This window comes from Glycine soja, chromosome 12 (assembly GCF_004193775.1).
Source record: "Glycine soja cultivar W05 chromosome 12, ASM419377v2, whole genome shotgun sequence".
Classification (NCBI taxonomy): Eukaryota; Viridiplantae; Streptophyta; class Magnoliopsida; order Fabales; family Fabaceae; genus Glycine; species Glycine soja.
Genome location: NC_041013.1, coordinates 41,370,801 through 41,434,738, shown reverse-complemented (window position 1 = coordinate 41,434,738; position 63,938 = coordinate 41,370,801). Strand labels below are relative to the sequence as shown.

At 31.1% G+C, this 63,938-nt stretch overlaps 7 protein-coding genes across 9 annotated transcripts; 5 read left to right on the top strand and 2 right to left on the bottom strand.

The window, feature by feature from the left end:
* Positions 1-18,595: 18,595 nt before the first annotated feature.
* On the top strand, positions 18,596-24,794 carry LOC114380170 (phosphoenolpyruvate carboxylase 2-like). Its single transcript, XM_028339121.1, has 10 exons — positions 18,596-19,061; positions 19,556-19,950; positions 20,158-20,242; positions 20,814-21,036; positions 21,231-21,334; positions 21,423-21,510; positions 21,612-21,766; positions 22,278-23,276; positions 23,649-24,035; positions 24,362-24,794. The coding sequence occupies exons 1-10, from the start codon at positions 18,894-18,896 to the stop codon at positions 24,656-24,658; spliced, it is 2,901 nt and encodes a 966-aa protein (XP_028194922.1). The 5' UTR covers positions 18,596-18,893; the 3' UTR covers positions 24,659-24,794.
* A 1,364-nt stretch (positions 24,795-26,158) lies between these two features.
* Positions 26,159-27,170, top strand: LOC114377975 (heavy metal-associated isoprenylated plant protein 28-like). Its single transcript, XM_028336465.1, has 3 exons — positions 26,159-26,261; positions 26,431-26,506; positions 26,689-27,170. Exons 1-3 carry the CDS (start codon positions 26,256-26,258, stop codon positions 27,033-27,035), a joined length of 429 nt encoding a protein of 142 aa, XP_028192266.1. The 5' UTR covers positions 26,159-26,255; the 3' UTR covers positions 27,036-27,170.
* Positions 27,171-30,641: 3,471 nt separating this feature from the next.
* LOC114379937 (14-3-3-like protein D) lies at positions 30,642-33,973 on the top strand. The gene is made up of 7 exons (XM_028338778.1): positions 30,642-30,858; positions 31,347-31,653; positions 31,761-31,848; positions 32,584-32,693; positions 32,781-32,929; positions 33,468-33,523; positions 33,617-33,973. The coding sequence occupies exons 1-7, from the start codon at positions 30,786-30,788 to the stop codon at positions 33,617-33,619; spliced, it is 786 nt and encodes a 261-aa protein (XP_028194579.1). The 5' UTR covers positions 30,642-30,785; the 3' UTR covers positions 33,620-33,973.
* A 2,169-nt stretch (positions 33,974-36,142) lies between these two features.
* LOC114380582 (bifunctional riboflavin kinase/FMN phosphatase-like) lies at positions 36,143-41,347 on the top strand. 3 transcript variants are annotated; one of them, XM_028339707.1, is made up of 11 exons: positions 36,143-36,325; positions 36,423-36,712; positions 36,818-37,007; positions 37,548-37,678; positions 38,294-38,363; positions 38,702-38,767; positions 39,495-39,646; positions 39,738-39,815; positions 40,225-40,358; positions 40,704-40,796; positions 41,029-41,347. In XM_028339707.1, the coding sequence occupies exons 2-11, from the start codon at positions 36,622-36,624 to the stop codon at positions 41,119-41,121; spliced, it is 1,098 nt and encodes a 365-aa protein (XP_028195508.1). In that variant the 5' UTR covers positions 36,143-36,325; positions 36,423-36,621; the 3' UTR covers positions 41,122-41,347. The 3 variants fall into 3 exon arrangements, with proteins under 3 accessions (XP_028195508.1, XP_028195507.1, XP_028195509.1); XM_028339708.1 differs by having other exon boundaries at positions 36,145-36,264; XM_028339706.1 differs by having other exon boundaries at positions 36,143-36,712.
* A 1,066-nt stretch (positions 41,348-42,413) lies between these two features.
* Positions 42,414-42,824, top strand: LOC114379037. Its single transcript, XM_028337594.1, has one exon. It carries the CDS (start codon positions 42,414-42,416, stop codon positions 42,822-42,824), a length of 411 nt encoding a protein of 136 aa, XP_028193395.1.
* A 2,153-nt stretch (positions 42,825-44,977) lies between these two features.
* Positions 44,978-48,586, bottom strand: LOC114379170 (inactive TPR repeat-containing thioredoxin TTL3-like). The gene is made up of 7 exons (XM_028337771.1): positions 47,765-48,586; positions 47,306-47,501; positions 46,552-46,736; positions 46,138-46,471; positions 45,834-46,035; positions 45,649-45,755; positions 44,978-45,565 (listed from the first exon to the last, which is right to left on the bottom strand). Exons 1-7 carry the CDS (start codon positions 48,343-48,345, stop codon positions 45,410-45,412), a joined length of 1,761 nt encoding a protein of 586 aa, XP_028193572.1. The 5' UTR covers positions 48,346-48,586; the 3' UTR covers positions 44,978-45,409.
* An 11,101-nt stretch (positions 48,587-59,687) lies between these two features.
* Positions 59,688-63,625, bottom strand: LOC114378092 (ketol-acid reductoisomerase, chloroplastic-like). Its single transcript, XM_028336627.1, has 10 exons — positions 63,272-63,625; positions 63,069-63,161; positions 62,840-62,905; positions 62,578-62,718; positions 61,613-61,840; positions 61,391-61,508; positions 61,176-61,315; positions 60,869-61,036; positions 60,636-60,791; positions 59,688-60,440 (listed from the first exon to the last, which is right to left on the bottom strand). Exons 1-10 carry the CDS (start codon positions 63,554-63,556, stop codon positions 60,075-60,077), a joined length of 1,761 nt encoding a protein of 586 aa, XP_028192428.1. The 5' UTR covers positions 63,557-63,625; the 3' UTR covers positions 59,688-60,074.
* Positions 63,626-63,938: the final 313 nt, after the last annotated feature.

Genomic DNA, 63,938 nt, shown 5'->3' with positions numbered 1-63,938 from the left:
TGGTCTTCTTCTCCCAAACTTCCATAGTTGTTCCTCAAAGTGCTTCCTTTCCTTGTTTTTCTTCTTCTAGCTTTGTTTCCTTGTGTTCTCGCCCACGGTCACCACAACCACGGTGACCATAGCTTTGTTCTCGTCAACAGTCACAGGAGCATTTTCGTCTACTCTATCACACACCCAAGTATGAATTTTTTCATCAACTCTCTTGTTTTTCTACATTTTCTTCATTTTTTTTGGACTCGTATGGATTTTTTGGACGTGTATGGCACCGTCGGAGGTGGAGGCTACTGTCTTTGTCGTTAATGGTTGTTTTGGGGTTTCGACGACGACTGTAATGGTGTTGTTGCCGTCGCGTTTGATTTTGTGGTTTGGATTCGGGGATATTAATTATTTTGTTAATTCCTAGGACATTTATCTCGGTGTGTAATAAGCATACTCAAATTACATCTAAAAAGGGTTGGAGATTCTATAACACAATCCTAATGGTTAAGAACGTTTTTCTTATCCCTATTAATTTCTATGACATGTGATGATAATCTTTTCCAACTTTCAGAAGACCTTTTACTTCAATATCGTTGTTGCTTCTTTCAAAATTGTGTTTCTATGGACTATGGTCTTGTTTTATGATACTGCTAAAATATTTTAAATTAAGGGTTTTTTTATCTTTATTAATTCTATTTGATAATAATTTTTAATCCACAATATTAATTATATTGTATTTGTATTGAGACATAATTCAGGACTAGGAATTGGATTAGGAAGTAACAATATATTTGTGTTGTATATAAAACCTATGGACTAGTCCTTTGGGGCGTAGGATTGAAGGAGAAATATATTCAAAATGGCTTAATTACATTGAGTAAACATTGTGTGGACTTGTGGATTACAAAAACCCCAAATCCAAACCATAAAATCCAAACATGTAATTTACACACCGAGATACATGTCCAAGGAATTTACAAAATATTTTTTGCGTTTTCATTTCAAGCTTCAATCCAAACCACATGTCATACAAAATATATTGTTTCTTGGGGATCTTGCCATGTTCACATATGTTATAATTCGCATTAGGGATGTTGAAGGATCATGGATAGTGGAAGAAGGCAGGAGGACCACAGCTGCAATAGCAAATCCAAAACTTAACCGCTATATTTTTCCTTCTATTAGAGCCAAATTTGTTTGTTGATTAAATTTCCTATTCATGGTTTGAAACTTTGTATTGGTTGTTGGATACTTTGGATAAGACTTCTCTTATAGTATCAATTTACGTTCATGTCAACAATTTTTTATCGTATCTACGAGTACATGTAATTTTACTATCTGTTATAACATACATTTCTTTGAACTTATGATAATGTGTTAATTATATTTTACTGGTTGTCTTTGCAATTCTGTTATACATATTGTTTGTATTTTGTTTTTTTATTATTATCATTATGAAGGAGGTTTGAGGCTTGGTGTGAATTGATCTACTGTTGTTAATTTTACTATCATATTTGAAGGATGTTGGCTAGGAAGCTGATTTTAAAATCTAATAACTTGTTAGCCTAGTGGCCCTAGAGGAAAAAGAAAAATAGTTGAATGATTACATATAAAACTTTAATGGGTAGACAAATGGAAGAAGCACTACAAAAATATTTCTTGACAATAATAACAATACTTTGAATAAAATGTGAATTCTATGTGAAAACAATATAATTCATTAATAAAAATGTTAATTGGTTTGTGTTATGCACGTGGAATTTGGATTCAAAGTTTATTGCCTTGCCTTGTAAGGGGGATTACCTGCATGTAGACATGTGCTCAAGTTCATCACTATCAACTTGTAGGATGAGATTAAATTTGTGTAGAGGCTAAACACATATCACCACTATTGTTAGTCCCTTTTTTTTAGATATATCAAAGTTTCAACACCCACATGTTTAAATTAATTTTGGAGAGTTAATTACTTGTTGCTCTTGTTAATTTTTATGTTACATATTTATAAGATGAGATTAATTGCTTTTAATTTGTTCCATAAGTTGAACAACTTTCAACTAATTTGGAAATTATTTCAACTCCTAATGCTAAAAGTGCTCCAGCAGTGTTTCAACTCTAACTGTTGTGAGTGATTTTTACATATAATTAATTAGTTAAGATTAAATTATGTATGCATAACTAATCACTATTTATTATTGTTGTAGGAAACAATCTTCATATCTCCACTAATGTCAGTTGCATTTAGACCTCCTCTAGTTAGGCCTCTAACACCAATTCGAATTATAATCTCAGATAAAGCATCTCATAACAAGAACCAACAGAATTACATGAGCTTCATATCCATACTAGGGCTGCCCAGCCACTAAGATTTGAAGAAGTGAAGTATAAAATACATTTATTTTTGTTTATGGTAAATTATGACTAATTATTATAATTTGGATAAATTTGTAATGATTGGTACACTGTTACAATGTTTATTTTGGTACAATATTTATTTTGGATAATTTATATTGTCACAAACAAATTATGATTCATAATCACAATTATTGATGTTATTATGATTGTTTTAAATTATGTTTGCTAAAATATTTTTTTAAGTGATTATTATGATATTATGATTGTAAAGATAAAAAAATAACAAAAATCTACCATAAAATTAATATTTTACCCTAAAATGAAATGAAATTACTGACATTTTTATCCAAAATTGGTAACTTTTTGGTCTAATAGAATGTACTAACATTTAAGTTCAAAAAATCATTATTGACAATTTCTTCAAAGAAAAAAGTTACTAACATATACGTCCAAAAATGGTATTTTAGTGACATTTTCATCTAATCTAGTCAACATGATCACATTGACAATCAATTTTATGACAACGTAGGCAATTTTTTTATCAGTAACAAACGAAACTTAATGATCAGATATATTTATTGTATTTTTAACACTTTTAAAGATTAAATTTTATATTTACATATTTTAGAGACACATAGGTCCGCCAAGATAGGAAAAGGAAAATAAAGGGGTCATGACAGTGTTTCACGGAAGTTTTTCGGCAACCAGGATCACGCTTGCAGGGCGGCACCAAGGAGTACTTCAACAACTTCGGATTTCAGGGGTGGAACATTGGGTTTCTTAATTGTTGATTCTGAAGTAATTGGTATGCATATACACATCTCAAACAGAAGAAAAAAATGTTATCCCTTTTAAGACATTAAAAAAATATTATTATGCTATAATTTAATTGACCGTCTAGAAAAGCTTTTTTACCGTAGTCGAAAAAACAATGTTGCAGCTCAGCGGTTTGTTTTTTACATAAGCAGAAAGTAATTTAATTGACGTTGAAACAATATGGCACTAATTGATGTATGCATTTGGTTATATTTCAAGATATTTATCAATTAACAAGGAGTATAATTAAAAAAAAAACTTTGATACTTTGACTTTGGAATTCAAACCTAAATTTTTTTTATTGAATGCGTGTTTGGATTGTCGATTCCAACTTACATTTGCATCCAATCTCGTTTCCAAGGAAACATTTCCTTCCTTGCTTTTATGTTGAGGTTGTCTCATACTTCATGCAACTGCAACTTCACCAACGATCCAAACATGCTCTGAATCAATTTACGTGCTCGCTTTGATCTTCACTATTCTAGTAAGTTCCTTGCAATACTATGATGAATTTAGATATTATCACTGTCACATTTTATCAACAAACAAGCCCAGGATGGGCATTGCAAATTTGCAATTAGTTCAAACGAGATACACAAAGAAATGAACGCTCACAAAAAAAAACACAAACAAAACAGCACATTAGCTATGTTTGATTTTTCTATTTCATTTAAACCTGTTAGATATAGATGTGCTTAAACATGCAGTACATCTTATGCAGTAAGGGTCAAGACATGGTACAACCAAAGCCTGAAAACAGGGACACTGTCTGTAAGTAAGTTGAGAAAAAAACAGTTTGGATTTAATTTGACATAGAATTTCCCAGCAACAGAGTTCTGGAGGCAAAGCCCAAATTAAAATTGATTCAAACCTTGCTTTCATATTCTATACTATGTTTCCCTATATTTGTTTCTCAGATAAAGTATGGTCCTTTTCTGTTTTTATTTTTGGCAAGATTGCAGAGTTATGGAGTGCCAAATTTACAATAAACTACCTACCTCTTCAGTACTACCATTTTATTTCTCACTTTTTTAAGAAAAAAAATTGTCTCCATTTATTTATCATCTTAAAATATTATGAAGAAACAATTAATTATTTTTTTAATAATGCTCTTATTTATTGATATTTCAACTCAAAATACATGTAATTAGAATGCATGTTAGCTAATTATTTTTTTTTGGCTACGAATATTAAAAACAAGTATTATAAAATTTACAATAACTTATACATCTTAATTAACTAAATAAGCTCAATATTCTTAATAATGTATGATAAATTTGTTTTTTTAATAAATAACTTAATTAAAATTCAATCTAAAATGATTCTTTATTGATGCACTGACAGTCATAATTTTATACTGCATAATTTTTTTTAATGTGAGGGCCTAACCCCCAACACAAGAAAATACATTAATATCCACGAGGGTAACCAACAGAAACAACATCGCCCATAAGAAAATATAATAACGAAAAGACTCTAACACTGTAACTTAATTATAAATTTTCATATATTACAAGTTTATTTATTTTTATAATAATTATTTTAAAAAAAATATCAACAATTATTTCTTAGTTAATAATATAAAAAAAAACTTACAAAGACAATACATTCTTATTAAATTCCCCTTTTTTCACACATAAGAATATTATATATGATTGTGGTTTAGTGTAGTTTTTGCTTAATTACATAATATATACACATATATGTTACATTAGTGATATATAATTTTCTTGTTACAAATTCGTAAGTGAAAAACCATCTCTTTATCATGAACATGATTTGTAATTTTCACTTTATCTATCTTTTTTTTTTACACTGTATATTCTACAATCTACAGTATCTCTTTGGTTTTAATACTTTGTCAGCTTCTTCTACCAACCGACTCCTGAACAAAGAAATTCTAGGAAACATAAGAGATAGTGTAACACATAAAAATACGATAAGTTTAAAAACTATATAAGATACCGTATGGTTATAATATATAAAGTTAACATAATATAAAAAAAATAAATCATGGAAAGGAATTAAAGTTTTAAAAATGGCCATAAATCAATAAACAGAATAAAATACAAAAATAATACCTAATAGTACGGTAATCGATATTAACATAAATAAAAATTCAAATATAAAAATACAAAGATTATACAAATGTAATTAAAAGCATTTAAAGTTTCCTTAATCCATACATTATTAAACATGAAATGTGTTGTGTGTGTGAAGGTCCGTAATTATAAGTCGTCTTCAATTTTCTTCATTACCTTCTTCCATTGGCACTATAATAGGTTCTGTTGGAGAATAATTTATTTTGGCTCCAAGCTCATAAGATGGTCTAATATACTCGTCCCCACAAATCCCTTCTCCCTTTTTGATGACGTTGAAGGCAGTAATAGTATCCCCCACATTCCACATAAGGACACAGACCCTTTGATATTTTTTATGTATCATAATTGGACCAAATTTTGGGCTTGTGATGCCATGTCACTGTTTATCTCTCTGATACGTAATAACGATTATGAGAACATTAATGCATATATATTGATATGGCCCTCCCTCTCCTTTTTCTTCTTTGCCCGCCACATTCCACTCAATCTTTATAGCTTTTGCACTAGGGACAACTAATGTGTGTATCATAGTTAATTTCTTTGGGAAAAAAAAATACCATGATGATGAGACTTCTTGTCTCTAAACATAACGTTAGGGTCCCAACTATGAAGTTGAATTATTGAATGGATTCATAAAGAATTAAAAGTCATCCAGTGCCATGCCGCATCCCAAAAGCGATTGTACTAATAAAGGTATTGCCGTATTAATTACTCTTCCCTAAATGATTCCCCTTCTATCCCATAATAATAATAATTATGTAAGAAAAAAAAATTGTCTCAAAAATATCTGTAATCTTCGTTTTTTTAATGTAATATTAATTATATTTTCTTACTTATAATTATATCATTTATAATATTAATAATATAAAAAATAAATTAATGATAATAAGATTAATTTTGTATAATTGATATTCTTTTTTATTTACTTATTAGATTTTATTGGTATGTGTGAAATAACTAACACGAGAATTATAATCGAATGAATATGTAATATATTTTCTGTCAGAATTTTTTTTTCACAACAATGTATTAAATTCAATTTATACATCAAGAGGTCTAGTTTAAGATAATTATTTAACAAAACACAATATTTAGTACACCCCAATTATATCATGGGTTTGACAATCCATATTATAACTTATATTACATATTGTTCAATCCATAATGCAATTAGGATACACCAAAGTAAATATAGTGATACATTAAGTAATTATTGTAGTTTAATTGGTTGAACAATATTTGTAAGTTGGTGTAAACCTGCTTGTAGTCAAGTTCGATTCTTTTGAATTAAAAAAAATCAATGTGTACGTATAAAAAATATAATCATAATATTAGTTTCTAATCTAAAAAGGATTTATGTGTTATATATATATATATATATATATATATATATATATATATATATATATATATATATATATATATATTCTCGTAGGTTTAGACCATAAGAGTATTTTTAATTAAATTTTTGGTTAAACAAATATAATTTTCTATTTAAATTTCTCTTTTTTTCTAAATAGGTCTTTAAAAAACATTTTCTAATATTTGCAGTAAAAATATTAACTAATATTTATTAAATGGTCCTTCTGTAGATTTTATATATTTTAGGCTTTAATGTAATTTTGGTCTCTCATTTTATTTAATCAATAATTTCGATTCCTCTATTTGAAAATAAAAATATTTGGTCCACTTATTTTAAAAATTCCATAATTTTAGTCCTCCTATTTTGAAACAGAGACATTGGTCGTTTGGTCCCCATATTTTAAAAAAATTATAATTTTGATCCTTATATTTATAAAAATCACAATTTTGGTCCAGCCTTTAATTTTTTATGTTTTATTTTTTTCTATGTAATTAATTAAATCATTTTTATGTTACCTTAAATAAATATGTTAAGTTTAGGGTTCAATTGAACCAAGATAAAAGAAATAAAATATAGATAAAGTTGAAAATTAAACTAAAATAGAAAATTTTCTAAAATAGGAGAACTAAATTTCTATTTAAATATAAGGACTATAATTATAATTTTTTAAAATAGAAAGACCAAATGTCTCTATTTTAAAATAAAGGGATTAAAATTATAGATTAAGCTAAATAAGGGGACCAAAATTACATTTAAGTCTATATTTTATTTTGGTCTCTCAAAATATTATGATTTTTTTTCTTTTGATGTCTCAATCACAAGTTTCATATTTAATCCTCCCAAATATCATAAATTTTCCATTTCGTCTCCCATGTAAAGAAACCTTTTGATATTTAAAGAAACCAAATGAAAGAACATAAAAACATAAATGAAAGGGATCATTTAATAGAAAAATGTATTTTATGAAGGCGAACTTTAAAAAAGTAAAAATGAGGAACTAAACAAAAAAATTATGAATTTTTAGGCAATCAAAAACATAATATGAGTTTTAATTTTAATTTTTCTAAAAGAAAATATGTGCCCTATTCAATAACAAAATTCTTATGAACTTTTAATGTATTAACTTTTAATTTTTCTCTTTCGTCTTCATTCTGATTTTGATGTCTCTTGGCAGAAGATAAAAACCCAAATTTATTGGATTAAATTAATAACAAATTTTAGTTTAATTATTGGAGCAACCATGGTCTTAATTTCTATTATTAGTCTAGCTACTAGCTATTTGGTTTAATTAATTTGTAAATAGGCTAGGCTGTTTACACGTAAACTTTTTTTTTCTTTCCTTGTCCGGTATGTGATTACTAATCTAATTTACGGCTTCGCACTCATCATGTCTTGAAAAACTTGTTCAATCTCTTAATTTAAGTTTACTTGTCACTTTAGTTGCAACTTATTGATTCTTTATACGTAATTTGCGGATTTAATTTCTCAAAAGACAAAGTAGGAAATATTAATCGTTCATAAGAAAATTAATAATTAATATTTTAATATATACATGATTTGTTATATGTGTATTTGTAATTTGGGTAATTGATATCTAATTAACAATTATTATTATACAAAAACTGTTGTCGTTGGATTTACCGGTCAAATGCTATATATGAAGTTGTTATTGGACCACTCAAAAAGATGTTTAGTCTTACAAATGTTTAGTCTTATAAATTTGATGTTCAGGCCTTGATGTGAACGGTGCATTGAAAATCACACATTCACTATATGGATGATAATTATACCCAAATCTTATGATTATCCATAAAAATATTCACAAATAGGTAAGATTTTACCTGCTCATTGAGGATGGGCTTAGTCTTTTAATAGCTTGGGGCCTGGCAAATGTACAGCAATAAGAAAGATGGATTCTTAACATAATATTATATTCATATTAATTATACATAATATTAAAATATGTATATTTTGCGGATAAGTCAAGTTAACCCAATTATATCTTAAATATTATCAAGTCTTAATCCAATTGAATTCGAGTTGATAAATTGATCAGCTTAACAAGATTTTAGATTGAGTAGGAATATAGATAAATTCGTCTATTTTGATTATTGTTGTTAAGTGTGTCTTAATTTCTTAAATTAAAACCATCACAAATTAGAAATTAGCGGTATAAAATTACCAAAAAAATATATGATGATTTTAGTAATAAAGGTAAGACACACTTAATAATAAGGACAAAAATAAAATTAAAAATGAATGTATATGTACTAAAACATATAGTTTCTACGTATATGAACAAACTACAAAAATAATTCAATCCAAAAGACTCCTTTATCTTGTATGCTAAGAAATTTTTTTGCATAGCCATAGACATGCTACAAGGACTCTTTCTAGATATTTTATTTTCTTGTTTCCTTTTTTTCTGTCACCCAATCATTTTGTTTTTGAGGAGGTAAAAATAATGGTAAATATACAGGCAAGTTGGGATGTGTAGGATTCGACCCATCTCACTAATTTTGGCGTGGTTTGAGGTTAATTTTAATATATTCAAATTTTAGAAAATTGTTTTATGGACGAGTTTAAGTTATACTTTGAATTTATCATATATTTTTTAAAATAAATATAATCTTTTTAAACAATTATGTATTAATAAAAAAATATTTAATGGATAATAACTTATATAGTAAGATGTTATAATTATATTGATATTATTTATTTTGAATTACATATTATAAAATATACTTGAATCTAAATCTTGTACTTCTTTTTTTTTTTTACAACTTAATTATATATAATACTAGTAAACATACATTATATTAATAATTAGGTATTATTGAAGTTTGATTTTTGATGAAAATAATTATTTATCAGGTTTTACTTATCTTCTTGCTAAATTCTAAATTAATCGTAATTTTTTTCTATAAAAGATTAAGACAAAAAAATATTATATTAATAAATCGAGTCGACCAATTTTATCTCATATTTTATCATGTCTTGATAGGTTTAAATTTAAATTCAAATAAATAATAGCTTCATCAAATCTTCGACTTAGATAGAAATAAAGATAAATCCATTTTAATTCATTCCACGCTCATCCTTAAACAGTTAGAGGCAGGGTTCTCAAGCTGGTGTTCTATTTTATATTTTTTTTGTTGAATTGTTAGGGCTAGTGTTCTAGTTTAACTATTGTTAAGAAAAAGAATAGTTGATCCATGGATTAACCCGAAATGCACAAATCAAATCCATTCACTTCTGAATGGGTGTAAGTGTAATTTTAAGGCTCAAGCTTACATAAAAGGCAGCCTTTAAGGGCTAGCCCGCGGGCCCGAACCCTAAGTGGATGCACAAAACAACTTTTAGATTACTTTTTTGTTGTTTGGTTAAGTTAAGGAGATGGAACAAGGAGCACAGGTGTGTCATATGAGAAATTCAATCATTCTTCATTCTTACAATGTAATGTCCCCAGTTTCAGATGCTCTTTTTTTCTTGGTGGGCTGCCTCTATCTATCAGCAAAAGCCCATCAAAGATCCTAATCGAAATTCAATTATGATATGTGCAAATTGGGTTGGGCCTATTGAAGTCTGTACCTTCTAAAACATATTCTTCAGAAGAAATTATGCAATAAATTTTTTGTAAATAAAAAAGGGGAAATAACCCTAACTGTGCAATAAAATGAACTAATGAAGTTCCCAAATTCCTCTTTGCTACATTAACGTATATGTTAACTGTGAAATATCCCACCCGAGGAATACTACACATGAACGAATCTAGTAATATATTAATTTAATCAGCAACACATTCCATAATAAACTGGTTCTCAGTTGTTAAGGGTTTTACTCAGTTGATTCAACAAGAGCGTGAGTTGGTATAAAGTTTCTAAAAATGTTTTCAATTTCTACCCATAAAAAAAATATTGATTCTCAGTTTAGATTTTGGAGTCATAGTAAAAATAAGGTTCCGGTTTTATAAGTAGCTAGGCACTTCATCCACGTAAATACTATTGATTTAATATTTTCCCCAAAGCAGCTAACATGTTCTTAGCGAGGTTTTTTTTTGTGTGAAGTCTTAGTGAGGTTATTGAGACAACAGTAGTGCTAATTAAAAAGTATTTTACGTATTATGCAATTTTTTAAATATAATAAAAAAATTTAAATATTTAAAATTAAAAGAACACCACACTTAATTAATATAAAATATTAAATATATTGAAGTTTAAAAAAACGAAATTAATTTAAATTTAAAATAAAAATTAAAAATTATGTGTCATTTATTTATAAAGAGAGTGGGCCTTTTTTAAAACAACATGCATTAGTTTCATTTGTAAAAATAAATTTAAAAGATATCAATTTTAGAATGAAAAACAATCGAGACTTGAAAAGAATAAGAAAACTTAACGTAAATATATAATTAGAATTAATTAATTTAAGACTATAAATAACTAGTGTTATAAGAAAAGTTAAAATAAAAATGGAATTAGTTAATTTAAAGTTAAATTATCATTAGAGTATTTTTAATAATAAAACCACGTATTAAAAAATAAGACATTACAAAAAATTATCTTACTCTAAAAAATTTATTTATTTTTTTAGATAAAAAAAAAATTATTTGGTTCTTGTCACTGAAATTTTTTATTGTTACACAATGGTAAAAAAAAAAATTCAAGATTATCGTATTTTTCTTATTTTAAAAAATGTTAGGATGTGATAGTGATAAGATAGGCTTAGCTGGTAAGTGACAAATTCTTTGTCGTTTTTTTCCTTTCTTTTTTCTTCGTAGAGAAGATGCCACGATTGTTTCCAAAATGAAAGGGGGGGGGGGGGGGGGGGGGGGGTAAAAATTATATAGTTTTAATTTTATTCTTGTTTTTACAGGAAATATAATTTTTTAAAAATTTTAGTCTTACAAAAAAATTTCTTTGGTTTTAGTTTCTGATTATGTAGTTTGAATTCCCAAAATTAAATTGGAATGTTAAATACTCACGTCAGTCCAAATAAGTCCCCTCAATAATTAGATGATGATTTAGTTTAGTTAGTTGAGTAAAATTATGTGAGTTGTTATAAATCTTTAATATTATATTAATGTATTTAAAAAAATGATAATTTAACAATTGAACTAAAATTATACATTTAAAAATTATCAACTAATTAAAAATATAAAAATCAAAATCATTTAATGTTTAATATTAAGGGATAAAAAGCACAATTAAGTTTATAACTAATGTGTATTGATTTTAATAATTAATTATTTCATAATTCTTTTGTTAATGTAATAAAAATATGTACTAATTTTCATTTGAGAATGTTATTAAAAAATGTTATTTACTTTTTATAAATAAAAAAACTCCAATTTTCCTTTTGAAGAAAATTTCTTATGTGAATCTCATCCTCTAAAATTGTTTATTTTTATTTTTACATAAATAGTAAAATTTTAGTACTTTTATCTTATTTTGTTGGTTTTATTTATTTGTTTTCTCCTTCATTTTGACGTAGAAAGTTTTGTGTGGAATTATGGTGAAAAGGAGATGTGAATGAAAAAGAAAAGGAAGACAGAGAGGAGAATGTGATTGGTCCACCGCCACCATAGGTATCAATGTGTCATAATCAAATCAAGACCACTAGTTTTGAATTTTGATGTTACGCTTCAATGTGACCAAAGACCTATTTCAGATTTTTCTACCTACACTTCACTTCCTTTATTCCCTCCTTCTGTGGAAGACATAAGTGGAAACTATATATTGGGATAAAATGATATATTAACACTTTACTACCATTTAAGAAATAAAAATATATAAATTTCATGGTGAGTTTTATATATAAAATTTCTCTCTTACAGTAGGAGAAAACATGCATTGAATAAATAAAGTAGGCTATCCAAATTTGAGAATCGAGACAAATTTAAATTTTATAAAATCTAACATATTAGTAAAACATGTCCTTTTTATAGAGTAAAACATGTTTTTTTAATGTTGTAATTCATTAATTTCATTTAACATATTCAACGACTCAATCTACCACAGTACTCGTCTTTATAGTTTAGTAAGAAAATGATTTAATTTGGTAGAATTAATTTTAAATTACTGAATATAATTAAAATGTGTGTCTAAATTTATTTAAAATGTAAAAATAGTAATATTTTGACTTAAAATAAACTGAACTTATTATTATACAAGTTCAATTGTTTTTTTTAAGTAATCATATTCAAAAATCGGTCGAATACTAAAAGTAGATATATCTCCTAATATAATATCTAACCTTATATTAATTCACTATACAGTGAAATATTAGTATTCTTTTTTACTAGATCCAATAGTCCAATATTATTCTGTAAAAAAGAATAGTCTACTACTACATATAGTAGTTGTGACTGATTCAAGTATTTAATTAGTTGTTAAGGGATCTAGTTTAGCTTAGTTATTTAAGAGGATGAGAGAGTTATCATAAATTTTAATACTGTCTTTAATTTTTATGAATAAAAAAAATAATTAGTTATCGAAAAAGAAAAGTGCTTAAATTAAACATGCATATTACAATCTCATCAGTAGAGAATTCCTTGGTGGCACCATAAATAGATTTGATTCCCGAAATTCGAAGGAGTGGCATCTGACTCATACTCATACAGGCATATCGTGAGGGCATTTTCTAAATCCATTTAGGAGTCTATAAGTAGTCATATATACTATATTCACAGTGTAAATTATTTTGTACTTAAAAGCATATTTTTCAAGAATTGGTTAAAAGCATTCAAAACTTTATGTATACATCAAAATGCGTATCATATAGGTTAGTGGACAGAGCTTATAAGTTATAAGAACTTTCCTTAATTCCTTACATCCCCTCTTACACGGAAAAGTGTTTCATTACATAGACCTGTGGCTTACGTTTGTTTAACTGAGAGATTTAATTATTCTTTGCAACATTTTTCTTATCAAGAACAACTTAAATTATGTTGAATGTCAATCACTATCTAGGAAAGACAGAATAAAAAGTTCGAAGGCTCCTCAAGTCAAATTTCCTGTTCATGAGAACCAGAAATTTGCAACCGAATTACAGCCTATAAATACGTACACAGCACAAGAAAACCTAGAAAAAAAAAAAAGAAACAAGAATAATACAACTTATAAATTAAGAAAAACGATTGTCATTATAAGAGTAATCCGAAAATCTTTTCTTAATGATGAAATTTTTTTACTATCTTCCTCTTCTCTATAAATGTTTGGCAAGTAGAAATCAGCTGATACAAACATGACTCCTTTTTAGCAGCCATAATCCTTTTCTATATTTGTCAATAACAATAAATCAACCCAATTAATTTTTATTTTTGAAATTTTATTATACTCTTGACTCACAATACAATAAATCCGATTATTTTTGTACATAATTGAACTTCATCTTAATTTTTCTCCCAAAATGACTTTAAGTCAAATATTTTTTTTATGTATATAAAATCATATGTTGTTAGCTTTTCCACACAAAAAAGTATATTTTTTGCTTTTAATTACTTGGAAACGAAATAATAAATAAGTACATTAGTCTACCAAAAAACAAAGAAGGAAATATTAATTAATTAAAGTGCATAAATAAGATTATTCAGGCATCAAGCAATATCGCATATGAAGAAAATTGCAAAATTAAGCTTCTCATTTTATGAACCTAAATGAGTCAATGTTTCTTGTTTGTATTGATCACTTGACAACACCAAATGCTACGGCCATGTACCCTGTTCATATAATTTGCCTCTTCGAAAATTTAAAAGCTGGCTAATAATACATATAGTAAAAGGGAACAAACTCGTCAACACAACTTGACCTTTGAACTATTCTAAGGGCATTAATTCAGTGACACATATTTTTGGTCCCAGGAAAACGTTAATTTTCTTTGACAGAAAAATAAGAACACATACATATTTTTGTCTCCTTCTCAAGCTTCCCCTCTTCCCCTGGAGATGTACATACCATTCTAGAACAGAGAAGGAAAATTTTGATGTAGGTTCTAAGTGGCTGGATAGTTTTGATTGGGTATATGCATGTGGAAGATGAAGACCCAATTGCGTGAAAAGTGGGAAATTGTATATAATGTTTAAGTCCTGGGTAATGAGAGAAAATAAAATTGTTTTGGATTTGACAAAGTTACAAGTTCGTTGACATTTGACAACTATTTTGTGTTTTGTAGTCAACGTGGCCAAATCTAGTCAAGTTTATCGAGTTTAATGTGGCATAGAAATGTTCATTTTTTTTCTTCTCAAAATTAAAAAGAAAAAAAAGGAAGAATGGTGTAGAGGAAATATCTAAATCCTTTCGTTAAAATTGATTCTTGCATGTAGCCGACATAAAATGAAAAAATTGATTGGTGTAGCAAAGAGACACGTTTTTATGTGGCAGTGTTGGTGGCATGTGGGTTTTACTTGTAGACCACCCTTGGTTACTTTATATTTATATGTCATATTGATATTTGGTAATCTTGGAAGGTGATTGGGTTTTTTTGGGACATGTCCAGGAACTTCTGAATATAGGTTTGGATACCCTTTGTATCCTACACATATTAATAAAATTATCTTTGCTGTTAAAAAAATGAAAAAAAAAATTGATACAGATGGGAGAAAAATTTTTTTCACAAGTATTTTCTTGTGAAACAATTCTAGTTGAGATATTATTGAATACTGAATATGGATACTAGCTAGCTTCTCCTAATAGATTTATTATGTTGTAAGAAATCAACCCTAATCAGTATTAATAAGAGTTAATCTAGCGTGCAGGATTTATATATTCCTCCTATATGCATAAAAAAAACTCCCATCATGCAAATAAACTCCTCCCAAGTTACCAACTTGTATTAATTTTTTTAACTAATATAATTCTTTGCATAAGTACACATTCATTTATTTGCAACTAAATTAGAGCAGAACCAATACAAAAACGCTATTTGATCAAAGCATGCAGGCATTAGTTTTTAGAGGGATGCTATTTAGTACGACAAATTACTGTACGAAATGAAACATCAACAGCTGAACTTTTGTTCAAAATAAATACTTAATTGAAAAATAATAAAATAAAAACTGAAAATTGACTGAATGCACTTTTCGTGAGTTTTTAACGAAAACTGGGATAGATATATGGTTTGATTGTTTTTCATTTTTACTAGAAATAAAAAATGATAATAAAAATATATTTGGTTAGATTTTTGAAAATATTTTCTCAAACGAATCAAAAACTAAAAATAATAAAATATTATTTTCAATTAAAACTAAAAAATTCATTTTAGATAAAATAAAAATACGATGATAATAAATATAATTTTAAATAAATTTAAAAATATATTTTCTTTTGAAAATACATTTTCAGTATTTTTATTTTTTAAAAGCAAAAAATAAAAACTCAAATCAAATATATTTTCATATTCTAATCTTTTGAAAATTAAAACTGTTTTTAAAAAATGAAAATACAAACTAAACATACTTTAAATTTTTTTGCTTACCCCGCTTTCACGAATTTTGGTTTGTTAATTCTGCGTGTCCTATATTTTTTTTTCTCTTAATAATTTTCACTAAAATTGGAGAAATTAAACTCTCATTTTCAGGCCTTTAGCCATCCCAAATTAATTTGGTTGCACGGAATTTCCGGTGATGCGTATATACATATTAATGCTCTATACATATGGTACATTTAAATTTATCATTATTGATGTTTAACTTGTTCTATACATAACAACATCTTAATTTGAATTGTTTTCGTAGAACAAGTAGCATTGATGGTGGTTTGACGGCAAAAGAAACAGAAACAATAAGTAATTATATAAGTATGCTTAACTTCTTTTCAAAATAATATAAGTGTCTATTTATTTGACTACTTTCACAAAATATTTCAGTTAATCTTTACTTTTTTTTATTAGTTAATAAATTTATTTCATCGTTCGCTAAACAAATTTTTTTTAATAAATTCTTAATGTTTTTAAAAATATAATTATTATATAAATAGGTGTATTTTGAGACAAATTATGCACACGTGTCTATCTTTCCCAACATAAATTATATTATTGGGCTGTTTTGGGTAAAATTAAAAAGAAATAAAAGTAACTTATGTTGCTTTATGTTATTGAAGTGTAAAGTAAAGTGTACCAATAAAAACTGACATTACATATCCAAAAATTTTAGATTCAATTTCCTTTAGCAAATCAACTAAACAGTGGTAGATGATTCAGACAATCTAACTCAGTTCATTAAATAAAATATGTAAATATTCTAAATTTATTAATTACATGGTATCTCATAAAAAAAAGTACATTTTAGTCCTGTTATTAGTTTTGAGATCTAATTCATTTTAAAAAAAAATTCACCAATTTTTTTTATGAAATATCTCAACTTCGGAAAACTATTAAACAATTTAATACTTTTATTTTTTGTTCAAAATTACTATAAAAGAATTATCTTTCTACATTTTTGTTTATCAAAATGTTCAATTCAGTGACACTGATAGATGATCATAAGGCGCAATCAAGGGAAAGGAAATCCACAATTTGGGAAAAGTAGAGAAGAGCACCAAATATTATGAATCTTTGCCCAAAAATAAGAAGGTACTTTTATTCCTTCAAAAAAAAAAAATCCGATTTCTGAGTACCAATTTGGCAACATTGTTCCAATTTGGCTTCTGCTTGAGGTTTCAGGTCTCTAATTTTGTTTTTCTTCTTTTTATGGTTAATATTTTGTTTTTCCTTTGAGCTAGTGTTCGTTTTATTTATTTTGGTACAATTCCTCCTTTAACTATAGATGTGGACGTGAGGTAATCTGAGTTGCACAGAGATACTGACAATTTGACATCGACTGAATATGTATATACAAATATTTGAAATAAAAAAGTAGATACTAATAATATCGTAACCTATTTTTAAAAATGTTTTCATATAATTTCTAATAAAATTGTATTGTTTAACTTCTTAATCAATAAAGCATTAAAAAAGAAAATAAAACAACCTACATGCCACGCGTGCCAATGAACACAAATTAGAATAGATGCTTTTACATTGACATTGCTCTTTTTGACTCAGATCGCGATATTGTAAAAGCTTTAATTTGATTAATTTTATCAGCCAAAATAGATATATTAGATTGGAACTTTAATTTTGATTATTTTTATTTTTAACATATGTTAATTTTAAAGAAATACTAAATTTAAATAAAGAACCCCTTTCATATTGTTACATTATTAAGTTATGAATTTTAATACAATATATTGATGGTATAAAGATATTTCATATTATCTAAGATTTATTTTATATTATCGCATAATTCTTAGAGTTTAATATATTGTTAGCGTATATTTTACATTAACAACTAATTTGAAATTATTTTTTATAACTTTTAAAATAATTATTATCAAAATTAATAAATTTATTATACATAATAATTTATAATTAAATAACGAGTTAACTTTATACTATTAATGCATATACTTTGTCATTGTGATATTTTTACCTGTCCTGGGGTTTTGCCTAAAAAATATAATTTAAAAACATTATAGAAACGATTTAATATAACAAAAATAAAATTAAATACTTCTGATATTTATAAGTATTTTATTTATATTTATAAATAAATTAATCTACCAGCATTAAAGTTTTTGTTGAATAATTCAAAATTTAACTTTTAAATTAAATAAATTTTAAATAAACTCCAACTTTTTAATAAATATACCGAAATCAATTCAAACTATGCGAGTCACATCATAAAATTGCAAACAGATCATTCACTATATTCTCATATCTCTTATCAAGATAGATTTATTTAGAACCCCAGATGATAATAAGTCCTATCAAATCATAACAACCTAAAAAGTCCAGTTAAATTTAACTTACACTTATTAGATTAAATATACCAAGTAATTTTTATCTTATCTTATATCAATTATCAAGTTATCAACCTCTTTTTTTTTTTTTTTTGTACACACTGTGCCTCACTCTCTATAAATTGAACTCTGAGAAGTCCTTTTTGCTTCACATGACATTTCTCCGTGATCTCAGGCGCTAGCTTGTTATCAGTTATTGTTTGTGGTTGAAGGTTGTTGTTCACTTTCCCGTGCAGAGATCATAAGGACCCTATTACCTTCCTACCTTCAAAATCTTCCATCTCTGTTCTCACGGGATTTTCCTCTCACCCTCTTATTTGTTTCCAACATTTCTTGCTTCATAATTCAAGTGAGGTCATAACACAACACAAAGTGTTGCCAACTTCGTGGTTCATATTGGTTGGTTCAGTTAAGAGTGTGGAGAACAAAGAAGATACTTAGATTATGGCTGCTCGTAACATCGAGAAGATGGCCTCAATTGATGCTCAACTGAGGTTGCTGGCGCCACGCAAGGTGTCTGATGATGACAAACTCGTTGAGTATGATGCCTTGTTGTTGGATCGTTTCCTTGACATTCTTCAGGATTTGCATGGTGAAGATATCAGACAAACGGTACTGTCAAAAATCTCTTCCTACTTCTGTCTTCTGCTTGTGAAAAATATGAGTTTTTTAGCCAACATCAATGGATTTATGGAACCCCACTTCAATTTTTGTGAGAAGGAACTTTTTTTGTCTAGGAAACTGGAGTGCATATTGCAAATTTATTGTTTAACAAAATTACCTGATATTACCATAATTTTCATATGGGTGTCTATTCTCATGTTGATTCTCTGGTGTAGAAGTTCTATTTTTGGTGATATATAATATAACCTCATTCTTAAGTTGATTATATCTATTCCAATTCCACTATCATATCGGCTTTCTCGTACACAGTTTACCAAATTACAATTCATCAAAGTTGAAGTTAATATAATTTTCATAATCCTTGTTTTAGTACGTTATTTCACATGGGTAATGGGCCCTGAATGTCTGTTCTGTTCTCTTTTCATGATTCTCTGTGTGTGTGAACTTGTGGCTAAGAGTTTTAGTGGTTTGATGCTTGATAGGTCCAAGATTGTTACGAGCTGTCAGCTGAGTACGAAGGAGAGCATAAGCCTGAAAAGTTGGAGGAACTTGGGAATATGCTGACGGGTCTTGATGCTGGGGATTCAATTGTTATTGCCAAGTCATTTTCTCACATGCTCAATTTGGCCAACTTGGCAGAAGAAGTTCAAATTGCGTATCGAAGAAGGATCAAGTTACTGAAGAAGGGTGATTTTGCTGATGAGAACTCTGCCATTACTGAGTCAGACATTGAAGAGACCTTCAAGAAGCTTGTGGCTCAACTGAAGAAGACACCCCAGGAAATCTTTGATGCTTTGAAGAACCAAACTGTGGATTTGGTTCTAACTGCTCATCCTACTCAGTCTGTTCGCAGATCTTTGCTGCAAAAGCATGGAAGGTATATCTGTTACATTAACTGATACTTAGTTGTTTTAACTAAGGTGTTATGGTAGTTCATTCATTGTTGCATTTATATTTTGATACACTGGAAAATGGAAATCATTGATCTGTAATGACAGGACATGGTATATAGTATACTATTTCTAGCATTGTGGCAATTTCTGCATTGAGGCTAATTATTTCTGTTGGTGATCATTCTCTTCAGGATAAGGAATTGTTTGACACAATTATATGCTAAGGACATAACACCAGATGATAAGCAGGAACTTGATGAGGCTTTACAAAGAGAGGTGCATTCTTGATTCCATATACAATATATAATGCTGTCAGTCACAGATTTCACATCCTGATAATTCTGAGTTGATTGATACTTACCTATAGTTTCTAGTTATTAATTAATAAACATTGTGATTGAGAATGATATTTCCTGTAGACATTCACAATATCATGGAATTTAGACATGATGGCCAAATGATTTATTTGATAATTGATAACATTATTTCTTTTCCTGGGCTAAAATAATCTGAATCATATATGGTGTATGCCTATGCATATAGTTGGCATTGAATAATTTCTGTGTAATAGCATGCTCTTTTAACATAAATAGTATGGCAGGTAGAATTTATATTTTAACCTTAGAAGTTTTCTATGTCATCGTTGTTATCGGTTAGGTGTTAAACTCAAGTTGTATTAATTTGGATGCTCCATTTGATTTTCCTTTCTTATTTTCAGTTAAATAAAACTTTTGTTGCCAACTTGCCATTATTCCTTAAGTTTTGAATGGGTTTTATGGTTGCAAATATTCTTTTAGAATTATATATGACAAAGTTTCAGCACAAATGATTTTTGTCGTAAGTGCAGATTCAAGCTGCATTTCGCACAGATGAAATTCGAAGGACTCCTCCTACCCCACAAGATGAGATGAGGGCAGGAATGAGCTACTTTCATGAGACAATTTGGAAAGGTGTACCACAGTTTCTGCGTCGGGTAGATACAGCTCTGAAGAACATTGGAATTAATGAACGTGTCCCATATAATGCTCCTGTTATTCAGTTCTCTTCTTGGATGGGAGGAGACCGTGATGGTATCTTTCTTTTCCCTAAGAAATTAATGAAACAAGCATTTTTATTAACCTCTTTGTTACAATTCCTTACTTTTTGTCCCCAAATGTTCATATGTATATCTTTTTCAACTTCAGTTTGGGACACTGCCTCAGAGATGTGGCTTGTAATATACTTATTGGTTTCTATCTTACAAAATGTCTAATTTGCATTGTAGGTAATCCTAGAGTAACCCCTGAAGTTACAAGGGATGTGTGTTTGCTGGCTAGAATGATGGCTGCTAATATGTACTTCTCTCAGATAGAGGATCTCATGTTTGAGGTATCCAATATGCTGGTCATTGTCTTGATAATTTATTTCTACCTTTTGGACATGACTCTTGACTTATTGGTTTTTTTTGCTTTTGCAGTTGTCTATGTGGCGTTGCACTGACGAGCTACGTGTTCGTGCTCATGAACTCCATAGGTCCTCAAAGAGAGATGCAAAACATTATATTGGTATGTCACAGATACATTTGAAATCTTTATTGGTAATGAATTTGGTGAGTAAATTTCAATTGATCTTGAATGTCCGTGTAATGAATTCTTAATTGCTGCAGAGTTTTGGAAACAGATTCCTCCAAATGAGCCATATCGTGTTATTCTTGGTGATGTCAGAGACAAACTATATAACATTCGGGAACGTGCTCGCCATTTATTAGCCAATGGGACATCTGATATCCCTGAGGAGACAACCTTCACTAACGTTGAGCAGGTATTATCTTCACCACAGTTCTACAAACTGTTTAAAGATAAGGTTAATAGAAACTTAACTCTTAAAAGGAAATTGCCTTGTAGTGACATGATTAGTTACTTTCTTATTTATAGTATGTTCTAATTTTTTGGTTTAATCAATGACCGACCAATATCATATTCTTGAGGTTTATCCAATGGGAATGTAGAAGCACTAAAACTTGTGACAATTTACATTACTAGCAGTGCTGGATGTTCCCATCCCTAAAGACTGTTTTGGTTCTTGATTATGGGAAGGTTCAGTTTTTTGAATATGGTTATTAATGGATTTTTTTCAACAAAAATATGAGAAGAGCATGGTTATCAAACTGCTTAGACAGTTGCACATTGCTAATCATTATTATGAATATTGAATAGTTCAAGTTGCAACTTGCAAACAGTTCTTTCAACCAAATATGAGTATGTTCTCATGCAAATTTTAATCAGATACATAACACACTAAAACTTTACAACCTTCAATTTTTCTCTTGCAGTTTCTGGAGCCCCTTGAACTATGCTACAGGTCACTCTGTGCATGTGGTGACAGACCAATAGCAGATGGAAGCCTCCTTGATTTCCTGCGGCAAGTTTCCACATTTGGACTCTCACTAGTGAGACTTGACATCCGTCAAGAGTCAGATAGGCACACTGATGTTATGGATGCAATCACAAAACACTTAGACATTGGATCATACCGAGAGTGGCCCGAGGAAAAGAGGCAGGAGTGGCTCTTGTCTGAACTCAGTGGAAAGCGCCCTCTCTTTGGCCATGACCTTCCCAAAACAGAAGAAATCACCGATGTTTTGGAAACCTTCCGTGTCATTTCAGAGCTTCCCTCAGACAACTTCGGTGCCTACATCATATCAATGGCAACATCCCCATCTGATGTGCTTGCTGTTGAGCTTTTACAACGTGAATGCCATGTGAAGCAGCCACTAAGGGTGGTGCCACTGTTTGAAAAGCTTGCTGATCTTGAGGCCGCTCCGGCTGCGGTGGCACGTCTTTTCTCTATAGATTGGTACAGAAACCGCATTGATGGGAAGCAAGAAGTTATGATAGGGTACTCAGACTCAGGAAAAGATGCAGGCCGTCTTTCTGCGGCTTGGGCGCTTTACAAGGCTCAAGAAGAACTTGTGAAGGTTGCTAAGGAGTATGGTGTTAAACTTACAATGTTTCATGGGAGAGGAGGGACTGTTGGAAGAGGAGGAGGTCCAACTCATCTTGCTATATTGTCTCAGCCACCAGACACCATTCATGGCTCACTTCGGGTAACGGTTCAGGGTGAAGTCATTGAGCAGTCTTTTGGAGAGGAACACTTGTGCTTTAGAACACTTCAGCGCTTCACTGCAGCTACACTTGAGCATGGCATGCATCCTCCTGTGTCACCGAAACCCGAATGGCGTGCCCTCATGGATGAAATGGCTGTCATTGCAACAAAGGAGTATCGCTCTGTTGTTTTCAAAGAACCTCGTTTTGTTGAATATTTCAGATGTGTAAGTGCTGCTTATACTCAGTCTTCAGTTGTTAACCTTTGCTTAGAAGATACCCTTCGAAAAATCTAGTAGCTTAAATGGTTGGTAATTTGAAACAAAAATGATAACTTGGTTAAGGTAGTCATAATTTGACTTTTAAAGCAGTTATTATAAAAATCAATAAACTTACTAAGTTACTATCCACGACAATGTCATTGAGTGACTGTGCGCATTCTAATTAAACTCTTGACAATTTTCATTTCAATACTCTATAAAATTCATGGTGTATGCTCTTTTTCCCTCCTTTGGAGTCATTTAACTAATGAAAATACTTATGACACTGTAATTTCTTTCCTTTGATTCTGTTTCATTTATGAATATTGTGCACTGCAGGCAACTCCTGAGTTGGAGTATGGAAGAATGAACATTGGCAGTCGTCCATCAAAGCGAAAGCCAAGTGGAGGAATTGAATCACTACGTGCTATTCCTTGGATTTTTGCATGGACACAAACGAGGTTTCATTTGCCAGTGTGGCTTGGTTTTGGGTCAGCATTTAAGCATGTAGTTGAGAAAGATCCGAAGAATCTCCAAATGCTTCAGGACATGTACAATCAATGGCCTTTCTTCAGGGTCACCCTGGACTTGGTTGAGATGGTGTTTGCTAAGGGAGACCCGGGGATTGCAGCCCTATTTGACAAACTCCTAGTATCAGAAGAGCTGCGTCCATTTGGAGAAAATTTAAGAGCTAAATACGAAGAAACCAAGAGCTTTCTCCTCCAGGTAATTTTAATTAGCATTTACTAATTGTCAATTTGTCATAATATCTTGATGACTACATGTGGAAACCCAAGTCTATGCTGAATAAAAATAGTGTCTGATTAGAGCTTATAGAGTTTAGTCTTTAGACACCCCTCAGGCAAGACAATTTTTAGGGATGAATTAGGTTAAAATCTAAGATGATATCAAAGTCTATCCGGAGCGAACATTTTAAATTGTGTCCATAAAGATGAGGTGCAAATTAGAAGCATGCTATATTGCTATGGCCTTTTGCATCATGTCATAATTCTCTGCCTAGTTCAGGCCTAATAAATCTTGTTTATTTATAGGTTGCTGGGCACAAGGATATTCTTGAAGGAGACCCCTACTTGAAGCAAAGACTTCGTCTTCGTGACTCATACATCACAACCCTCAATGTGTTGCAAGCTTACACATTGAAGCGAATTCGTGATCCTGACTACCATGTGAAGTTGAGGCCACACTTGTCAAAGGACTACATGGAATCAAGCAAGCCAGCAGCAGAGCTTGTTAAACTTAACCCCAAAAGCGAGTATGCTCCTGGTCTTGAGGACACCCTTATTTTGACAATGAAGGGTATTGCTGCTGGAATGCAAAATACCGGTTAAGTTGCCATAGAAGTGGTGTTTTTCTTGTTATATGATGTGTGTTGTGATTGTTTCATGGATATATAAGCATTATAACCTATTATGTCTACGACAGATTTCCACCAATATCAAATAATTGTTCCTCTGTTGTTATCAATATAGTATCATCATACAATAAAACAAGGTTTTGGTTAAAGTCTTTACGTGGACTCTCCTCTTGACCTCTTACCATTCTCGTATAATAGTGAGAAATGCTAGAATAGCACTCCTCTATTATATTACTTCTCCATTTTCTTTGACATGGTTTTGGAGTTTGGTTAGTACACAGAATTGTAAGTAGGAGTTTGGTTAGTACACAGAATTGTAAGTAGGGTTTATTTGAAACTGTCCCCTGCTTTTATGATTTTAGAACAATTTTATAACAGTTTAATTTTGATATAATTTTAATGTAAAGTTTTTCCAATTCTCTCTTAACCAAGCTCTGTGTTTTTTTTTTTAAAAGAGATTAGTTTTGATACTTTTGAAAATATTTTTACACATTAACCAGAAATTCTCTTTTACACTATTAACTAATTAAAAATGATTTTAGATATAATTTTTAAAATAATTATTATAAAATTAATTACTTTATCACATATAACAATTTATTATTATAGAAGTTTTTGATAGTTATTTATTTAATCAGGGGATGATGGAAGTATACTTTGGATAGAAATTATGGTGGAGTACTGTCTTATTTTTTAAGTATCAATTAGTATTCTTTTTTTATTATATATAAATATAAATGTTCTTTTGAATATTTCTAAAAATATGCGCTTAGGTTGGTGATATTCACTATCTAACACTCAGTATATCACTTAAAATTGACTGAGAATCACAAATTTTAGCAAGTTGTACATGTAAATCAAGAGAAAAACTTATAAAAACAAAAAAAAAAAAACTCATTAAACAAAAACTATGGTTCTCATATTTAAAAATTGATGTTTGAATACTTACCATATCCAAGAAGTTATTAAACTTGCTTGTCTGGAAAAAGAAAAACTGAAAAACTGCATCACTACGAAATTGTCTTCTTGTTAATAAGGGAAAGGGAGATAGGCTATCTATACAAAGTACAAACACAAAGTCAAACACCCATATTGAATTGGACTTGGATCTATATACATGCATAATTAATTCCAGCGGCATTATAATGCATGTGATATTGAGGTTGCTGCTCCATCAATCAAGCAACATGCATTTGCCCTTCGCTACAACTTCTAATCTCAATTCTCCAAATTAACAATAACAAGTAAAGGTCGGTGCAACAAGGCTTGCACAAAAATTATATTTTATCTAATCTAATGCACCAAAAAAAAAATGAACCCATATCCCAGGACGAGTTTAGATGAGGCACCATGTCATCGAATTAGCACCTCTCTCTCTCTCTCTCTCTCTCTCTCTCTCTCTCTCTCTCTATATATATATATATATATATATATATATATATATATATATATATATATATATTTGCTGGCTAGAGGCAATTCAAACTCAATAGTATTGGATTGCATTTCCTAAAAGCTCACAAAAAGATACATCAATATCATCCAAGAGATTCTACTTCATCAAGAGCAACATGACGGTAAGCAATATCACTTTCTTTATCCTTCCTTGGATGTACAAGGATTCAAATCAATGTTTTTTTTTCTCGATTTCTTTTGAATAATATTGTTCATAGTTTCACACAATATTTTTTTGTCCGTCTCTTTTTTATCCCATATTTGATTATCTTTTTTCATTTCTATCTTCAGATCATAGAAATGAGAGTACACATGGATTGCCCTGGATGTGAAAACAAAGTGAAAAGTGCACTACAAAAACTTAAAGGTATACCATATATGTATAAAAATATCTTTTGCAATCACAAATTGTATGTTACAATCACAAATATGTAGCTAATGATGCAAAAAAGAAAAATGTCTGACAAAATCTAGATCAATTGATTGATTACTCATTTCATGGATCTAATTTAGTAAATTTTCTACCCTTTTTTGTGTGGTTTTGTTAAGGCGTGGATGACATTGAAATAGACATGAGTTTGCAAAAGGTGACTGTGAATGGCTATGCTGACCAAAAGAAGGTTCTGAAAACGGTTCGAAAAACTGGCCGTAGGGCTGAACTCTGGCAACTTCCTTACACAACGGATTCTCAGAACCAATATGTTCAACAGCACCATTGCAATGGCCCTATCAACTATTATGCTTCTCAAACTTCCTCATCTTATAACTATTACAAACATGGTTATGATAGCAGTGATCCTCGCTATTATAACTACCCCTCACAATCTTCCATCTTTGGCTATCAAACTGGTGCCACTTTTAGTGATGACAATCCTCACGCTTGTGCCATCATGTGATTATATCATATGTGCTGATACCAATCAAAAAATTATATAGTTTTTTAAATATAAAATGTATGAGGCATTAATTAAAATATGTCTATGAATGCCGGTCTCTCTCCACAGTTTGACTATTAATTATCTTTTGAACGACTCAAGTATGCACCTTTTGTTTTGTTTTGCTTTCTTAGGTCATGTATGTACCTTTGCTTCTTTTGCAATTCAACGTGCGTGGAAGTGTATCCATTTATGGTGATGGAGTTCATCATAATGTAGAAGTCAACTAGTTTAAGCATAATTATAGAAATAATGATGCTTTTTAATATAAAAAAACGAGGGTTGATGATGTCATAAGATGTATTCATCAACTTTTGTCAAACTTTTTGTTGATTTTTTTTCCATTTACCTTTTCATGTTTGCTTTCTACCATTTTATTACTTTATTGATGTTATAATTATTTAAGTCTATTATATATATATTTCTTCGTTCTGATTTTTTAGTAGATTGGAAAATGGAATTCAGATGATAAAAAATAGTGAAGAATTGAACATGTGCTATGCTACTGATGAAGGCTATGTCAGCGCTTGGTTCTGAATGCAAAATTAAAACAACCCGAATATTTTGATAAGAAAGCCCAAATGCCCAATTCAGCCCATCGCCCCCAAAACAAGTTGAAACCAAAGTCACGAAATTTAATTTTTCATGCTACAAATGAGGGCATTATACGAGTATAAATAAGACAAAAGCTATTTACAATTAATTTTGGTAAAAGTAAAAATTATTTCGATTTATTTCAACTCTTCCATGATTTTTTTTCCCCACCATAATCAATTCTACAAAGATAACCAAACATGTAAATTTTTAGTCAAAATCAAATTTGACCCACCTCATCATGTTGCTCCATAATTTTGAATGCAATTCAAACACACACTGTGTCAAGAGGTTCTTCCATGCCCTTGTTAGATGATTGGTTGGCTCATACGTATATTTCAATGATTTTAGTTCTTTCAAAGTTTCATTTTCTTTCCATCAATTATTCGCCCATGTATCCTACGCCACAATCTTGTCTATATCTGACTGTAATGGTATAACTTGGGTCATATTGTGGTAGCACAATGACTTAGTTATGATCGAACATATAAAAATATTCTTCATATTTATAATCATTTCTACACACACAGACACAGTAATTGTTGACTTACTCGGGGATATATCATATTTCTAATCCTAACGCGTTTCTTCCTCTTCTTCAGATTTCAAACTTCCGGTTTCGAAATTTTCATCGTTCAATGAATGTACATCTCTTAATGTCAAATAATGAAGGAAATATTGTAATTCTTCCATGACCTTGCATTATGATGGAAACTGAGGGTTAGTAATTGGAACAAGTATGTTTGTCTCATCAAACATTTTGGATTTTATGTCTTTCTTTTAGCTAGCTCACATTTTACCTTAATTTTTTTATTAGATAACATTTTTTTTTGAGTTCTTTAGTTTATTGAATAGTTTTTTTTAAGAACTTTTTAAATTCGAAAATTTAGTCTTTCCTGAATTGAAGTACCATTCCTTTTTCTTAAAATTACTGTTGCATAAAAAAGTGATTTAATTATTATTTATATTGCCTTCCAAAAAAGAATTTATTGTTCATATTAATTTTTAATTGGAGTCTTTGAATATGAATGTTTGTTAGTTTGGACTGCTTTTGAATATCAAGTCCGTTGATGTCTCTGACTTGATAAAATTATAGCTTAATGTAATAAAATTTTAGGTAAGAATGAAAAATTCACACTTCATAGTAAAGTTTGTCGGGACACAAGCCAATATAATGGCTCATGCTCTTGGAAGGAAATCCATATCTTATGCTTCTCCTTTTGTTTTAATGATAACTTTGTTTTGATCGATTTATATATTTAATTCGTAGCTTTTATTTTTTACTTTTTGGTTGTATTTTAGTCGTAGCTGAAAAAATAAAATATTATAATTTGGCCTAATTATAATTACGGCATGTTCACCGCGCGCAAAATAATATTTAATTATCAGTATACTTCTAAATTTAAAATAAGGTCGTGAATAACTAATCAATTTTGTCACAGCCTTTCATTGAAATTGTTATTAACGAAATTCTTCATAATCATATATCAACAGGTAATTAAAGATTATTTCACCTAGTTAGCATGTTATGTAATTAGAAGATCCACTCAATATAATTATTATGTTGCTTGTCCTCATTGGCAGAACTAGACTTTAAGATTTTCATTTTAAAAAGAGCAAGCTTAATAGAAAAAAAATAAAAAAAAAATTGGAGAAACAAAACAGAAGAGACATGTGGTAAAATTTGTATGCAATGCACAACAAAGCTAGCGTATATACGCGTGTGACTGTATATAAGATAACATATAAAGATTAATGCTAATTTGGTTATTAATAAATAACTAGTAGTATATGAATTGACATTGCACATTTATTATTAACTTCTTATTTACATCCTTTTATCAAGTTTGTTACTTATATAACTTATGATGACAAGAACTCTTAAATAAGAAATATATCTACAATTTTACTTAACAACACCCAAATAAGTTTAAGATGATAAAATGGTTATTTTAACGATGAACTTCATAATTAATTGGTTTGCAAATAACAAACATTTGTATTAATATTTAAAAGTAAACATGCAATTGTAATTGTTTAAGTTACCATTTGGCCTTTCTGTCAAAAGAAAAGTTACCATTTGCTCCAAAAAAACTGAAACTCTCGAGTATTTAAGAATTCTAGCAAATTTAATTGCGATAGTTAAAAAACAATGTCAATTAGATAAGTAACAAATCTTATATATTTCTTATTATTAACTTCTTATTTACATTCTTTTAACTTATCACATCTTATTAACTTATCAAATTAAAGTGATAGAGGTTTCTCATCATATTCTGTTTTTATTATCACACTATCAATCAGATAAAATTTTAATTGTTTATTGAGATCAAATATTACAAAGTGATCTCATCAAATCCTATTAACTTAACAAATACAAATAAATTAAGATTCAAAAAATGATGATTTATTTATGTTCTCGCAAGTGTCTACTCCGAAGTAACTGCTGGAAAAAGAAAGCATCATCTGCAATACCAAAGACAACAACGACACTACCCATCACTAACAAAGACAAATTACAAGTTTCAAGTCCACATCCTCTCACCGAAACACAAACAAAAACACACACAAATCAATTTTAAAGAACAAATATTAATTAATATCCTAAGAAAATAAATTAAGAAACTTAAAAGTAGATATATTTTTATTGAAAGATAACTCTTATATGATTTACACATAAATTTTTTTTTCTTTTAATTCTTTAATTCATATCCATTTAAAAAAAAAAACCAAAGAAACTACAACCAAATAAAACAACAAGTCAACGACATGATTGGTCGTTGAGTACGACGCGGCACGTTACGATTGGTCCGAGTATGTTACGGAAGGTTTAGTGGGACACGTGGAGCTCACTCACTGGTTGGAAATCAATGTTCAGTCTCTACCTTCACGCACGTAATCATATCCCTGGAGTCAAGTTCGAGCATCGAAAGGACCAAAAAGGAAAAACAGAGAAAAAGGAAGGGACACATTTGACATTTCACGACCGCGTTCTTTTCTACGGAGCCTCGACCAAGAAGAATCGCAGAGAGAAGAGGGTCAGAGTGAGAAAGAGAGAGAGAGAGAGAGAGAGAAACTGAGAGAAATTCGCAAACCCTAATTTCGGAAAGATCGGCGATGGCTGCCTCCAAGGATCGCGAGAACTTCGTCTACATCGCCAAGCTCGCCGAACAGGCCGAGCGATACGAAGGTTTCAAATTCTTCCTTTGTTTTCTCTGACTTTGACGCGCACATGCGCGTCGATGTGCGTGATTTTGATGATTCCTTTTTATACGGTTGCTTGTTTCTACTAATTTGAGTTCTCTTATTTCATTCTATATCATTTTCAGTGAGAAAAAAAAAATATTTTTTTTGGTCAATTTGGTGTGCTATTTACTGTTTACTGTCACTTTGGTTGCAAGTGGAGTAGAAAAAAAAAAGAAAAAGAAATCGGTTAGGGTTAGGAGTCATTTTTAAAGAATTTGATTTTCCATTTTTTTTTTGTTTTTTTAGTTGTAGTTTAACTTCCCTTTTCTGATTTTGTTTCCTTAAAAAAATGGAAAGTGCGTTCAGTTTGAGTGTGAGGCTACTTCAATTTTTCGTGTGCTGCATGTTCAAGTTGTGGTGCCGAACTTAAGAGATTTTATCAGATGTGAGGCTTTATTTGTGATGTTTTGATTTTGCGTTTGTTTGTGGCAGAGATGGTGGAATCAATGAAGAACGTTGCGAATCTCGACGTTGAACTGACTGTGGAGGAGCGGAATTTACTTTCTGTTGGGTACAAGAATGTGATTGGTGCTCGGAGAGCATCGTGGAGGATCCTGTCTTCCATTGAGCAAAAGGAAGAAACAAAAGGGAACGAGTTGAATGCGAAGCGGATTAAGGAGTACAGGCAGAAGGTTGAATTGGAGCTTTCAAACATCTGTAATGATGTTATGACAGTGATTGATGAGCACCTTATCCCTTCGGCTGCAGCTGGTGAATCCACTGTGTTTTACTATAAGATGTGAGGATTTGTGTCTCATTCTCTGCCGCAGCTTTTGTTTTGGTGTGATATTTTTTATTTTATTCTGTGCAAGTGGATTAAGGGATGTTGAAATGTTCCGCTTGCAGGAAAGGAGATTATTATCGTTATCTTGCCGAATTTAAGGCAGGCAATGAGAAGAAGGAAGCTGCTGATCAGTCTATGAAAGCATATGAGGTGCAATTTATATTGTTTTATTGTTTTTGCAGTTTATATGATGTTGTCTATCCTATAGATGGTTGTTTACTGAGTTATTGCAAATATGCAGTGCCTATTAGCAATTAATCTAAGGAAGATTCTTTTGCTCTTCATTTTTGGTTTTGGTAGACATAATAGTCTCATGGTTTATTTTGGTTTTGTGTTAAGTTCATTTTTTTTTTCAAACCTGTTGTAAAACTTCTATATCATTGACAACAGACAAATAATGGTTCTGCTTGAGAAAAAAATATATATGTGTAAGTGATTTCTACGCTTTTACTAATTTTAGAATCCACCAGAAAGAGTGGGTTACTTCACCCTCTTCCTCACCTATCATTCTCATAAGTTGCTATAATCTCTAGTTTTTTGGGCAGTATTGATTACTGGAACTGGATAAACTTTGTTTCGTTACCCTTGCCATTTTTCGTTATTGTGTGGATTGTTTTTTCACTATTATTTTTCTGTAACATGACTAACATCTGTTGATGATACTTCCAATTATTCTTTTGAAGTGAATTGTTCTGTTTCTTGAATCATTATTTTCATTTATATTTAGTCATTTCTGTTTTTATTATATGATTTATGATTATTTTGTTGTCACATATATTTGATATTGTACTTTTTGAAATAGCTTTTAATCAAAAGGAGTTTCCTCTTCAGAATACTCTATCCTTTCATCCCCTACTTAACACAAGCATGTTTTGTTTATTGCAGTCTGCTACCACTGCAGCAGAGGCTGATTTACCTCCAACACATCCCATCCGATTGGGTCTAGCTTTAAATTTCTCAGTTTTCTATTACGAGATCTTGAACTCTCCAGAAAGGTTTGTGGCTTTTATTCCTGTCCTGAATTATGATTGTTGATTGGTGTTTTGTGTTTAATGTGGGTGATTTTATTTTCCTATTTCCAGAGCCTGTCATCTTGCAAAACAAGCTTTTGATGAAGCTATTTCTGAGCTTGACACCTTGAATGAGGAGTCATACAAAGACAGCACCTTAATCATGCAACTTCTCAGGGACAACCTAACTTTGTGGACTTCTGACATCCCAGAAGATGGAGGTAATTATTACTAGAAGACTTGTATTAAGCATTGGTTTACTATTTCTATGGGTCTATTAAGATGTATAATAATTAATAAAAATTAGGGTCAGGGATAGTTCTAGGCAATATGACAAAGGGCAACCTATTGTGTACAGCGAGGATAATAGTTACTAGGTTTCAAATGGGATTAATTCTTAGCTAGGCATTATTTTATGTGTAAGGTTGTGGGGTCCATGGTAGAAATGCAGCTATCTTAAAATATGCTTTTACACACATCAAATAATGATTTGGGTGCCTAAGTGATGACATGATATACTATGTCAAACTAAGAATTTCTCCTGAAAATGATGATATTAAAGGATGCTAAACTACATAGGAAGTCATCCAGATAGTGAGCTTTGATGCTCTAAACAAAATGATTTTTCATTTTTTCTGAAAATGTAACTACTATAATTTTAAGTCATTAATTTCTTTGGACATTAATTATGATATTGCTCACTTTGGTGTGCTTCTTTTCTAAAAATGTCTACTGCAATTTTCTCACTTGCTGTTACAGAAGATGCCCAGAAAGTGAATGGCACTGCCAAGCTTGGTGGAGGTGAGGAGGCAGAGGTTAGTAATCCTTTCTATACCTGTACCTATAATTTATTTCTGTTTGATCGCATTATTTTGCTCACCTCATTACTTTTTTTTTTTTTTTTGCAGTGAGTCCGATTGTTGATGGGATCTTCCTTAGGATTCGATGCATGCGTTTGGGAATGAAACATGAGGGCCGTTACTTATCCGTGTATTAGCTAGAGATAGGGTTCCATTGTTTTCTCTTTGTTTCTTGTTGATTGCCCCATACTTCCCGATAGGGGAAAGAGATACTCCATTTGTGCTATATTTATGGTATGTTTTTATTTGTGTGGTGTCTGGAAATGGCCTATTTCATTCCCAATCCTTTTCCTCCAGTCTCTGGGGGATTTGATTGATGAGAATTGCTTATGGTGTATTTCCTTTTCCAATGAAATGCTACAACCTTTACTGCAATGTTGGAGATTGATTCTTCGATTGTTGTTTGATCTTGACTTCCATTCTTACCAATTCTATTGCTGCAAAAACGTGGAACAAGTTAATAAACGGCTGAGAAAGTTGTGTGGCTTCCGTGCCCTTTGCAATCAGGAAAATAAGCATTTGTTTCACAAGTCAGGAAAATAGACTTTGCTTTCCTCAAAATAAAAAAGGAAAATAGACTTTGCTTTCCTCAAAATAAAAAAGGAAAATAGACTTTACTCCATCTTCAGTACTACAAAGTGAACCATATAGTTTGTTTTGTGATCAAAATACCATTGCGAAAGAACTTAAGTAGTGTTTGATTCAAGACTTTTTTAAAGCTATTCTTTTCTTTAAAGTAAGTTGGGTTAAGTACATTTTTTTTCTTTAAACCAAGTAGTATGCTATATTATATAAAAGAAAATTTGTTCATGTTGGTAGATATCATGTGTGTCATCATCATATTCATTCTCACTGAATTATAATTATATAATCATTAATTATTAGATTTTAATTAATAATATAATTATATATTAAAATTAGTTAATAACACTATTATATGTTTTTATTCTAATTAAGGTAATTATATCATAATTAATAAATAATTATATTTTCTAATTCAAATTAATTAATAAATATTCTAATTTAAATTTAATTAACACCAATACATTTTTTTTATAATTATGGTAACTTTTTTATCATCATGATTTTATTAAATTGTCATAAAAATTTATTACAATGATAATAATAAAAAAATAAATGTTATCTCAAATAATAATAAAACATACATTTTTTATTAATCAAAATATAATAGTTATGTATTGAAAAAGTTATAAATTGTAAAATTAATATCCCTGCAAGGCATGGGAATTTAACTAGTTTTATTAAAAGAAAGGGAAAAAAAAGAAGTAATTTTATTTTAATAAAGGTAAATAAAAAAGTTCATAGAATATATATAAAAAAAAAACATGTTCCTTCCCCCCTACTTGCTGTCTTTCTCTTTTGTTGCTCTTTGGGCTCCACTCTCTCTTTCACTATTCTCTCCTCTCGTTCTCTTCTGGATCATTGCCTTTTCACTGTCTTTCTCTTTTCTCTTTAATCTTATTTTGTTATGTCATTTCTTTTAAGTTAATAGAAGTTAAAATTATAAAATAATTCATTTAAGTAAAAAAGAAAAAAGGTTACACATAGTCTAAGAGTGTGTTTTCAAGACTATTCTCTAATTTAATAAAAAAACATAGATGATATTTATGTCCTAGCTAGTTGAGAGAATTTCCTGATCATATTTGGGTCGTATGTAGCAACTGTTTTTACAACTAAATATGCAATAGATTCGGTTTGGTACGATGATGGGATGGTCTGGAAGTGATGGACGGAAAAAGGTTGAAACTTGAAAGTACCTTACTAGTTAACGGTTTGCAATTCCTTATTACTTACGTAAACGATTTTAATTCTGCTTATCGCAATTGTTGCTTTGCTATTTCTTATTACTTGCGTAAAAGGTTTGAGTTCTGCATGAATAAAGTATTCCATTTTGGGAGCATTATTTCGTGTTTAATTTTCACATGATCATGTCAAAATTGTGCATCTCTCCCTTCATAAAATTTAAATAAATGAGTTCATATTAAACTTTTTGTATCTTTAAAATGAGAAAGATAGACGCTTTTTTTTTTTTACACAATATGATCATGTAAAAAAATTAACATGAGAAAATCCATGTTCATTTCATTTCAGATTCCCAAACCCAAGTTTTGATTATTCCCTTCTCTCGTTTGTGATAGTTTTGCACAAGGTCATTTTCATTTGCCAGGATAAACACTCTTGTGCCATGTAAAGTGCGGGACTATAGTTTAACTAGAAAAAGTTTAATTTTGGTGCACATTTTAGATTTTTACATGCTTAACTAATTAAAAATAAGTTTAATAATATAAAAAAATTCCACACTTAGTGAATTCTAATAAATTCATTAAAAAAAACTATTATGGGCTTAATTTCTATGTACTTTTCATGTACAAGTTCATATTATCATTATTTTTACTTGTCTTAAGTTCAAGTTTTAGATTTTTATTTTTATTTTTATTTTTACGATTATTAAATTATTCAATTTATGGTCAAATAACATCGGTGTGTTAATTATTTATTCTAAATTTATTTCGTTAATTTTTTATAAACCTTTCTTTCCATTTTAACATCTCCAAATTCTACGAAGAAGAATGTTTCACGTTCTCATTTGAGAGTGTAAACGGAATATCCGCAGGATCTTGCTGGTGACGCCATCAACTAGCGCTGAGAATTTATGCTTGACGTGACGGAGAATAGTGAGAATATGATAACATCTCGCATCAAACTGTGGTTTTAAATCCATCTGCAATTTTAATGGTGTCTGAATTCTGAAACACAATTTTTATTATGCCATTCAGATTGCGTTAGCTAATGATTCTTTTGTTCTGTTTCATTGTTTGCTTGTTCCTTAAAGATCTCAAAGGGTCCACAATCGCACAATTTGTGAACTGCTCATGGGATAAAATGGAATGCCCTTCAAGTTGGATATCCACAAACACATAGATCTTGTATTCTTTGTAGTATATTTAATAGGACATTGAGTTATCCACTCACCCACCACAACACATTGTTTCTATCAATTTTATAGCTTCAAATTTTTGGTGCAAACTGACATGAGTTGCTGCTGTGAGTTCAACGGCTGTAATCAAGGAGCCAAGGTTTTGGCTGTCATTTTTGACTTGGATGGCACCCTTTTGGACACAGGTATTCTCCCTTGTTCCTGTTGTTCTCTTCAACTATGGTGTTGGTTAAATTTTGTTTCTTTTGGGTTCTTTCTGAACCATGTGTGTGTTGGTGATTGGTGTGCAGAAAGGGCAACAAGGGGTGTGTTGAATGAGTTTTTGGCAAGGTATGGGAAAGAACTTGATAGGGAGAAGGAAGAGAAGAAGAGGTTGGGGATGACACAAAAGGATTCAGCAGCTATAATTGTTAAGGACTATGAACTTCCATTGACACCTGATCAATTTATCAAAGAAATCACTCCTCTCTACAGGGAAAGGTATAAGGGCATGTTTGATTCCTTTCTCACTTTTTGTTTTAAAAACTATTTTCTAAAACAATTTTGCATTACTTAATAATCAATTTGTCAATTCTACAATTTGCTGTGTCTTGCACCACCCTCCACTAGGTGTCTGAGTAACCTTTTTTATTTGCATTTTGAAAATTAAAAACAGTTTATGAAAATCGAAATCAAGCACACCAGTCTATAACATGCTCATCCTACTTCCTGTGTTTTCCCCCTACCCATAATAAATGCAACCTAAAGCTACGATGCTAGACAGATATGAAGATCTCTAGTATGGAATGGAAGGCTGAATATGGTTCAAAACTACATTTTGAAACCCTAAACACTATTTAGGTTGTTAAATAATTTGTGAATAAGTAAGAATTATGATTTATTATATCTTCTGAACCTGTTTGCAATGCAATGCACTTTTTTTTTTTTTTCTATAACTTAGGTCAATCCTGTTGGAAACTGTCATATTTGAATTGCTTACACATTCACTGGCTCTTATTTTCAAATCATCATTTGTTTTAGGTGGGCAAAGGCCAAAGCATTACCTGGTGCTAATCGCCTTATCAAACATCTCCAGAAAAATGGAGTGCCAATGGCTCTTGCCTCAAATTCCTTGCAAGAAAACATAGAAGCAAAAATTTATCATCACAAAGGTTGTTTTCTGTGGACTAGCTTCTTGTTGTTTATTACTGACTTTCAATTCCAAGGAGTATTATATATCAGCTTGCCATTCTAGCTATTAGTTCTGAATTATTACTGAGAAGTAATACATAGACACACAGTTACTAGTTTTATAAGTAGCTTCTTCCAAAGATAACCTTTTTTTCATCATACGGTTCTGTAATCAATAAAATGACTAGCCTAATGTCTTTAAAATTAATCAGCCATAATCCATTTAAATATCGGAATTTGGAAGAATATTTGACATAGAATTAAGAAAACATGATCTCCAATTGATAAATATTTGATCCTTAGCCATGCATTTTAAATCAAAATAAATGTCCAAAATTTTACCAAATTTACTTGTAGGGAAAATTTAAAGGTCTTTTACTTGTCAGCATGGTTGATTAGTAGCTGAGAATGCCAATTGCTTGGAAGTAACTCCTGGCTAAAGTATCTGCTTTGGAAAGGCTTCCTAAAATTATCCACCTTTTTTTAATTTCTTCCATTATACTTTCCTTTGGGTTGTAAACGCTTTTGGTTTTCCTCATTGACATATAGTTTCCTGCTTAAAACTTTTTCTTTGATGCTTATCATGGTTTTTGTAGGTTGGAAAGAAAGCTTTTCTGTAATTCTAGGAAGTGACCAGGTTAAATCTGGGAAGCCTTCTCCATATTTGTAAGATTCTATTTGTACACTTTGACCTCTCATATAGGAAACACATAAAACCTTGAATAGAAGTGGATCTATTGCCAATGAAACTGTTTAACATTTTTCCAGTAGCAAATAAGTATCCACCATCCCAAGTTTTAGCAGATGTTCTCACAGCTCAGTTAATAATCAACTACAATGATCTCATTGCCATGTAATTACATTATATAATCTTTCCTCCAGAATCCTGATCTCCCAATGTTTTCTCAGTTTTTCCATCTTTTGTTTAGTAGGAAAGTTCATTTTCTCAGTCAAATATACTCTTCCAATTTTATCACAGTAGTAACCAAGTCTAATTGTTGCAGATTTGAAGAAGCTGCCAAGAAAATGGGTGTAGATGCAGTTAATTGCCTGGTGATTGAGGATTCCTTGTAAGTCTCCCAGAGTTTCTGCAGACTGTGCATGATTCATTTGCTATTGTGCTTTTTATTTAGCTTTTGACTGCATGACAAACTAACAGTAAATTCTAATCTTGACCAAGGATGGTCTACTAATTTTGGGGTCAGATTGTTGTTTCCCATCTAAAGTTGGCAAGATAATTCAAACCAGAGAGTGATCACAGATGAAAAGGCCACTTTACCACCAGTGATGAAGCCTATAATCAAAGTATACCATGAACCAACCATTTGTTCATATCCAAATCTAGAAGCATACACAGATATATGTGGATGGCTGTTGAGTGCAAAAGGTGTGAAATGCTGAAGAGTGTATGTGACACTATGCAATTAGATAAACCTCTCTTGGCTGAAATGAGCATTATAAGTTGAACTTTGATTTTTTTTTCAATCCCTCTTATTAAGAGTTATCTTGTTAGTTTATTAAGATCACATCCATGGTCTTTAGAGGAGACGTTCGTTGCCTATTAATTCTAAACTGTGTTATTTAAAAAAATTCTCACAATGCATAACCTATCCCCTACTAGGTATTCATCTCTGGATATTGAGCATATCACTTTCACTGCTTTGATTCACCATCAGGATATGTGACAGCATCTGCTGCCAAGTTTGCTATGTACATTTTGTGCAGTCATGTGAATTTCTGTCATGTAATATTCATATTTGCTACATAGAATTTATCTTCTACAATGTACTTTAACAGGGTTGGTGTCAAGGCAGCCAATGCTGCAAAAATGAAGGTAGTGGCTGTCCCATCTCGAAGGGAAGCTGATTGTAACGGGCTAGCAAATGTTGTTCTTCATTCACTATTAGAGTTTCAACCTGAGCTATGGGGTCTTCCACCTTTTGATGACTGTAATGAACTTGTTAATTCCTCAGTATCTTGATTGGTTTCTCTAAATACTGTGCCCTCTGATTAATGTAATATTCAAACTAATGTTGGCAGGGATAGATGACACATTACCTATTGACCCATTACATCTGAGTGGTTTGTATGTCACTGGATGTCTACAGGAAGCCACAGGTTTGTGAAATTCCATCAATTTCATTTCATAAACAAGTAGTGCATGTTTGGATTACTGACACAAGTCTTTCAAAAGTACGTTCAAAATAAAAGATACAAAGGAGTTCTTCCTCCAAAAGTATGTTGAACACCCTCCAACTAACAGTAATCTAAACATAGTTGCAATTGGTAACATGAACAACAAATTATACAACTCTCTTGAGCTTGAGCTTCCATGTTCCCAAATCCAATTAGATGCTGTTATCACGTCGTATTAATTAGTTATCTTCCACGAACATACTCTTCAGACTACTAGGAATGTACTAATATTTGTATATTCGAAGCAGCTAACATACCCATTCTCATCAAATTTAGCTTCTTAGTTTAACATGGTATCATCAATCTGAGAAATTTTAATTACTTGATCCAGAGAATGCAACACTTGCCCTTCCTGATCAAGCTGTTGGGCTTTACTTCGGTTGGACCAAGGTTGATACAGATGAGAACCTCAAGATATTGGTCAGCATTAATATTGACTTCTCCTGTGTTGGCTACAAAAAAATAGTGAGTGGTCACTGGTCATTTATAAAATTGTACAATTTTTTTTCGGTACACGTCAGGAACTTCTGATGCACCTTTTAGTATTCTTGTGCTATTTTGTGTCTAAAAAGTTCTCAAGTGATTTAAAACGGAAGCACGTTACACATTTATCATGGATTTTCTTATAATCGAAGCTCATAGTTTGGAGTTTGGAGTATACATTGCTTTTCTGAAATGAGATGTATTTATGGGCCTAATAATTCAGTGTCTTGGTTTGATCCTTTCTTTGATTTTATGATGATGCATTATATCCTTCTGACCATGTTAATGGTCATCATTAATGGAGATTACTTGTGGCTCATTTTGCAGCATGTTTATCTTATTGATGCAAACAGTGAACTTAAACATAAGCAGATGATGCAAATCCATCTTGTTGGCTACATAAGAGCGTGGGATAACAAGGTAATGTAAATGATGTCCTTTTGATGGAATAATCTTGCTAGGTGGCTATATTGGCAACCAAGGGCTCATGACGAGGACCATAGATGCATAAAACAAACAAACTTATTCATATCTTATAATTAGGGAAGGTTTATGGTCATTTGAAAATTATATTTTTTGCATCAAAAGCCTTCTCTTTCTAATATCTTATTTGTGCGCCTATAATTTATGTCAAAAATTACGTGATGGACAGGAACTCACGTCAACTGAATTGGAGAAACTCGATGAATACAAGTCTATTGCCAGAGCTTCACTGGATTTGCCATCATTCACTTGTTGTTTATAGAAAAGCCTCGCATGGAGGGGACAGTCAAGTGACCTTTTATTTGGCGATGGGTGTAATAATTATGCAACTGGTTGCAGCTTTCACAAGAATAATAACAACAATGAAATTAATTCTGTAAAGATATGTATGAAATGATTCATTAGGAAATGCTTGTAATCATTGATAAATAATGTATTTTTTTCAAAAAATAAATAATAATATAGCTATCAATTGATGTTCTCTATCATCCATATGTAGTGTTATCAAATTCAACTCGGTTAACAGGTCGAATCAATCCAAGTGAACTGATAACTTGACTAGTTTTTGAATGAACCTTATGATTTTATTAGGGTAAAATGAAAACCTTTATAATTTTTTAGTCTATGAAATGTGTAGATTATTATTTCTTTTGAAATTTGTAGTATATATCAGTCCATGCAGCTTAATTAGTGATTTACTAGTTCAACTAATAATCCAATGTCCTGACAAAATCGACAACCTATTCAAATCTAACAACATTGCAGATCAATTTAAGCATTACCTTTTCTTTTGGAAAAAGTCAATTAAATGAAATTTCTTAAAGTACCCCAGATAAAACTATATTCATTTTTTGTTGGTTATTTTAGTTTGAAATTGCGAATGCTCGTGCACAAAATGGTATTGTGAATTTGTGATATGAAAACATTTACACACCCTACAGGGCTTAAGGAACTATATTATTATGGTAAATAAAACAAATGCCCAATTTCTTTTTTCTTGCATGTTCAGTTTAAGAAAAAAAAAATCACTTTTATTTTTTTTATCTGGTCTTTTAATTGCTCAAATTCAATCAATTAAAACTGGTTTATTGACAACTCACTCCTTAAGACTAAATAACTGATGTTTCATGTTACTATTCGATTTTCTGATTTTCAATCACATACACAAACAAAACACACATACTTTTTGATACCCCCCAAAGTATTCCTTGGTTGTTCGGATTGGTTTTTATGTTATCTTGCACATGTCTGTCCCTCGGTCACTATTTCTAGAAAACCACACCCATATCCTATAAAATTTACGTTAATTTTCACTACAAGTCTACAACATAACAATACTCTACAAAACAAGTGCATGTTGATAAGCCGGTGAAGAAAAGCAAAACGGACGGTGCATACGAAGAAATTCACTTCGATCTCTACAAAGCACAAACGTTGTCTCATGTAAGCACAATCTATATATACACACACAAACCAAAAGCCTCTCCAACCAACCAAAGACTAATTCCAAAACCAACAAAAAACACATTCTCTACATTTCTTCAACACAACAACATGGCAGAAAAGGAAGGAGGAGTTGTGAAGAAGGGGCACGAGGAAGGCCTAAAACTCGCGGCTTCGCTGCTGCAAGAGTTCGAGCTCCCGGAGGGGCTTCTCCCTCTCGCTGATGTCGTCGAAGTAGGGTACGTGAAGGGCACAGGGTACATGTGGATAGTGCAGAAGAAGAAGGTGGAGCATGAGTTCAAGATGATAAGCAAGTTGGTGAGCTATGACACTGAGATAAAAGGGTATGTTTCTAAGAAGAAGATAAAGAAGCTGAAGGGTGTGAAGGCCAAAGAGCTCATGCTGTGGCCTCCTGTGAGTGAGATCACTGTGGATGACGCTCCAACTGGGAAGATTCACTTCAAGAGTTTTGCTGGTATCACCAAGACTTTCCCTGTTGAGGCATTTGCTGCTGGCCAGTAACATAGTTAACAAATGTTCATCATGAAGATGATACTATTATATATAGATGATTTGCATGGGGTGAAATAAGAAATAATAGCTTTGATTCTCTACTATGTAATGGGATTTAATTCAACGCTATGATGATATCCGGTGTTTTTTGTTTACTTATCTTTTCGAGCTTTATATATGGCAAATAATTGATATGGAAGTTGTGATAAACTTTTGAGTTAACCTATTATTGCTATACCACCACTTTTTTCTTTCATCTCATTTCTACCTATTTGTTTCTATATCTCTTTTCATCTCTGATCACATTTGTAAAATAAAATAAGAAGAATAGGAAAAATATATTTAGAAAAGAAAGGGTAGTTAAGATCAAGTTGGATTTATTAAATTTGAGAATATAAATTCAATATTCAACTTCATAATGATCAGGTTATGTTTTTCTTTCACCCGATTTAACCTTGTTTGATTTTTTATCCATAGAAATAAAAAACATGTATTAGAAGTTTATAAGTTTATGACTATTTAGGCATCCTGCTCAATCTCTGATTCGGTTTAACATGATTACTGGAATTAACCCAGATTTTTATTTTGACAAATTGATCGAGTTGACAGTGTAAACTGGGAGATATGATCATCGTCATTCGCTAATCACTTCAGTGAAGTTTAAATAACAGTCAAATTGTCCAGATGATTTATTAATTTGCATTAATACACTTGAGCAGGCCTAAAGTTGTTACCCTAATGAGGCTTATTGCTTCCTGCACTTCCCAAGTTACTTCTTACACTCTTTTTGGAATGTGCTTTTGACCTTTTGGATTGGTCATTTTGGAAGGAAAAATGGGAGTGCAGGAAGCAATAGCCCCCAGTGAGAGTGACATGGTAACTTGGGCCTTAGGTACTACCAAGTCTACAAGTAAATTGAATTGGAATATAGCTTATATCGGCCGTTTCCCCTGGTGCACTTTTTTTTAATTAAGTATTTAGAAAAAAGAAACTGGCAAAACAAAAAATAACTATTTTTTTAATTAAAGACCAAATGCTTACTTAGTGTTAGATCAAGGCCATAGTAGTATTTTTATTTTTATCTTGTGCAAGTTTTTTGATTTTTTTGTTTTAATAAAGAAGACAGTTCAATTTGAAGCACAGGCAAACATTAGCACGTGTTTGATTTCGATACGTGCGTATACAAGTTACAAAGAATAACTTTTATGTTGGACATGGAATTAATGCAGTATACGTGCGTTTATAATTATTTAATCGGTAACCAAACACACTTTGAATATAGTCGCGTCTCTAACTGAAAATTCAAAGTATTTCTAGTATACATACACTTTTTGACCTTCAATTGTTAATGTAAATAAATGCTCAGATACAGCCTGCATGAACCACCATTCAAAATTCATCAAATTTTGTTGAAACTGCACGTGTAAGCGTTATGCAATGTTAACATTGTGGCATATAAGGGTGTTCAATGCTTAGTTTTGTTCAAATTTAGGATAAAGTAAAATTCAAATAGATCAAATTTAATTGAGTTTTCTTAATTAATTTTCAAGGTAATCTATATCAAACCAATTTAATTAAGATTGAATTGATTTACTTCATGTCATCGTGTTAGGTTAGTAAATAAAATATTCTTTAAAATTTTTATTCTCTCATTATTTATTATATAAAAATAAAATATAATATTTACTTCTGGTTTTATTCTTCAATAATTTTACATAATTAAATCAATTCCAAGCATTAATATTATTTTCAATTAATATTTAACTTTTTACGATTATAATTTTGTATATCTCGTTAATCTCTTTATCTAGAGCATCACATTGTTGAATAGTAAACATAATTAGACATTTAATAATACTAGATAAGTCAATATCAATTAAGAATATAAAGAAATAAAGAAATACTACTATTAAAATCTAAAAGTTGCACCTTTACAAGTTTAAAAAAAGGTTAGCAGGATTTGTTTGATGTGAGGAAAAAAAACATTTGAGAACTAAATAATAATTAATTAGCTTGCTTCATGCTTGAAGTAAAATAAATCAATTAATCTATTCAATTTAATTCAATGAAAATATCAACCCAATGTAATTAACATCCTTAGAGGCAATTTTATATTTTCTTTTAATGAAGGATAAGAGAGAGAGAGAGAGAGAGATAACGAGTAAAGACCTGCCAAAATCGACATGGACAAACTTTTTTCCTATTTTATTTTGTTTGAGGTTATCTAAATCTAATACAATAATATGTTTGGTGTAGCATTTCTACCAAGCCTGGTGCAACAAAATGAAGGATATGGAGGGAAGAAGTACAACACTTTTTGAGCTTGATTATATAGAAGAAAATAAGAACATTAGATGCCGGGCAAAAGATATACACATATGATTTCAAAACGCCATCTAAAATCTATCTCTCAGGTTTTGCTGCCAAAAGCACGGCAAAAAATTGGTATCCATGTGAGTGTATCACAGGGGAAGTTAAAATTCCTAATTTGAACTAAACAGGGCTTGGTGCATCCTTGAAGCACATTCTTCAATATTGCTGTGGTTTTTAGTTGCATGCATGTGAATGCAAATGATGAGTATGAATTCTTGTATCTAGAGACTACTACTTTTTCTTACTGAGTCCTCTAATAATTGATGGGTTGGCCGGATAATGTCATTCACCTTCTCTCCATTTTTGTAAATTTTAAAGGTTGGAACACTTCTTATGCTTTCAGCTTTTGCTATTGCTAGACACTCCTCCACGTCCACCTTCAATTAAATTTTGAAGAAAATTAGACAGATATGACAATTATGTTAGAAAGTACAGGCAAACAAGTCACTTATTTGAGTACCTTGATAAATTTCACCGAGGGATATCTAACACACAATGTATTTATGAATGGAGATAATTCCTCACATAGTTCGTTTGATGCCTCTTTGAAATATACTACCGATACACCTGAAATTTAAAATTTCTGTTTAAAAAAGTATGAATGAAGCAAGAAAAAGGCTGAGTCACACATGTTTAGATAATTACCTGCAGAGGCTAATGCAGCTTTAAATTTATCTAATGCACAGATTTGTTCAACTTCAACTCCAAACTTAGTACCATATACCATTTGTCGAGATTTTTCTAATGCTAGTTGAGCCTGTCGAAGAGACTCGGCAACTTCATTGTCGTTAGGCAGTTCACGTTTTAAGGCCTTGTAATCTTTTACAACTTCTACCCATCTTTCAAGCTGCAACAAGATCATGCATCTTAAAAAACGACAATGAATCAACTCCAGAGAACAAAATAACAATCGACACACACACAACATGCACAGTGAAAGTAGATTCACCTTTGTGTTTGACGCAGCCCTGCGGAAAAGGGCCTTGGTGTAATTTGGTTGAATGTTAAGAGCTTGGCTGCAGTCTTGAACCGATTGTTCCCATAGTCCAAGTTTAGACCAACAAATTGCCCTATTGCAGTATAGAACATAGTTGGAGTTGTCATACTTAAGGCCCTCCCCATAAGCAGAACAAGCTTCAGAAAACTTGTCAGAGCTGAAAAGTTCATTGCCCCTTGAACGAGCTCTTGCAACCATTTTCACAACATTTACAATCCTACCAACTTCAACATTACTGCAATCTAACATGCTAGCCTTTTCTGCAGCCGCAACAGCATTCTCAAACCTGCAACAATCCATTACTTGTTCCTCACTCAAAAGTTTTACTTAGCTTTGGATTTCAAGCCTAAGGTTTTTAGTGTTTACCTCCCCAAGGCCATCTCAACCTGTGCACACACAAAAGGAACATAGGCTTCACCAACCATACCAAAGAACTTGGTCTGAGAGCACTCTGGAGGACAACCTTCCAACTTCGGAACATTTGAGAGACTTGATTCAGCATCTTCAAGTTGATGCAGTTTTAAATAGGCTTCCACCTTGCAAGCTACAATCTGTAAGTAGCAATCCAACAAGTTAGCCCAATACAAATTGTCACAAACCAATTATCCTAAAAGCTTAAACTATCAAGTAAAAACCCGAGGATGATTTTATACTTGATTGTAGAGAATCTAGTCTACCACCATACCACGAACTAAGGACCTCATTAATTCTCCTCACTTTTTGATTTTAAAAACAGTTTCCCAAAATAATTTTACACTACTTACCAATCAATTTACCATCCAAAATCTATTAAGTTCTAAAAATTGTTTCAAAAAAAAAGTATTCTAAAAACCAAAAACCAAAAAAACAAACAAAAGAAATTATTAAAACCTGTTAAATTTCCCCATCAATTCCACACTTTTCTGTCCCTTGCACTACACTCTGCACCAGCCAACAGAGCAACCTTGTTTAGTTGTATTTTGGAAACTAAAAACAGTTATTTGAAAACAGAAACCAATCACACCCTAGCTATCCTAAAACTTTATGCTATTAACCAAAGACACGCTAATAATTTCATATGACATCTCTAGCAAAAACAATGTAGACAATGGTAACATCAGAAATTTCAATTCAAAACTACCTGAGGCGAAAAATCTGCTCCAACAGCAATGGCAGCCTCAGATTCCCTAAGCACCCTCTTCCAGTCACCAACTTTCCGCGCATCAGCGCACCGATTCAAATGCTTCTCCAACAACACCAGCTTCTGCTCCTCAGACTTATCCTCTTGAACCCCAGAGAGACACAGGTGCTGCCGCGAATTCTCAACCTGTCCAAACCTGCACAAAAGTGATATATCACGAGTCACGTTTCTTTGGATACAGAAGCAACTGAAAGTAGCATCAACATTCAACACAGAGTCAAGTTTGCTCCACTAAATCACGTTAACAGGGAAGTACCAATCACGTTGGCCAGAGCCATAATCAAGTTTGACTAGCTCTAAACTCAAGTTTCTTGGTTCCAATTCCAATCTCAACAAAACTAAACTCAAACTCAGATTCAAATGCAAATCCAAATCCAAATTTTTCCATTAATACATTACCTTAGATAAAGAGAAGCAAGTCTCTTGTGCGCTCTGGCATAAGCAAGGTCCAGCTTCACCGCCTCGAGGCACTCCCTCGCGGCCTCGGCGAGCCTCCCGAGCGCCGTAAGCGCCGCCGCGCGGTTGCTTCGGCATGCGGCGTTTCCCGGCGAGATGGCGATGGCGCGATCGTACAATGCCAGCGCCTCCGCAAAGTTCCCGCCTCTATACAACTCATTCCCAGCCCTCTTCAACTCCTCGGGATCGGAGCCGCTGAGCGCGGGCTTCACCGTAGGCGGCAGTGCGCCCACGGGCACCGGAATATTGCCCGAGACGCCTCGCACTATGCTGCCCCGGCCGTAGTTCACGGTGCCGGAGCCCAACACATCAGTCCGGTTCGGCCCGCGCGAGGGCAAGCCCGGTTTGAGGATCTTCCCGGACGGACAAATGTTCCCGCTTGGGAGTAAGGTGGCTCCGCCGGAGTAGATTAACGGAGCTCCGGCGGATACCGACCTCCGGTGTCCAGGCCGGCGAGCGTTGGAACCCGGATCGAGACGCTTCGATTCGGGACTCTGTTGATGTTGCTGCAGAGTATTGGACATTGTTGATTGTAATGTGTTTGTGTTTTGTAAGGTTGTTTTTTTGTCTATGGTTATATAGGAGATTGGAAAACGATGAAGGGAATGCTGGATGCTACGTAAGAAGAATCGAATTTGATTGGAAGAGAGAAGAGAGGTTTTGTTTGATGGAGTGATGTGTGTTTTGTATTGTATTGTTAAGTGAGGAAGTGAATTGTGATACTGTAAATGGTAAGAAGAGAGGGGTTGGAGTTTTTCTCTTTTTATGATCAAAGTTTCCTTCTTTGTCATTATTACTATTATTTTTCTCTCTCTCTCTCTATCCCTTTTTCTTAGACATGATGATGCTGATGTAATGTGTGACATTACTTTACTTTACTTTACAAGTTGAGTAAACCTGCGTTTACCTCCTGAAAATTGTGGGCGTGCTTTTTTTTTTTCTTTTACAATGGGATTTTGTAAAAGTTTTGTTATGACTTTATAAATAGTTTTTTCTTTTATAAAATGACAATAAAAAGTAAAGTGAAAGTATTGAAATCAATATTTTTTTATAAATTAAAGAACTAAAGTAAAGGTTTTATAAAATCAAGAGTTGAAATGATGCCTTTAACTGAGAATTATATTATATTTTTTTACTTATTGCTGGTTGTTATACATAGAAAAATATTGAGATAGTATATTTATTTCTATATGATAAATAAAAAATATAAAAGTATTCTCTTTTTTTTAAAATTAAAAAAAATTAAAATAAGTATTTTTATATAAATGTTTTTTAATAAGTATATAAGATTTACTTCTTAAAATAAACAAAAAATTAATTTTTTAAGTTTAAATAAATCTTATTTTATTAAAAGAAACATGCATTTCAATAAATAAGTTTAAATAAACAATTCAATATCAAGATGAATATGAATACTAAATCTTCGTCAGCCACTTCATTAAATGAAAACAACATTTTATTATATTATGCTTCACACATGCATGGTACTTGTTAACTTGAAAAGTTTGAATACCTTTGAGGCACTCCTCCTCGTTATCAAGTAGCTCCCAGTGTGACATGGATGACTTAACTACGAAATTAAAAGAAAAACTATATAATAAACCCAAGAGTTATGATAATTGCAAAAGGCACAACGTAAGACCACCATATCAGGGATTCAGTCCCCAAATCCACCCAGTGAAATAAGGTAACCAGATCTGTCATAAATAAGGTATATTGTCCCATGCTACAAAGGAAGGTAAAGCAACGAGGTTGATAACCTAATTCTAATATTCATATATATGCATATGAGAACACCCTTTTTGAATTGAGTTTTGGAGTATCTTTTGCACATATTTCGCTTCGCCGTCAGCAAGGAAGGAAGAATGGTGTGACCCTTGTGTGCCGCATGAAGGTACATATATGTTTGTGAAGTTATAAAAATAAAACATAAATTAAAATTCGAATCATATATTCATCCTAAACATAATGTATGTTACTTTCGTGGGCATGATAATATAGTATATAATCGGGATTGGGATATAGCCTTATCTTTTGTTAGTAGGGAATAAGCTAATAGTGGTACTCGTTTTCTTGTTAATTTTTGGTGTGCATTAATCACAACAGTTGTACATTTAGAAAGATTCTTCTCTTTTCCTAACTATCCTTTTTCTTATGGATAACTAAGGGTAAATTCTTTTATTATCTGACAAATAACAAAAACTACTATACATAATCTTAGTAACACATTTTTGAAACATGTAGTAAAATTGGTATTAAAATAAAATTCAAAAAACAAGTTCAACACATGCAAATACATATACTTGAAGGATATTCATGTAAATTGAACATATTATCACTTCCAACATCTAATCTCTATTATTATCATGAGATGGTTGTGAAAACAATTATAATAACACTAATATAATTATCATTATTATTGTCATTGGATGAACTATATTAAGATAGAGTTGAGATCTTTCCCTAACTTCTTTCTAACTTTTTGAAACTTTTACTTTAAATGATATTTTGATATTATGATTTTTTTATTTGTTGGAATATAATTTTAGAGATAATAATATTTAAGTGTCATTTTTTTTACGTTTTGGCAAAATATTTTGCTATTCTTTTATTGTTTTCATTATAACGAAAGTAATATTTTTTAATTAAATGTTTCTTTCCATTTGTATAGCAAAGATATATAGATAATGACATTTCTTTAGATAAATATTTTACTTCCCTTCTTATAGTTTTCATTGTACAGATATTTTTTTAAGACAAAATATTTAAGTATCATTTTTTAATAACCTTTTCTTTTATAATATATTATTTTTATTTTCAAATTGATAATATTATATCATAATTAAAAACAAAAGGAGGAAATTACAATCCACTTTTAACATCGTAATTGGAATATTGATTGTTGATAATCACATAGTGTAATAGAATACACTACGGCGAGTCTTTATTTTCTTTAAAAAAATATTATTTTATAAGAAAATTGTTAAAATAAAAATTAAATGTGTTTAACACTTAGCATATAGGAGAAATAGAAAGATCAGCAAAAGAATATTCTAAGGAGATTTAGAATTATTCTTTTATAAAAATAAAAATCATACCCCAAAATCAGTAAGTTTGGGAGTGGAGACATGCCTCATAAACATCAGCTACCAACCATTGTCTTTTATACATGACAGAATGGCCGTTGAGCTTTGACCTAGCTATTAATAAGTTCATATATCTAAATCTAAATAAAATGAAAGTCATGTTATCATTTATGCTCTAAAGTGGTAAGGGGGATCACTCGCTCCCCAGGGCGCATTTTTGTTGATTTGGGAAGATGTTAGTGCACTTCAGACCAACAATTTTGACAATTCAATCAATATTGTAGTTTCGTTGATTCAGACACGACAGAGTTTGAAGTTATATACTGTACCCTGCTATGCTTAACCACCTAACTTAACAACTCACTTAAATTCGTATGATCATAATTTTACAAGTTATGTGAATAGGGAAACGAAAGTGCTTGCACCACGTTTGGCCCTTAAAGGCTTTTTTGTTTGTTTTTGTTTACCAATGATACATTGACCTAGCATGAATTATAGCGCAAATGTTAGAGGCGCAGTTAAATATACTTTTTCTCATGAGGCAAGGATATTGAATTGTTAATATTATAAAACAAAGTATATAGAGTATTATTAAATGCGATTATATTAATGATTATGAGCAACAAAAATGAAAACTACAAGTTAGAAAATCAAACAAATTGAGCCAACTAATTTAAACAATAAGCAATTTTAATTCATTATATTTGTCGTTGATTTATTGACAAATGTACCAAGTCGTTTAATAGTATTCGATAAATAAGAGTCATCGTTTTCACAAAGACTTGAATAATACTTTAACAAATATTACAAGTTTTTACTATTTAAACTAATAAATAAATAATAATGAATTGAACATAGAATTTAACAATAAAGATAAAACAAAACAAAGTTACAAGTTATGATATTTTTTAGAATTATTGATCAACACACAATAGAATGATATAAAATTCAAATAAAAAAGACTGTCGAGGTTAGATTCCCCGAACCATACTCTTTTTACACTAAAACATAATACTTAACTTGTAATCCAATGCTAATATCTGTCATAGTTCAAAAATGGTATTTTAATCCTTAATTCCTTAGGTGAAAAGATCTAAGTTTTTTTTATTAAATGCCAATCCCTTGCACATTTAACAAAGATATTTGCTTTAAGTTCAATGACCTAAAGATAACCATTATCCATCATCTTATTGCTAGCTCTTAGGTTCAATGGGCATTTTACCACAGTTAAAGATAAAGAAAGTATTTTTCAATAATAATCTCATCCAAGAATCAAGTTATGAGTGGTGAATCCATAACAAGCATGAAACATAGAAGTAAGAAACTAACATTGAAGAACAAGATGAATATATATAACACTATTTCAAAAGAAATACATGAGAGTATAAGGTTCGAATACAATCTAACCCCAAGAACGGAAGATTTAGCCACTCATCTCCATGAATAGCATCCAAAAGCAAGAAGATGAAAGAACAATGGAAGAAGAGAGTTGGAGAAGAACTTTAATTAAAGAGGTGTTTTTATAAAGTGAGGAACATCTATCAAAATAAGCAAGAAGTCTAAAAAATCTGCACTTAAATGAATATATGCTAAAGCCAAATATTTTGTGCTTAAATAGATATTACAACTATACAATTTTGTACTTTTGTCTAAATTTAGCTTAAGTCGAAAGTTATTTTTTCTCTATAGCTTTTTTACATCTTCTCCAAAAGAAAGAAACTTCAATTTAGTCCCTCCAATTCTAGTTTAAGCACATTTGAGCTAAAATTTTAACTTCAAGTTTTCACTAAACCACCTTGTTCCAGTGATCCAATCCATTTCAAATTTCTACAAAATAATCCATCAATAAACATATGTAATCTTTAATATTACAAGTTAAAAAGAACAACTATAAATTAAAAATTTACATAAAAAAGACATAAACAAAATCTTAAATAAAATAAAAAATGAAATAATTGTCTAAATCCACATATTTTCATAAGTATTTTTGATAATTATCATTTGTATTTATTATAACAAACTTTTATATCAAGTAATTATGTTTTTTTAAACGAAAAGTTTTTTTTTTCTCAAAGGCGATTCTCCTTAATTTTATAGGACTAGTAAGTACAAATTTATTCTATTAGTGTGTTTGTTTCCATCAACATTTTGAGAAGAAATTGAAGTATTACTTATACTATGAGATACATCAAAATTTATATTGACATAATTTGAACAAAAAATAAACATAGCTTAAATCATTATAAATGGTATTTTTTAATATTTAACATAATTATATATTTAGAATCCATATTTAAAATTATTTATTTAGCTAGAATAATATGGTATCAATTTATTGTTTTGTAAACAATAACACATGATTAGATAGTAACATTTACTTCATAGTGAAAAAGTGATGGTGAATACAATTAAAACTCATTCTGATCAATCAATAAGGGAAATAAAGAGATAGATTGGTAGAGAATGAAAGTGCATACATAAATGAAGTTAATTGAAGGAAGGGTGTGGTGGTGTGGGTGAAGCTGAGACAGTGTGGCAGCTGGGCCCAATAAAGCAAAGGGATGTGGGCCCCACACAGCATTTTTTTATTATCCACTTCTTTGAGTTGAGTTTGGAGTCTCGTGCCAAGCATATTCCGGCTACATTTTCTGACATTCTGTTTAGACTTTAGAGATATTTAATATTAAAGCAAAGTTCAATACAGTAGAATTAGTTTAATCAGTGAGCATCTAACTTATATTTAATTTATATAAATTTTATTTTCGTTCACGATATAAAAATCTTATTAATAGATTATTTATAAATATTTATGTAAAAATTTATTAAATCTTGAGATTTGTATTAACCTAAGCATCTAAGATTTAATTTATCTAAAAATTTTATTAAAAAAAATCAATAAGAATGGAATGGGATATATACATTTATTTATATTAAATTAAATTTAGATGTTTTAATTTTTTTTTAATTTGACTTTTATAAATAACCATACACCCTTCACATTTTTAATAGATGACCATATATAGATCAAGAAGAAAATTAATTGGATACAACTCACGGTTCCTCCTTTGATTTGAACAAAGATAATAATAGTCTAATAGAGATAGATCAAGTGGTCTTAAATTATTTTAATTTAATTAGAAGTCTCTAATTCAAATCTTTAAATGTGTAATATGCATTAAATATTTGGATATATTAAAAATTTTATTGTATATAATAATTCTATTGATTTCAAATATAATTATTTATAATGAAAAATGTACGTGATTTTTAAAAAATAATATTAAACCCTAATCATGATCATTTTGTATCTTGTGAGATAGTACAATTAGTCTAAAACATCATAAAAAGCTAAACTTAACCCCACTACGAAACTGTCCACGTGAGTACATACCTGAACACCCACCACGCATATGTTGTCACCAAATTTTGAAATGAAAACCTACGACTACAAGTGAATAAATGAACCAAAGTTTATTGAGCACAATTGTATAAACACTGCTAGTTTGATCAAGAGAGAAAATAACATTTCTCTTCAACAAAATTTGTTTAGTGGGCACTGTATCCAAAATTCACTTTATCAGACAATGACAACTACTTTTGAAGGAAGAAAAGAATTCCAAAACTTCATAAATCTCCAACAATTTGATTCGACTGTGTACGTAGTAAAGCTTTGCAAAGCAAGAATTATAACCTAAATTACATAAAGTTGATGTTTGAATTGAAGTTAAAAATATTATGTATGCATTTAAAGTGGATGAGCAAGACTTCAAGCTTTTTTCCTTATAACTTTTCGTATATATATTCATATATATTTAAGATATAATTAGTGTAAAATTAATTTTGTATCTTATTATTATATATAATAAAGGTTAATGTTAATTAATATAAAATTATGTAAAATTAACTGTGTTTGTTATTATTATGATAACAATTAAAATTATTATCAATTAATATAAAAATTAGTTTCAATTTTACTTGTAAAAATAGTAAATTTTTTTAAAAATGATTAGACATTTAAACAATTATGAAGAAAGAAAAAAAAATTCAACTCTCCCCTTTATAAGGATTCTGCATCTGTTCATGTGCATGTTTCAATACAAACCCGACGAATAAAAATAAAACAAAAACAAATAATAATTCTTATTCTTTGATAAAATTACTTTTTCCTCAAAAAATTTAATATTTAGATTATGCGTTCATAAATTCAGTAAATAGTAATTATAGCTTTTTAGCAAACAAAAAAAGCACTTCCTTTAACTCACGTGTCACTTCTAAGAATCTCTGCCAAAATCCAAGATCAGCAACCTTTGCATCCTAATTATTTTCTAAAATGCAAAACATTTTATTGATTTTTTTTTATTAATTTTCTCATTTCTAATTTCTAATCCCAACATATCATTCTAATTAAAATGAATCATTTTTCAATCAGTATGTAGTTATTCATACTAGATTTAAATCATCCAATACGAACCTCATTACACTCTCAATAATACATTATAATTCTTTCTGCCAAATAGATGAATGTTTAGCTACTTTATAACACCACACCTATTAGGTCATTTAGCATCTAAAGTTCAACTTTGAGTCTCCTCCAAAACCATTTCCACAACAGGTTAAAATTATTAAACTGTTGCAACTTTTCTACTCCCAAAATTCAACAATTTCTGGCCTTCACGTGACAACCCCGACTCTAGCTATTTTATTTGTTTCATGACTTACGATGCGCCCCCACAAGAAAGAGTGTTGCAGGCTTATAATTAAGAATCTTCACAACCTTATTTGAAGCCTTAAAAAAATATATATAAAAGAAACCGAAGAATTAACTAAAGTATATAGGGTCTGTTTGGATACAAGTTATAAGTATTTTGACATCTTTTTCTATTAGAAATATAGATCATTTTTCAGTAGATAAACTCTTAAAAGCACTTCTAACCTTAAATCCAAAAAAACTCACAGTACAATTCTTCCTAGCTATAAGAGAAGCATGTTTAATTTCTGTTAAGAGAGTTTGCATATGACCTTTTCAATGATTGGCATCCGGTCTCTACCTTCCCCAGATTAACCTTAATAAGGTGCAGACTCAGGTACTTAAAATTAAGGAACACTGCCAACTTTACTTAACGACAGATGCATATGAATATAAGGATATATCACGTTAGCAATTATTTTAAGCTAGTAGCATATGTGACATAGCTATATGTATGTCACGTTATTACTTATGATGATAAATACCATGTTAAAAAAAAACGATACAATTTTAAAAAAAATGAGAATTCAAATTTAAATAAAATTATATTTATAAGAATGAAAAATGTATTTTACCTAAAAATTATTTAATCAAACAATAATCAGTATGAATGGTTGCTCTAATTCCAACCGTGAAGGACACGATATGCAAATAGTCATCATCTTGCGATATTATATAGATTTTTTTTTTTTTTGGATTGCTAAGACTGTGTAGAGGAAACTTCATCACAATCTTGGGAGTTAGAGGAACATGGATAAATTTTCTCCTCAAGAGAATGTTTTTCGTAGGAATCGAGACAAAGACCTCCTTAGTATACTCTCAAATCTTGCGAAGCTAGCACGCTTTTATTAGGTCAAATCCCTTTGGGTTGACATTATATAGATTAGTAAAAGGTAAATGTAATCACTCACTAAAAAACGGTGATTTTTAAAAAAATAATTTTATTAGCTGTATTTATATCTAATTAAAATTGAATAATTATTTTTTTAATTATTACTAACTATATTTCACTATGTATTTAGTATATTGTAGGTGTTATTAGCAAAATTGATATTTAATATTTATATATAGAATTGTGAGGTTTTGAATCATTTAAGTTTCTGATGAATTAGCTCAATTTAACGAAAAATATATCTTAGGAATTTTCGGTCGAAAAAAGACAGGTAGCTAGGTCAAGTTAAGAAAGTCCTAACTGCAATACAAAAACGATTAAGAAAAAAAAAAAGGACCCACCTAAATTTCGTAAAGTAGAATAACCTAAATGTAGACCTTAATTATTTATAACCTAAATGTAGGTCTTAATTATAATTTATAGTAATTGTACAATATATAAGTCCAGTGTAAGAATCTAACTTTGTGGCAGTAATATGTTTGGTTAACCGAGGGAACATCAGCGGCAAGAGCGAGCTTTTATATTAATTAATCATGGTATTTACCGATTCAAACATTGAATATTTGACACAAAAAGGTATAATTCACTAATTTTATGCTTGCAACTTGAACAAGTTTGTCTATTCCATTCTCGAGCCTTTGATTTTGGAATGCGATGGTCGTGCATGCATGTCGTTTTCATTTCCATTGCCGAATTCTCGAACTAATTAAAGCTTTAAAAAGTAAATAACCTATGCAGTCCAAACTAACTACTAGCTGGTTCATTAATAATTTTCATTTTTATTGTCAATTCGCAGACAAAGCAAATACAGCTGGATTTATTAATTCAATATATGAGACTTTTTTAGTTTCTGCGTTGAAATTTGAATAAATCAACATCTTGATATGAGCCATATATATAGTGACTTTAAATAATACAATATATAAAAGAAAACTTTGGCAAATACATAAAAGAAAAGCTGAGAATTAATTTGTGATCTCTATGGCGTTGACCTATATAAATGAGTTTGAAAAGAAATTAATTCCTATATGAACGCAGGCCAACAGTGGTATATATTTGTTTGTTCAATCTAAAGTTGAAAGTCAAGATCTGCATTCGGCGCTAGGTGCAACTTTTTCAGGCTAATATTTTTAACAGCAATACATAAATTTTAATGATTATACACTGAGATTGTATACAACTTTATATAGTTATCGTTATTTAATTGTAAATGATTATTTATATGATTTTTAAGATTATATATACATGATAAAATTTTGTGATCGAATGATTTTACATATTGTTAATCAGCATAGCACTTTCTTCTCTTAAAAAAAGTATTTTTAATTATTTAATTTTGCAATTTTTTGTTACTGAAACAAAATAGTTATCATAAAATCATGTTTGAAATAGCATTTTTAATATACAGTAATTTTTTTAACATAAGCTTCGTTAACCTCTATTATACTAGAATTTAAAGTAAGCATAAAATTTTCGGATAAATTTCCCTATTAGTAATTATAAGAGAGAGAAATTAACAAGGTAATTAAAATGAAATAATTTTTTCTCATAAGCAATTTTTTTTTACATTTTAGGGATAATTCTTTTTAAAAAAAAATCAGATGAATATATAAATTGTATTTTAAAACAAATAAAGAAGTTGTATTTTAAAATATGATTTTTTATTTTTATTTTTTAAAAAATAAAAATATTATTTTTAAGAAGTTAGAACATGACTTTATTTTATTTTATTTTATAAAAAAATATTTTTTTATTCATAAAAATCAAAGATAATATAAATATCAAAAGAATTTATAAATTATTCAAACACCCTACTTAATTAATTAGGATCTTATGAAAAAAAAAATCTTCTTTAAAAGCACCGGTTGCGTTTTGAAATTTGATCTTATATATCTTATTTTGAGATCATTTATAATGTATAATTATAGTTGCCCTTTAAAATATGACTTACTCATATTTTGTATTTTTTTTGAAAAAAAAATCTACTTATTTTCGCAATTTTTTTTAAAATACTATCCTTGAAATGTAAAAAAAAAATATTAAAATCAATTTATACGCTTTAACATTTATAGAAGTTCTCGCATATAATTTCTATAAAAGTCGAAGTACATAAACCAATATTAATGTACGATAAAATTAATTCATTTTATCTATTTTTCCTATTGTAAATTTATATTATGACCTGTTATACACTCTTTATTGACTAAAATTTATCAAAAATCACCCAATTTTATAAATCCCATATGCACTACTAATGATTCTCGATTTCATAATTTTTAATAGATTTTAAGCAGTAAAAAAAATATATGATGACAATTGTGTTAAAATAAATAATATATCGCCACCACTCCTTCCCTTTCCTACCAAACAACGTAAAAATCATTCTACTTGGTACTGTTTTTTCTTTCTTGTAATTTTCAATCAAGCTTAATTCCATCACTTAATTTCCTATAATTTTCAATCATTTGCAACACGATCTTTAAACATTTGAACCTTTACCGTAAATAGCGCATACATACCAATGTTGTCAAAAACGCCAGTAAACTCGTTGAGTCGTACGAGTTACAAGTTTCTGAGCCTTTGTCGAGCTTAATCGGACCAAAGAATGGTAATGAAATGTGAGTTTACTCTCCAGAACGAAAGAACATTAACCGTTTTTGGCAACTGCTATTTACACTTCTCTTTAATGCTAATGCACTCCCCTCCTCACCTTTTTGTCCCCAATCTACCCCACGTTTAACGCTAATGAAAAAGGATAGTGTATTGGAGTATTAGTATAAAGGGGGAGTGTATGTATCATCTACCTTATTTTTTATGTATGCATATGTCTTGAAATACAATTTCTGTTATATGTATATAACTCTTACGAGTCATTATGATCACGTTCTTTTATATGTATGTCACGCCCTTTTATACTACACAAAAAAAGAACATATTATGATCACAATATGTGAACTGAGGCTATAATAAAATGTAATTATATTGAAAAAAGTGTGATTAGATTATGCAAACAAGTAAAAGCAGGTTAATACACAGGGTCAAGGATTCCAAATAAAAATTTCACCTTCCTCATATGTATGGATTCAAACTCCTCTAAAACAATCCAAGATCTTATAAAGTAAAAAAAATTCAAAGAAAATTATAGGAATACTCAACGCATTAACATTTTCTTCACTATATGCATGTTCAATTCGACCGTCTATGACCAGATCGAGTTACCGTGATCACTAAGATGGTTCCGGGGCTAAAACTGACGGAAGGCTTGCAAGGAACTGTTAGAAACGTGAAATTAAGATCGTAAAATCCTTAATCCTTCTCAGCCTCTAATGGTAAGTACTAGCGTGACTCATTTAAATAGGACACCAAGTAACGTTCCTCAGTGGCAGAACACAGGCGGGTACAAACTGTAAAATGACAATACAACTTACACACTAGCATCCAATCATGAAAACCCAAACTAACAAGATAACTGCAGTTCTGAGAAATCTGAAAAAGATTCGAAGTGAAAGCCATAATTGCTTTTAAGTTCTAATTGCTAGAACGCAACTCCGGACGAACAAAGTCTGCATCTGGTGGCACAGAAATGTCTACTGTGGGTCTCAGTTCAGCGCAAACTTTAATGGCTCCGTGCACTGGGTCTGACAGGAAGTTGCTGATTAAGTCCCTGTTAACAGGAGTTCCATTGTCCACAGCCACCATGGCCTGCTGGGTTAGGATGTAGTCAAATCGTGGAGCCCATTTCCTCGAACCCAACCTAGCTGTGGTCGAACAGTTATCAACCATGAAAGAAACACCACGAGCATGCATGAAAGGATTCAAAGAGTCAACTGCCTCGATGACACTCTCATTAATGATTTCCGAGTAGGAATGCCCTTTCTTCCTCAGGATCTCAATCTGCAAATTTAGTAATCACAGTTAAAATTACCAAGTTATTTATGCTTTACGTATCTACAGCAGGAAAAAAATATATCCTTTGTCAATGATAGTTAACTAGTCAGTCACAAATTCAAAAGCAAACAAAGACAGATGACCAGGAAGGTAATTATGTGCATCCATTCTCAAAATGCTAGCAAGAGAAACTTCCAATACCTGGGCCATCATCAATGCCACAAAGACACCAGCAGTGAAAGGATATAATGGGCCTTGATCACCGGCTGCTCTTGTAGATCGGACACGCTCACCAACCTTCCACATGCGGGTTTGATCAATGTTACCCATGGGAAAAGCAGGTAGACCCTCTTTCTCCTGTAAAATATATGTATAATTTAAGGTCTGTAGCGCAAAGGCTGACTACTTTAAAAGGAAAATGAATATGCCCTTACATAAAAGCGACGCCCAGCCAGAACAACACTGCGAATCTCACTACCACTGGCTACATCCTCATAGCACTCATACAGAATTTCCATGCAAGGATAATAAGAAGCACTATAAGCCTTCTCAAATTCCCTTTTCTCATCTTCAGATAAAGCATTGTATACAGCTAGCATGCCCTATCCAAACCAATAAGTGCAAAAGGCTAGTCACAACTCACAAAATTCCCTGTACCAGCACACTATCCAGGGTTTTGGGGAAGGGATGGGGGAGTCCAACAGACAAAAATTTAATGCTAGACGAGTATGAAAATACAACCTTAGTTGAGATGGTTTTAGATATAATCCCTGTTATAGACTCAACAGTATTCTTATAGGCCAGATCTTCGTTCATTCCATTATCAGTGTATCTCCTAAACAAGGATTCCACAACTCCATGAACAGCACCAAGTAAAATTCCTATAAACCACCAAAGCTGTAGTTATGACCTAAGTCTTTAAGGAAATCAAACAAAACATTGCAGAAAGTTTTCACCTCTCTCCCCAAAGATATCACTCCTGTACTCCTGCTCTAATGTAGTGGCAAAAGTGAATGGAGAACCAAGGGCAACGGACCATCCCAAAGCAACATCAGTAGCCCTGCCATCTACATCCTGCATGCAAAAATAGTTACTCAAATAAAATAAATTAACCAATCAGCGCAGGAGCAGAAGACCCACAGAAAGTGAAGAGAGACTGAGGCATAGCAAATAATTACCTGGTGGACTGCAAAACTTGCATTAATTCCAGCACCATTTATCTCTTTGCCTTGGACATAGAGCCTCCTTACAGATGGACCCATTCCCTTTGGGCACACAGCAATTACACTAATGTTCTTAGGAAAGTCAAGTCCCAATGACTGTAAATGCCCAAGAAGAAAACCATGGGAAAGCCCAAGTATGCTGTTTGGCTTCATGTGAGACAATATCTTCTCATAGTTATCAGCCTGCAAGATGAATAAAAATATTAAAACATTCTGGATTGGAAGCAAATATGCAAAAAAAACAGAAATAAAGTGTTATTGCAAAAGCTAAAAAGGCACCACAATGCCAACAAATATTTACAAGGTTTCAGAAAACGATTAATATTACTTTCATAGAAAACTAATGAGATTTGGGACACTTCTTAGCTTGCACTTGTTACAAGTATATCAGAATAAATATTTCTCAGAGAAAATGTTGTATAAGTTGATGGTGTTTGTTAATTAAAGACACTAACAAAATCAAACTGAAATTAAATAAATTTTTTATTTTAAAAATATAACTGGAGCAAATAAAGAATTATCTGATGGTGATGGCAAGCTGTAAGTTGATGGTGATCAGGTAAGTAGAAGAATAGCTAATGCCAACTGGGTTTAGAAATCATGGTGGATTGAGGTGTTGGCAGCTGCTTTGCCAGCACAGTTGTGACTAAGTTGATGAAAACATCTAAACACTTTCAGTTCCATAAGAAGACGAGTCTGATTTCTGATTATTAACATTGCTGAAATTAACCCAACAACTTTCTAACTAAGAATTGTTACTAATAATGATAATGATAGTGACAAGACCTTATTGTTATCATCACACAGTTTGAGACAACATTGTAAATTAATTATCAGAGTATCAGACAGTTTCAGAAACATAAAAACAACAAGAGATGAATCAGAATACAAATATTACAGCATTGAGTAATTGAACTAACCTGCGCGGAATCAGAAATTAACAGCATCACAAGATCACTGCCCGAGACAGTTTCCCATATGTCACCTAGAGTCCCATTCTCCTCAGAAAACCCAGCTGCCCGAGCTTCGGCAAAGGAACGAGAACCTTTCCTGAGTCCAATCTGTGTTTTTTAAGACAAACAACACATTTAAACCACAATCGTTAATCAACAGTTAAAGCAAGCACTAGGCTACTAAAATAGAAACTGAACCAACTAAAAAAACTGAAAACCAGATTCACACCTTGACCACAATATCAGACTTTGCTTCAGCAAGAGAGTCCCGTAGATTCTGAGCCTGAGCAGGTCCCTGGTAAACAAAGTCCCATGTTAACATTAACCATATCAATGCTAGGAAAGTAAATACATAATACTCTTTACTAAAATACTAATTTTAGAATAAACACATAGCAAATAAAAACATGTTGAGCATTCAGAGAAATGATCCAATATGAAATAGAATAATTAATCACCTGAGATCCCCAACCGATAACACCAATCTGCTTGATACCCTTGAAAGCATCGGGCAACAAGTGAAACAAATCCCTGCCTCCTTTTACGATGTACTGCAACGAATTAACACAAACAACAAATAAAAAAAAATTAACATTCACGAATCTGGAAATGGAAGAAAGCTTCGATAGAGAATAGAGAGCATATCGAAGCGTTTAAAAACCTCATCGTGTCCAGCGAGGTTAATCTTCTCCTTCTTGAAAACCTTCGTGTCGAAATCGAGCAGTGCGGGGGCCTTGACCGCCGGCGCCGACACCATCCGCGCGCCGAGGGCGGAGCCGGCGGCGGCGGCGCATCGGTGAAGCTTTAGGGATTTGAAACCGAGCTTGGAAGACGACGATTGAAGGGCGAGGTTGGTGGCGGAGAATGTTCTGGTGGAAGCAGGTTTGGCTAGGGTATCGGACGAGGCGGCGATTGCGGAAGAATACGACGTCGTAGCAGCCGCCATTTTGGGAGTAGAGTGTGAAGTGAAGCTGTTTGCGGTGCAAAAGAGAGTTCAGAGGAATCAGTGTGGTTCTATGTTGCAGGGTTTTATAGTGTGGGAATTCAGTGAGCTGTGCTAACGTGCGCCGCTACGGTGTCGGTAAGTACTATCATCCACTTGGGTTGTGGATAACCCGTTACCCCGGTGGATATATTAATATTTGACAAAAAATTGAATTAAAAAACGGAAATTAAATTATTATTTCTAAACCCTCGTGTCTGCAAGCGCAACTGCAAGCGTGCAAATGGTAGGAGAGTGAGTAACGCCTGATAACGATTTTTTTTTTTCTTCTCGATAAAGTTGAGTAAAAGTTTAGTTATTACATATGAAATTCTATTGTATTTTT

Excerpts from the sequence above, each read along its gene's own strand:
- LOC114380170 (XM_028339121.1), top strand. The coding sequence starts at position 18,894 with ATGGCTGCTCGTAACATCGAGAAGATGGCCTCAATTGATGCTCAACTG. Across the intron at positions 19,062-19,555 it reads GTGAAGATATCAGACAAACG|GTCCAAGATTGTTACGAGCT; the intron begins GTACTGTCAAAA and ends GATGCTTGATAG. Across the intron at positions 21,767-22,277 it reads CCTTCACTAACGTTGAGCAG|TTTCTGGAGCCCCTTGAACT; the intron begins GTATTATCTTCA and ends TTTCTCTTGCAG.
- LOC114377975 (XM_028336465.1), top strand. Across the intron at positions 26,507-26,688 it reads TGCACTACAAAAACTTAAAG|GCGTGGATGACATTGAAATA; the intron begins GTATACCATATA and ends GGTTTTGTTAAG.
- LOC114379937 (XM_028338778.1), top strand. The coding sequence starts at position 30,786 with ATGGCTGCCTCCAAGGATCGCGAGAACTTCGTCTACATCGCCAAGCTC. Across the intron at positions 32,694-32,780 it reads ATCTTGAACTCTCCAGAAAG|AGCCTGTCATCTTGCAAAAC; the intron begins GTTTGTGGCTTT and ends TCCTATTTCCAG. Across the intron at positions 32,930-33,467 it reads TGACATCCCAGAAGATGGAG|AAGATGCCCAGAAAGTGAAT; the intron begins GTAATTATTACT and ends TTGCTGTTACAG.
- LOC114380582 (XM_028339707.1), top strand. The coding sequence starts at position 36,622 with ATGAGTTGCTGCTGTGAGTTCAACGGCTGTAATCAAGGAGCCAAGGTT. Across the intron at positions 38,364-38,701 it reads GGGAAGCCTTCTCCATATTT|ATTTGAAGAAGCTGCCAAGA; the intron begins GTAAGATTCTAT and ends TAATTGTTGCAG. Across the intron at positions 38,768-39,494 it reads CTGGTGATTGAGGATTCCTT|GGTTGGTGTCAAGGCAGCCA; the intron begins GTAAGTCTCCCA and ends GTACTTTAACAG.
- LOC114379037 (XM_028337594.1), top strand. The coding sequence starts at position 42,414 with ATGGCAGAAAAGGAAGGAGGAGTTGTGAAGAAGGGGCACGAGGAAGGC.
- LOC114379170 (XM_028337771.1), bottom strand. The coding sequence starts at position 48,345 with ATGTCCAATACTCTGCAGCAACATCAACAGAGTCCCGAATCGAAGCGT. Across the intron at positions 47,502-47,764 it reads CTTGCTTCTCTTTATCTAAG|GTTTGGACAGGTTGAGAATT; the intron begins GTAATGTATTAA and ends ACTTTTGTGCAG. Across the intron at positions 46,036-46,137 it reads GGGCTGCGTCAAACACAAAG|CTTGAAAGATGGGTAGAAGT; the intron begins GTGAATCTACTT and ends ATCTTGTTGCAG.
- LOC114378092 (XM_028336627.1), bottom strand. The coding sequence starts at position 63,556 with ATGGCGGCTGCTACGACGTCGTATTCTTCCGCAATCGCCGCCTCGTCC. Across the intron at positions 63,162-63,271 it reads ACCTCGCTGGACACGATGAG|TACATCGTAAAAGGAGGCAG; the intron begins GTTTTTAAACGC and ends AATTCGTTGCAG. Across the intron at positions 61,316-61,390 it reads TGATATCTTTGGGGAGAGAG|GAATTTTACTTGGTGCTGTT; the intron begins GTGAAAACTTTC and ends GGTGGTTTATAG.